The 70,269-nt window shown below is 54.7% G+C and overlaps 1 protein-coding gene across 1 annotated transcript; it reads left to right on the plus strand.

The window, feature by feature from the left end:
• Window positions 1-18,874: 18,874 nt before the first annotated feature.
• THBS2 (thrombospondin 2) lies at window positions 18,875-50,694 on the plus strand. Its single transcript, XM_057738944.1, has 22 exons — window positions 18,875-19,150; window positions 21,713-21,787; window positions 23,139-23,695; window positions 24,866-24,950; window positions 30,201-30,403; window positions 32,208-32,348; window positions 32,975-33,071; window positions 34,426-34,590; window positions 34,852-35,028; window positions 35,783-35,956; window positions 36,444-36,571; window positions 36,655-36,807; window positions 37,284-37,502; window positions 39,849-39,956; window positions 40,685-40,844; window positions 42,299-42,417; window positions 43,542-43,776; window positions 45,007-45,234; window positions 45,696-45,967; window positions 46,487-46,584; window positions 47,695-47,834; window positions 48,663-50,694. Exons 2-22 carry the CDS (start codon window positions 21,736-21,738, stop codon window positions 48,668-48,670), a joined length of 3,519 nt encoding a protein of 1,172 aa, XP_057594927.1. The 5' UTR covers window positions 18,875-19,150; window positions 21,713-21,735; the 3' UTR covers window positions 48,671-50,694.
• Window positions 50,695-70,269: the final 19,575 nt, after the last annotated feature.

Consider the following 70,269-nt stretch of genomic DNA (forward strand, 5'->3'; position numbering starts at 1 on the left):
GGTTTGCATGCAGTTGTCCTAACCTTTTAAAGAAGGATGATTTTTAGCAGGTCTTGAATATCAAAGTGTCGTGCAATATTTAGTCAATTATGCTAGTAATTTTTCTACGGATTTCGTTCCCGGCAGGTCTGATGGGTCTGCGTCACTTGACTGACAATTCAGATGAATTCCCTGCACGTTTTTGCCCCGCGTCCATGTGGGATGACGACGCAGTGTGGACAGAAGCCAGGCAGACCTTGCGGTCTGCGAAGCTCCTGTGGTGGAGCGGCTGCTGTCTGCCCTTCCTCCTCCTCCTGCCTCTCCCGGTGTCTTTGTCACAGCACCCACGAAGAGGGAGGGGTGCGTTCCCTGCCCTGCTGGCTGGCTTGGCCACGGGACTCGCTTTGGTCACAGAACGTGAGCAGACCTGGCAGAGGCGAGTTCGGGCCAGGCTCGGGGGAGGGCGTGTCCCTACTCACGCTCTCATGTGCAGGGAACCCCCGGCAGGTGTGGGTCCCAGGAGACTGGGGAAGGGAGTGGGGCAGCTCCAAGCTCTGCTGGCCCAGGTGAGCGCCCCTGAGACCCAGAGGGGGATCTGGACTGTGGTTGTAAAGCCACGGGGGTTTCGAGGTTGACCAGCAGTCCCTTTCTCATGTGCCTCGCTCAACTAAGAATAATAATAATTTAACCAGTCCTATTCTTCTTAAAAGGAAGTTTCAGGACCATCTCTGCCACTCAAGGAGATCCCTTTGGCTCCCACGGCCGACTCCAAAACGTTCATCAAATAAACCTTTGAAACGTGCTATTTTCTGCATCCCTTTACATCTCTGGAGGCAGTTTGACATTTCTTACTGATAAGATCTCAAGGGAAGACTCTGGCTGGCTCAGTGGCACTCAGCTCTGGAGGATGTATGCTGCCCAGGTGAAGGCCCCCGGCCCCCATCGTGCGGTCAGCTCCAGGTTCTCTCCTGAAGCTCTTCGGGTTCCTTCAAGGGAGAGCGCCGTGCGATGATAGGGACAGATGTGTGTGCTGTGTTTGTTGAGCACGTTTCGGAAGGAACGAGTTACTGGCATCGCTTTTCTCTGCAGAGTACCTGTGAACAGCTCGAAACACATTTTAGGTAACACTCACTGAGGACACAGTTACCACAGGGCTGTGAGTACCAATCCTGTCTTGTTGTGATGAGTTTTTTTGAGCAAACGTAAGTGGAGACATTAGAAGACAACAACACAGTTTCTTTGACAGAACTTACAAAGTTCATGTTTTCCCAAGGAAGTCATGACTGTTCAAGAGTCCAGTTTTCCGAGGCAGTCCTCCGCTGCAGGAAATATGAGAACACAGGCAGTTGTTGCCCATTAAGTGGCAGTGTTGGTTCAAACACCAGAAGTGACATTGCACTTAGATAATGCAATTAAAATTGAAGCTCTTTGAATTAAGACGTAGACATCCCAGTCTGCATTAGCGCTATGAACCGTGCTAATGTTAATCACCTCTCACGACTTCTGCACTAGTAATACATGGTCAGTGTCGCCCAAACTGTCCGCCGGTGAGTCTGTTGGTCACACAGAAATGAGGCTGATGCATGCTGTCACTCGGAGAAGAGTTGGGTAATTCTGGAAGAAGAGCTGCTTTTAATCTGAACTCACTGAGTAGAAAGCTGGGGGTAGGTCTGATAGGACTGAAGAAAATGTTGGTGTTCTCTCTTTCTGTTACTTCCTGTTGTATTTTATTATAAAATTCTGGATAAGTGCACAGATTTGGGCTTAAACCCTGTGAAGTATGATACTGCAACTCAACCTCCAGAGAAGTTTGTAACTAGAAGAGAAATGGAAAGTCACCTGCCATTGGCTTCATTTTAGTCACGAGGCCTGGGTCAACGGAGTTTGAGTGACTTACATATTATCCAGTGACACACGTGGTCCTCCTCACCCGGTTGATTCCTCCCCGTATCCGGACCTGCATCCATACATCTGGATGCTGGATGTTTGAAGTGGATGTTTGACGTGCAGGTCAGCCTAAGCCAACGAGAGCCTCTGTAACTAGGTCTCCAAGAGAACGCTAGAATGTAGGTGATGTGCTTGTAGGAGTGAGTTGGGAGGGCATTGCTATAGCTGAAGGAAAGATTAAACCACTAGAGGAATGCTTCATTCAACCAATGAATACAATTCACTGGACTATTATGAAATTGATGTTTCCCCAAGGAAATGGTGAAAACATTCCAGATCGAGGTGCTGGGTCATGACGGTGTGACCAGCAAGGGTCCGCGAGCCCAGCCTTCCCTGCCCACGCAGCCGCTCCATGACACGACTGCGTCTGCCTCCGCTGCAGGACTCTGGCAACAGGCGAGCAGGGTGAAACCCCTAAAGAATGGAGAAGGCTTCACAAAAGAAAGCGTGTACCTAGGAGTGCGTACGTAGATAAGCATTGGAGATGAAGACTACGTCAGCGAGGTGGTGGTTCCAAGACCGTCACCGCAGTGGTGTTCCCTCCGGCCCCAGATCGGAGGATGGGATCACCACCGCCACCACCCTCACCTCCATCCTCGGCCCTAAGGTTCACCCTGGGCTCGCTCTTGGTCCAGAGCTCAGTCCTAGAGGCCCTATCTCATCCGTGCTCAGGACGACCCGATGAGCTATTTTACAGAAGAGGGGTAAAGACGTTGAGAGGTTAGAATCTCACCCAAGACTGTCAGCCTGAACACAAAGAGCAGGTCTCCTACTCTTTCTCCTCCTCCCTGGGCTAATCCTCACCAAGTGGCAGTGGGGGAAGACAGGTACATGCAGATTTAAGGTGGTAAATGTCCTCACAAACTGTACTCAGTATATTTAAGTGCTTGCACGCTTAACGCTATGCTAATGGGGTTCCCAAAATTTGAGGGGTATTTGTCCTCTGTTTAAAGCTAAGGACATACTTGTGGACTCTTAAAATTCTCTTACAAATTAGGCACCCAGACTTGCTCTTTTGCAGTGTATTCAGTGCATTTTACTGTTGGAGAGTAAGTGTCTTGAATGGATTTTTCATCACATGAAATGGAGATGGTCCTGTTTATAGCCATGCTGGAGCAGATGCTTACGTGTGCAGTGTGCTGATTTAGGGCAACATGCACCGTATGATGCCTTGAGGGCGTTACGCTGGGTGAAATAAGTCAGACAGAGAAAGACAAATCCTGTAGGACCTCACTGGCATGTGGAATCTTAAAAAATAGAATAAGAGATCAGATTATTTGTAGTTAGAGGAGAGGGGTGGGGGAATCAGATGGAGGTGGTCAAAAGGTACCAGCTTCCATTTATAATCTGAAAAGTACCAGGGATTTAATGTATAGCGTGATGTCTATGTTAACACTGCTGTCTGGTATATTTGAAAGTTGTTAATCAAGTAGATTCTAAAAGTTCTTATCATAAGGGACATTTTTTTTTTGTATTTATGTGAGATGATGTGGATACTAACGAAGCCTGCAGTGGTAATCATCTCCCAACACGTGTGAGTCAAGTTGCTATGTTACCAAAAGTGGGGCTCAGCTGCTCAGTGCTCCAAAGCCAATAGGGATGCCAGGTTGGTGGAAAGGTAAGTTTGCTTTATTTTGGATGCCGGCAACCAGGGGTGGTGGGGGGGGGAGAGCAGACTCCTGTTCAAAGGCCGACTCCCCCTCCCCCGACAATCGGGGGCAAGAGCGTTCATAGACGGGGGGAGGGGGCGACGTGCAGAAAGAGCACAGGCAGCTCTGACGGTCACCTTGAAGTTGGTCATGGGTGGTCCAACCAGCGTCATCTTGTTTCAGGCGCAGTTTGTCTTCAGGTCCAGGGTCTGTGTGTTCCCATTTCTTTGAGGCCAGTTCTTGGAATTGCGGCAGTTGATGTCACGGCTACAGCCTGGTCACCATGTAGTTAATGTCTTCCACCTGCTGGGGGTTTCAGTGTCTACAAGCCAGCTCCCAGGACATGGCTCAGAATATTATCTGCAGCCCTTGAGGAGGAACTAAAAGTCTTTGACTATGCTTAATGACTAAATTATTATTATTTCGTCTCCTTTGACTGTTTTCCTTTGTTTCTGCATTTTCTCATTTCTCTGATTCAACTTATTCTTTGGCTAAAATTTTCCCACAGACAAAAGGCAGGTGGAGGACGTGAGGGGGCCAGGACTGTAGGGTCCTGCTCCATTTCAATTATGCTGTACACCTTAAACTTACACAGAGAAGTATGTCAATTATATCTCAATAAAACTGAGAAGAAAACATAATTTTAAGCTTGAAATATGCGAGTATCTAATGAGAGCTGATTATAATGAAAAGAAAATAAACTATAACATTAAAAATACACCTACAGAAAATGAACTGCATTAAAAAGTGTGCAGAGGGACTTCCCTGGTGGCACAGTGGTTAAGAATCCATCTGCCAATGCAGGGAATATGGGTTTGATCCCTGGAACTGGAAGATCCCACATGCTGTGGAGCAACTAAGCCTGTGCGCCACAACTACTGAGCCTGCGGTCTAGAGCCCAAGAGCCACAACTACTGAAGCCTGCTTTCTCGAGGGCCTGCGTGCCACAACTACTGAGCCCACATGCTGCAACTATTGAAGCCTGTGTGCCTAGAGCCCATGCTCCACAACAAGAGAAGCCCACGCATCACAACGAAGAGTAGAGAAAGCTCACTGCAAGTAGAGAAGGCCTGCGCGCAGCAATGAAGACCCAATGCAGCCAAAAATAAATAAATAAATAAACAAATTTGCAGAAACACTATAGAACATTGCATGTGACAAAATTCTAATATTACACATTTATGTATACATCATGTTGTTTTATTGAAAAAGATTCAATTAAAACTCTAGAAAATGTGATTGCTTTTACAAATGCTGCTCAGTATTTTCCACCGTTTATCTGCCACCAACTCATCACTTCTGCTTAATGGAGGTGCCACCAATGTTCACAAACATAAATTTAAACATCCAAATTAAAAATACTCTCACAAATCATGCACAAATAAATAGTTTTTTTTCCTACTGATTTTTTCTTACTGATTTGGCATGCATAAAACAATAACAGAACCTGCACCGCTATTGAAAATATTAAATTTTATCATAAAGTAAGAACGTAGTTTAGGTAGATAGTGTTAATTTTTTGAGGTCTTTCTATGTAGAAAAATACATTTATATACTTAGCATATACGTAATTTCTATCATTTAAAAATGATAATTAAAAATAATTATCTCTCTCCCTGAAGAGCTTAATAGTCATCAAAGACTTTCGCCCATGTTTTGTCATTTTAAGCCAACTAGACGCTTGGATGAATTTTTTTTTTTAATTTACTTGATGGACGTATACTTGATTTACGATGTGCTAATTTCTGCTGTACAGCAGAGCGATTCAGTTGTACATGTATGTATTCTTTTTCATATTCTTCTCCATGGTGGTTTTTCACTGTGTGTTGGATACAGCTCCCTGTGCTCCACAGTAGGACCTTGTTTATCCATCACATGGACAGCAGTTTGCATCTGCTGATCCCCACATCCCATTCCATCCCTCCCACCCCCCTCCCCCTCGGGAGCCACGGTTCTCCGGGTGAGTCGGCTTCTATTGTGTAGACAGGTTCATCCATGTCCTGTCTTAGATTCCACACATACGTGATATCACATGATACTTCTCTTTAACGTCACATAGTATGATAATCTCCACTTGCATCCATGTTGCTGCAAATGGTACTATTTCATTCTTTTTTATGGCTGACTCGTATTCCATCCGATATATGTACCACTTCTCCTTTATCCATTCATCTGCTGATGGTCATTTAGGTTGTTTCATGTCTTGGCTGTTGTGGATGGTGCTGCTATGAACATAGGTGTGCATGTATCTTTTTGAATGAGAGTTTTGTCCATTGAATTATAGCATATGCCCAGGAGTGGGATTGCTGGATCATGTGGTAGATCTATATTTAGTTTTTTGAGGAACCTCCATACTGTTCTCCATAGTGGCTGCACCAATTTACATTCCCAGCAACAGTGAAGGAGGGTTCCTTTTTCTTGGATGAATATTAAATCATTCATTCCTCTACTGTTTTGTAAGAATACTAAATTATCACCGCGTGGCAGGAACCCGGGGGGATGTTGACCTCCGCTGGGGAAGAAGAGTGACTTCTACCCTCTCATGGGACTTACAGACCAGGGTACATTAATCTCTATATGGTATGAGATATGGATTAAAGGTTTAATCTGTTTTTGTTTTGTTTTATTCCTGCATGTGGATATCCAATTGCTCCAGAATCATTTGTTGGAAAGACTTCTTTTCCCTACCCTGAATATCCTGTACAATTTTGCCAAAAATCAGTTGTTCATGTGCATATGAGTCTACATCAGAACTCTTTTCTGTTCTGTTGACCTAACTTACTGCATTTTAGCAATACCATACTGTCTTAAATCAAGTAGTATAAAACTTCTTTGTTCTGCTTATTGAAAGTCATATTGTCTATTCGAGGTCCTTTGCATTTCCAAATGGACTTCATAATTGGCTTGCAAGTTTATAGAAAAAATACATGTCCAGATTTTGATTGAGATTGCATTGAATCTGTAGGTTTAGGAATAATTGGAATCTTAAGAAAGTTGAGTATTCTGATATGTGAATATCATATATCTTTACACTTATTTAGGACTTCTTCAGTTACTCTCAATGTTTGATAGTTGTATGTGGACGGTATTGCACTATTTTGTTTGACTAATCTATTAGTATTTCGTGTTTTTGTTGTTATTGTAAATGGTATGTGATGTTTTAATTTCTGATGGTTCATTGTTAATATACATAAGCACAATAGAATTTTGTATATTGATTTTCATCTTCCATAACCTCACTAAACTCACTATTCCTAGCAGTTTTTTGTAGGTTTCATTGGATTTTCTACAGAGATGATCATGTGTGTAAATAAAGGGATACTTTTGCTTCTACCTTTCCAGCCTCAATACTCTTTTTCTTGCCTGGTTGCACTGGCTAGAATTCCCAGTACAATATTGAACAGAAGTGATGAGAGACGTCTTTTGCACCTCAGGGGGAAGCATTCGGTCTTCTATCATTGAGTATGGTGTCAGCTGCAGATTTTATAGGAGCTCTTTATCATGTTGAGGAAGTGTCCTTATGTTATTATTTCCCTCTTGTATTTCTGATTTCTTTCTGCCTAATAGACTTCCTTTAACATTTTGTATATTGCAAGTTCGTTGGTGATTAATTCTTCCCATGTTTGTATGTCTGAGAAAGTTTTCATTTTACTTTTGCTTTTGAAAGCTGTTTTGGCTGGGAATAGAATTCTAGGCTGACATATATATATATATGTAGACACACATTATATATGTATACATATAGACTAAATTCAGGACTTTAAATATTGGACTTCATTTTCTTCTCATTTATGTTGATTGTTTCTTACGAGAAATCTCCTGTCATTATTAGTTTTGTTCCTTGGTATGGAAAGTGTTGTTTTTCTTTGGCTCTCTTTACAATTTTATCTTTATCACTGATTTAGACAATTTGACTGCTGTGTACATTGGTATAGTTTTTTTTTCGTTTTACGTATGATTGGGTTTATTGGGCTTCATTAGTCTGTGGCGTCTTACTCAACACACGGGGGATTGGGGGGCATTACTATCGTTTTCGCCTCTTCCTCTGGGGCCTCCAGTTACAAGTATATGAGTCTCACTGTGCTCTGTTAATTTTTCTAAATCTTTTGTTCTCTGTGTGTTTTCTTTTGGAGAGTAGCTTTGCTAGGTCTTCAAGTTCACCAATCTCTTTTTTTTTTTCAAAAAAATAAGCACATGTAAATTTTTCATCTCACATTATAGTTTTCACATCTAAAAGTTTTACTTGGATGTGTTTTATACCTTCATATCTACTTAACTTTTTTTTTTAAGAACTTTTACTGAGATACAGTTAACAGACAATAAACAGCATGCATTTACAGTGTACAATTTGGTGTCCCAATCTCCCAGTTCATTCCCCCCCAACCCTCCCCGCTTTCCCCACTTGGTGTCCATGTGTTTGTTCTCTACACCTGTGTCTCTCTTTCTGCCTTGCATTTCCTCTTTCATAGTTGTTAGCATTTGCCTTATGTATTGAGGGGCTCCTATATTGGGTGTATATATATTTATAATTGTTATCTCCTCTTCTTGGATGGATCCCTTGATCTTTATGTAATGTGCTTTCTTATCTCTTGTAACATTTTTTATTTTAAAGTCTATTTTATCTGATATGAGTATCGCTACTCCAGCTTTCTTTTGATTTCCATGTGCATGGAATATCTTTTTCCATCCCCTCACTTTCCGTCTGTATGTGTCCCTAGGTCTGAAGTGGGTCTCTTGGAGACAGCATATATATGGGTCTTGTTTTTGTATCCATTCAGCCAGTCTGTGTCTTTTGGTTGGTGCATTGAGTCCATTTACATTCAAGGTCATTATCAATATGTATGTTCCTATTACCATTTTCTTAATTGTTTTGTTTTTGTTTCTGTAGGTCCTTTTCTTCTCTTAAGTTTCCCGCTTAGAGAAGTTCCTTTAGCATTTGTTGTAGGGCTGGTTTGGTGGTGCTGAATTCTCTTAGCTGTGGCTTGTCTGTAAAGCTTTTGATTTCTCCGTCGAATCTGAGTGAGATCCTTGCTGGGTAGAGTATTCTTGGTTGTAGGTTCTTCCCTGTCATCACTTGAAATATATCATGCCACTCCCTTCTGGCTTGCAGAGTTTCTGCTGAGAAATCAGCTGTTATCCTTATGGGAGTTCCCTTGTGTGTTATTTGTCATTTTTCCCTTGTTGCTTTTAATAACTTTTCTCTGTCTTTAATTTTTGTCAGTTTGACTACTATATGTCTTGGCGTGTTTCTCCTTGGGTTTCTCCTGCCTGGGACTCTCTGCGCTTCCTGGACTTGGGTAGTTATTTCCTTTCCCATGTTAGGGAAGTTTTCAACTAGAATCTCTTCCAAGATTTTCTCGAGTGCTTTCTCTCTCTTGTCTCCTTCTGGGACCCCTATAATGCGAATGTTGGTGCGTTTAACATTGTCCCAGAGGTCTCTTAGGCTGTCTTCAGTTCTTTTCATTCTTTTTTCTTTATTCTTTTCTGCATCAGTGATTATCACCATTCTGTCTTCCAGGTCACTTACTGACCCTTCTGCCTCAGTCAATCTGCTATTGGTTCCTTCTAGTGTATTTTTCATTTCAGTTATTGTGTTGCATATCTCTGTTTGTTTGCTCTTTAATTCTTCTAGGTCTTTGGTAAACTTTTCAATCTTTGCATCCAGTGTTTTTTCAAAGTCCTGGATCATCTTCACCATCATTATTCTGAATTCTTTTTCTGGAAGGGTGCCTATCTCCTCTTCATTTAGTTATTTTTCTGGGGTTTTATCCTGTCCCTTCATCTGGTACAATGTCCTCTGCTTTTTCATTTTCTCTGTCTTTCTGTGGCTGTGGTTTTCAGTTCCACAAGATGAAATACTGCTGATACTGCTTGATCCTGCTGTCTGCCCTCTTGTGGAGGAAGCTGTCTATCTACTTAACTTTTTGAACATGTGGAATACAGTTATAAAAACAGTTTTACTGACATTTTCTGCTATTTTCTAACACTTGCATCAGTCCGGGGGCAATATTACTGGGTTGAGTTTTCTTCTTATTGTAGGTCCTACTTTTTTTCATTAGTGCATATGCAGCACTCTTTGATTGTACACCAGATGTGAACTTTGTGGCACGCTGGATATCCCAATGTATATTCTATTCTATTCTAGTTTGGGATTCTGTTAAGTTGCTTGAGGACAGTTTAACCTCTGAGGCCCTGCTTTTAAGATTCATGAGGTTGGATGACAGTAGCACTTAGTTTAAGGCTACTTAAGGCCAGGACTTTTGAATCATTGCACTCAGTACACCGCGAAATGCAAATAAAACTACAATGACATATCAACTCACACTCACAGTATATATATGCATATACATGTGTATATATGTATGTATCTATACACACACACACATACGTAATCACTATAGAGTGACTACTATAAACAAACAGAAAGTAACAAGCGTTGGTCAGAATGTGGAGAACTTGCCACCCTTGTGCACTCTTGGTGGGAATGTACAATGGTACAGCCACTATATAAGACCATGGTGACAATTACTTGAAATTAAAAACAGAATTACCATATAATCCAGCAATTTGACTCAATGTGGTTCTTTTACATCCTCGCCAGAGAGATTAGGCAAGAAAAAGATACAAGTCCTCCAAATCAGAGAGGAAGAAGTAAAATTATGTCTGTGGATGACATGATCTTATATGTAAAGACCTTCAAGACTCCACACACACACACAAAGCTGTTGGAACTAATAAAGAAATTCAGCATAGTTGCAGGATACAAAATCAACATACAAAAATCAGTTCTGTTTTTATACAGTAAATTATTTGAAAAGGAAATTAAGAAAATGATCCCTCTCACAATAGACTCAAAAATAAAAATAATAAAAATGAAATTGTGTAGATAGGAACATGAGCATGTTTTAAAGAGTCCTAGAGATAGCTATAGATATATGTACTAGATATTAGGAGAAAGACAAAGAAAACACTGAAATTTGAGTTAAATTGTATTGTTTTCATATGATGCTCTTATACCATAGGCTTGCTTCAGGTGTCGGATAGCCCAAAACTTATTTTGTTTTCCCCAATTTTACTTAGGTTTTGGATCACCAGCTTTACTTTTGAATTGACAATGTCAGTTTAAAATGTGTACATTACTGTACTTCTAGATTCTTTTCACTGTGGTAGGTGCTCTATGAAATTAAAGAACTTTAAATTAAATCAATTAAGAAACCTCATAATTTTTACTGCTCTTCTGAATGGAGAATATAAAATACTTCATACAAATTTACAAGCAAAGAAAATTTCTCTTTTTTCCCCATTTTTCAATAGCTTCAAAAATTGAAAGAATGAAATTCGCAGGATAAGGAACACTCTCAGGATCAAACATTTGAATTAAAAGGGTCTCCCTTCACACTCCCTTAGTATCAGCTCCCTTTTGATTCATCTCACTCGCTGAAATGTCGAGATAGTGGCTGAGGAACACAGGCACCCAGATGTGCGTGTTGTTATGCATCTATACATCTCATTACCAACCTGTACCCACTGAGAAATTCCACTCAGCAGAGGAATCCTTCGGCTTTCTCTTCTTTGGTTTTTCATTTTTGTCCATATAAGTTGTGACAGTTAATTTTTTGTGCCATCTTAACTGGGCCATGGGGAGCCCAGACGTCTGCCCAAGCATTATCCTGTGAAGGTGTTTTCAGATGCGAGTAGCTTTTGAACCTGTAGACTCAGTAAAGCAGACGGCCCTCTCTAATGTGGTGGGCTGCATCCAATCGGTCGAAGGCCTGACTAGAACACAGAGGCTGACCCGCCCTTGAACACGAAGGCACCCTTCTCGCCTGACTGTCTCTGAACTGGGATGTCAGCTTGTCCCCCTCTTGGACTTGAGTGAAATGTCTGCTCTTCCTGGGTCCCCAGACTGGAAACACACCCTCCGTCCTCTGGGGGCCAGGCCTCTGGACGGGGACTGGACCTAAACGAGCAGCTCTCGGGGCATCCAGCTCTCCGGCTGCAGATCTCGCAGCCCGTCAGCCTCCACAGTCATGTGAGCCCGTTCCCTGTAGTCAGTCTTTCTGCAGATGTGATCCTACTGGTTCTGCTTCTCTGGGGAGCCCTGACTAGCACATAAGATTTGCCAAGTGCTTTTTGAAACCATCCAAAATTGAGTAGAAAATGAAGGCCCTGAGCTCTTCTTCTGAGGTCACGCAGTTTAGGACATCTTGCAAAATCTGGCCTTATCGCTAACGTGCAGGGGCATTGAAAAGAGAGAAGATACTTGTAAACTCTCTTCTGTGATTGCACTTTGCAAACGGTTGAGCTTGCTCCATACGGGGAGTCATATTTACATGTGTCATGCTAGCTGGGATGGTTTATAATTCCTGGGATTCGTCTGCCCTTCCTGCCTGCATTCCACAGTGACAGGGCACACACGTGCACACACCAAGCGACCGGCGAGCGCAACGCCAGTTGGTCTGAACACCTCCCCGTTTCATCTCTGCTCAGATTCCTGCTCCCTAACTACAAAAACATTGTGCAAATGTCAGTCACATGAATCTGCTTGTGAACACCCATCGCCCTGTGTGCTTCTCCCGGGACACCGCACAGTGATTCAGCACCAAGTCCTCTCCCCCGAGAGACATTGAGCCAAACCCTGCAGAAGTGAAGCAAGTTCAGGGAGAGCCCTGCAGAAACACCACGTGACACCACGCCCTCATGACCCTGTGTGTTGGCGGCCCAGGGTGTCTGGGTGGTCAAGCCCACTCGGGGCTCTGGTGGGCTGGGAGACCCCGGTTTCCTAAGCTTCGTGTAGCGGAGCTTGGCCGTCTCTAGGGCCTGAGAGAAAGAAGGGCGCCAGCTGCCTGTGTGCAGTTACTCCAGGTCAGTGTGCGTGAAAGAAACTAAGCGGACGCTTTGTCCCCGCGGCTCTACAGAGGGTGGGGTCCTCTTCAGCATCGGGAGGGGGCCCGACAGGTGGATCCGGGGCAGCTTTTATCGCAGGGTCTGGGGGCAACAGAGACGGCTGCAGCCGCCTTCCGGAGGATTCCTCAGCAGACGCCTCAGGGTCCCGCGTGGAACCCGTGGAGATGCTCCCGCGGGATCTCCGGGTGGGCGAGCGCCCGCCTCCCCGAGGGAGAGGAGCCTCTCTACGGATGCGGCGTCCTTCCTGGCGCAGTCCAGGAAACACCCCCGCACTGCCTCCTGCTCCCTCTTTCCTCCTCCCTCTCTGCGTTCCGCTGTATTGCAGTCCAGTGACGCGCCTGCCTGGCGGTACGGCTGACTGTCCCCCGGGATCTCGCTCAAACGTGGGTTCCTCTTGAAGCAGCTTTCTGGTCCTGACCACGGGCTGAATTGGAGCAGGGCTGAGAAATGGTGTTGATGGCGGGTCCTGCGGCCGCAGCCGCCCCCACGCGCTGGAGATGTCCCCCGACCCCCGGCAGCCGCCGCTGAGACAGTTCTCTGACTTGCAGCCCGTGTCTCCACCAGGCTCGGCAGGGAGTCCTTAGGAAGTAGGCCTTCGGCGCCTGTCGGCCCTTCAAGCCTTGGCTGCACCCCTAGCATGTTCCCACAGACCAGCCTGGTCTGGGCACGTGGTGCGCGCGGACTTTATGCGGATGCACTTAGCACACGAACAAAGAGTTAATCGTGAACCTCTGCTGGGTGATCCCACGTCCTCTGCTGCCCAAGGCCAGGGTCAGCGGGACCCGGGGTGGAGCCCGCAGGGGAGCTGGTCACGCGGGGAGCGGGCCTCTGTGTCCCCGTGCCTGGGGCACGTCCCAGGCTCGCGCCACAGCCCTGGCGCGGCGGGCGGGCCGGCCCCCGCTGCCCGGGACCCTCTGTCCTCCCAGAGGTCACAGGCCCGCGAGAGGGAGGCACCCCTCCGGGCACCCGCAGACGAGCTCAGAGGAAATGGGGTCTTGAGAGACGATGGCGGTGGGTGGCGGGGAGCGGTGCCGGGAGGGGTCCTGGCTGGCGGGGCCTGGAGGAGACCGCAGAGCCGAGGCTCGAGCTCCTTTAGTGGAAAGAACCAGCCGAATTACAGCTGGTGGGAAAGTGTCTCAGGCAGAACAGGTAGCAAGTTCAAGGTCCCCAAGAACAGCACTTGAGGAACAGAACGGTGACGGGGTGGGGGAGGGGAGCCCAAAGGAGGCGGGAGGGGGAGGGGCAGCCGCGGAAGATGGGAGGGAGGTCGCCGGGGGTGTCGGCAGGGCGCTCCCTGCTGTCGTCCCTGCAGCGTCCCTCCCTCCGGCACCACGGGTGGGGCCTCTTGCCCCTGCAGGCAGCTGACCCTCAGCTCGCGTCTGGGGGGCACCGGGCTCCCATTTCTCCCGTCCTGTGGGCGGTGCAGAAGGGCCGACGCCTGGGAGCTGAGCTGGGGCCCTGGAGCCCGCGTCCCCGCCGCCCCCTCGGCGCCGGCAGAGGCGGGGTTGCAGGGCTGGGCGGGGCGGACGGCGAGAGCGCTGCCGCAGCCCACGCTGGGGGTGCGCTTGCAGACGGGGGGTCGTGGGACCGGAGTCCCGGGCAGAGATAGCATCAGGATGACTCACCCGCCGCCGTGCAGGGTGGGCGGGAGGCGGACACACAGGCGCGCCTCTGCGGACGTGGGTTCACGTCCGATGGCGCATTTGAACAGAAGTCAGACAGATGAGTCTCAAGCCGGTCGGGGCTGGGCCTGGCCGGGGGGAGGCCTGCACCCCACAGGCTGAGGGAGCCCGGAGGCCAGGAGCCGAGCTCCGGGTGCGGGGGTGCAGGACACGGCCGAGGGAAGGGGTCCAGCACCCTCGGGTGGCGCTGCCTGGCCTCCCCCGGGCGCCCCCGCGGCTGGAGCCAGGCCCCCGTGGCCCCCGTGGTCCCCGTGGTCCCCCACTAGATCAAGAGCCTGCAGCCACCAGGGGGGCAGCTGTCTGTCCACAGTGTCTTGGAGGATGTGTAAAGCAGCAAACGTAGGGGAAGCGCAGAGATCTGGGTTTCACAGCTCAGAAGGGCGGATGGGAGGAAAGAGCAGAGCCCTGGGCCTGAGACCAGCCCCGGCTCCCTCCCGGCTGTGCTCTGGGACGAGGCTTTGTGGTCACTGCGGCCTCCCTGCCCTCCGGCCTGGAGCCGTAAAGCGTGTCCCCGCTTCCTGAGCTCCCCCGCCGCGTGCTGGGGACCCTTGAGAGGGACCTCACCTCGCGGGCTGACCTTGTCAGACGAGCACAGACCACCCGGCCCGGCTCAGACCCGGCTTCTGACTCAGTGGGTCTTGTGACCGTGCCCTTTCACAGGGGAGGAAGCCGGGGCCCAGGGAGGGGACGTGCGGCGTCACGGAGCCGGCTGGGGCTGGCGCCGGGCTCTCGGCCCTTGCTGCCCTCTTCACAGCCTCCCAGCGCCTGCCCTGCCCCGCGCGGGCCGAGGCCCCGGCAGCTCCCCGGCCCCTCGCCTCTCTGGGCGGCTGCCCCATTCCCACCAGGACTGGACATAACCCGTGGCCTCATCGTGCCTGGCCTCCATCCGCAGGAGCTTTTTGTCAGGAATCCTCTCCTGCTACCAGCCCCCGGCCTCCTCACATCGGAATCACAAGCTGTTGTTTCTCCTCCGCTGTCGGTCAGGGCAGAGCCCGTTCCCGGAACCCTCCGCCCACAGGAGGGTGAGAAAGCCCTTTGCTTACTCAGGGCTAGGAGAGACTAAGAGGAAACAGATGCCTGCCGCCCATGTCTCCAGCCAGGGCTCCTGATCTCTCTGCTCCTGGCTCCTGTCCTGCGCCCTCGACGGCTCCTCCCCGTGGCCCCAGCAGCACCGTGCCCTGGAGGCCAGAGGTCCCCGGACCCACCCCCGTCCTTGCCTCCAGACCCCCTCGGTTCCCGTGGGGACCCAGAGCCCCCCTCTCCAGGGGGTGGGGGGGGCAGGGCCTCCCCGGGGGGCTGTGCTGGGCTGACCCCCTTGGACTGCATCCACCCTTACCCCCTCAGAGTCTCTGTGTAGCCGAGAGCAGAGAGGTCGTTCTGTTTGCTCCTTTGTGAGCCCGCTGGTTCATCCTCTAACTCACAAGGTGTGTGTGGAGCATCTACAGCACTTGGTACAGAGCAGACCCTGTTCTCAGGCCGAAGGCCCTGCATCCCGCCTTTCTGGTGAATCCCCGCCGTGTCTCCTACGGGGTCCGTGGCCACTGGTGGACGCTCGAATGTTTACTGTGACTGGAAGTCGCTGCCCAACAGGCGGGTTTCAGGAATGAGCGGGAATCTCAACCCTGTTTCCTTGGCGCTTAAATTCTAACTTTGCTCCAGAGACACAAAGACACCTTTCCCGGAGCCTCCTCCAGGCATCTGGAGTCGGTGGTGTGGCCCTCCCCCCAGGCGTTGGCTCCCGTCCCCTCTCCATCCCACCACCCTCCCCCTCCTGCCCCAAGGGCCATGTCCATCTAAGTCCAGTGTCTGGAACGGGACGCCTGCCCGGCGGGGCTGCACGGGGGTGATTATGCCTGTCCCGCCCCTGGCCCTTCTGCGGGCACAGCCCAGCCCGGCACTTGGCGTGAGGGCCGCACCCCACACCCCGCTCTCTGCATAGGATGCCCTCAGCTAGGTGATGTTTGATCCTCTTGCAGGAACCTGCCTGGACGCCCCCGCCTGTCTTTCCCGTCCCGGAGCACCTGATTCCCAGTCAGACTCTAAACTGTCGCCAGGCTGACGCCTCCCCAGCCGGTCAGTGGCTGGTCGTGCCGTCCCAGATGCAGCCTGCGGTTGCTCCACTCTCCCTAGGTCTCCCACCATGACTGTGAAGATGGACGTTTCCAGAACCTGGCAGTGCATCTGCGTTGGTTTCTAGGGCTGCTGTTACAAAGTGCCATGAACTGGGTGGCTGAAAATAACACAGGTGCATTCTCCCAACGTCTGGGGGTAGGATATCTGAGGTCCAGGTGCATACAGGGCTGGGCTCCCTCCCGAGGCTCTGGGGAGGGTCCTCCTGCCTCCAGCTTCTGGGGCTGCTCAGTCCCTCCCATCTCTGCCTCCCTGCTCACGTGGTGTTCTGTGTCTCAATGCCCCTCTTGCTATAAGGACACCAGCCACTGGACTTAGGTCACCCTCTTCCAGTATGACCACATCTGTAGAGACCGTGTCTCCAAACAGGGCCAGACCGCAGGCTGCAGGTGGACGGGCACTGGGGACTCGGTTCAGCCTCCAGTGTCCAGGCCCCACACAGCCCGCTTCCACCCTTCTTCCCCTCTTCCGTCAGACACACACTTTTCCTCACCCTTGAAAACTCACCTTCTGCTCGAGTGTCTGTTAACTCTCCAGAATTCCCAACTGCCCCTGTGACCCAGCTTTGCTTTGTGCTTCGTGGTCACACGGCCTCTATCCCGTGGCGGCCACCCACGAACTTCGTGCCCGCCGCTGCTTCCAGTCCCCCCGCACAGGAGGGCTGCCGAGCCCAGCTCCATCAGGCCCCGAGCATCTCTGCCGTCCATGCCCTCGGTCACGTTCCAGCCTTGGGGCTGGACTCTGCTTCTGCGGGGCTGAACCAGGGCCTTCAACTCCCCCACCTAGGCCTTTCCCGGGACCCGTGCCCCACTTCCCCCCGTCCCGGATGCCCTCCCCGGAGGCCATGATCCAGTCGGCTCAGGTCCCATCTCCTCAAGGAGCCTCCCCTTTGGAAGAAGCCTCTTCTCTGGAGCCCCAGCGAGCTGGTGCCTCTGGCCAAGCGCTCCTCTGACCTGGCCCTGCTTGTGGTCTGTTCTCCTTACCAACCACGAAGGAGGTGGGACTCCCCTCACCCCGCGTGCTCCTGAGACGCTCAGCACGGCAGGGCTTTCTGTCTTAACACTGTTGGGTGAGTGGCTGTCGGCCGGCTGCACAGAAGGGGAGAGGCCCTCATGGCGCCGCTGCCGGCAGGCGGGGTGAGGGCCAAAGCCCCGCTTGCTGGACAAGGGACAGCCAACCTGCAGGCCAAGTCAGCTCAACTGGCACATCACCAATTACCACTAAGAAGGCTTTAAGGGAAACCGAGTTATACATTTTTCTTTGCAGTTTGAGATAGCATCGATTTAGTTACACAGAGTACAGTTTTTTAAGTTCAAATGCCGACTGAACCACCGACAGGTTGACCAAAAGCAACATACCTTACCTCGAGCAAGACATATACCTTCTTCGAGTCAAGTTTCTTCTTGCCCATCGGAAATCGATACTGTCTACCCCGTAACCCACGAACAGTCACCGTAAACAAGGGCTTCAGAAGACGCAAGCGGTGAACGAAAGTCATGGTCCTGTCCGTTGCAGGCCCCCTCCGTCCGGCTCCACCCTGCAAAGCCCCGCGGACGGCTGGGCTGCACGCTGCGTGGCGGGACCGTGAGGGCCTGCTGCGTCTCTGTGGCCCCCACCTGGCAAGGACCGCGGTGTAGAGGATGCAGCTCCCTCAGGTCCCAAGGTGGCTTGGAGCGAACTCCCTCCAGCATCCTCCAGTTGAGACTTGACCTGCCCACTGCTGACCGCACCACTGCCCCGGTACCTTGGGGGCCGTCAGCCCGTGCAGCCGCCCACACCTCCTCTCCTGTCCACCGTCCAGCCTGGCCTTGGGGGAGGCCTCACCTCCTCCCCCAGCCGCCCCTCCCTCTGTCTCCCCCTCCCCCAAACTCTCCTCCCCCATCCTCCCCCTCCCCTGCCCACCCCCTCCCCCGCCCAGGTCCGGCCTGGCCTTGGGGGACTGAGCTCTGGGGAGCTGCGGGGAGTCTGGCTGCTGTGGCTGTTCTCACTTCTTGAGCCTCCCTCCTGCATGACCCGCCCATCAGGCTGTGAGGCTAAGTGAGCCTGTGGAAGCTGATGACGGGTTGTTTGGGCCGTAGGGAAAGCCTGTACCAGAGGCTCTTGGCCCCACGCTCGGCGTCCCGAGGCAGAGGCCACCCTGTGGGGTCCAGGCTCGGCACATGAAGCCGAATTTGAATGAAGATGCATTCTCCCCATCCTGTTTCTCTGTCACCTAACCGATGTGCTGGCTTCCTTTTAGGTTCAAGATCATCCTTTTTGCACAGGATAAATGCGTTCACCCCTATAACTTCATCAATACCGAGACTGATCGTTTCCACCCACTTTTTCTTTGGGTTTTATTGATTGTTACTTACTTAGTTTAGAAAGACCATTCTCACTTTGGATAATGTGAACCAGATTTGAAGCCTACAACTTGCATTCTTTCTCTTAAGCGAAAAGGGGAGTTCAGCCAATCTTGCTGGTTTTATTTATAGCATCTTATTTCCTGAGAGAAGACAGGAAACGTCGGTCTTCCCCTCGCTCATCTGGCTCCTCCTCTGGTCCCCCAGATGCACGGGGGAGGAAGGGGGGAGGCTGGACCGGACCGCTGCCAGGTGCTCCAGCAAACGCGAGATCAGAGGAGGAATTATGTCATTGCTCCGAAGGAATGAGGCCAGCGTGCTTCCGCGCGTGTGTTGACGGACAGCCCCTCACTGGACCTAGCGCATATAAGCAGCGCCTGCCGCCGGGCTGGTGCGACCTCCAAGCCCAGCTCCTCTGCAGAGCGGGGCTGGGTCTCCTCCCGAACCCTCGTCCCTCCCGGACCCCACGCCCAACTCTGAGAGGCGTCTTCCCTGCTGGTTTTTCACATACCAGGTAAGAGCTTTCTTTTTAAATTTACCAAATCATTTCGTGGTAATTTAATTTTCAGAAGAAGCTCTTTTTGAGTCTAAGAGGGGAGAAGGAGACAGTGCAAAAGAGTTTAAAGTAAGGAGGGGCATGTCTGTCAGCACCTGAAGGCGGCCGTGTCCTCACCGTGTGTGTGCTGCTCTGTCGGAGAGCTGAGCGGAGGAAGCTCGCTTCCCACTTCTCGGCGCTCCGTGCACAGGGGTGGTGCTGTGACCTTCCTGGGCTTTTGCATCACCTGAAGATTCTTGTTACTTTCATGAAGGTACCTGCCTGGAACCTTGGGCAGATGCTTCTGTTTTCAGCTGCAGAATAAGACGTTTCCACATAAAGTCTGTTATTGAGGGGTGGCCATGAGAAAGAAACTAGGAAAAACTGTTCCTGAGAACGTGAAAAATAAGCGGAGAAGTTATAGAGACGCATCCTAAACATTTTTTTGTAGCTGGCAAGTGTTTTTGAATGTTATTAATGAATAATATTTACTAAGTCTGTGAAAAGTGCTCTGACCAGCTGTTCTTGAAGTTTGGGGGGTAATTTGCAGATGAAAAGGCAGCTGGGAATGAGTGTGACTTCTGCAAATCCAAGTTGGGTTCCTTTGGGGAAATCGCGGCACTCTCGCCCGAGGGCAGGAGGTATTTCTCAGCGAAGTTATGTGTGCTTTGATTGTTGATATAAAAAGAAATGTAAAAGATCTTTACACACTCTAATGACATTCTGTTGCAGAAGGCTTTGGAAACCTTTCTTTGGAAAAAATATAACCATATATGTACACTAAGTGTGTGAATGTGAGCAGCGTGTGTCGTACGCTATCATACGTGTTGCCTTCTAACAACAGAGCACGCGATAAGGCTGTACCAGCATCCCCGAGCGTGCCGCCCTGCTGTGCTCTTTCTTGTTGCCGCGATCCCGAGATGAGGTGGGACAGATGGCAGCGTGCCAACACGGCTGCTTTAGAGTCGGAGGATTTGATTTTCTTAGCAGCAGAGCTCAGTGTACTCCCTGGAGGCTGATAGGAAGCTGAGCCTCCAGAACGTGGAAATCTGTATTTTGGACAGAGCGCCTCTTTGCCAGACGCAGCGGTCACTGCTGTCTGCAGGGGACAGAGGCGCATGTGTGACTGAACAGGGAAAAGACCCGAGTTTGCAGGTGTGCCTTCCCACGGTTCACGCTGAAACCATTTGGGTAGTGCCCACTGAGTGCCAAGTACTACCCCAGTCTCTTATGAGGGTTCGCTCATGTAACTCAGTCCTCTGAAGAGTCCCACTAACAACATCCCTACTGTCACCCCTGCTTCACTGGGTGGCCACGGGGCAGCACATGCCGACGGACAGCCACACGCCTTTACAAACACTAACTTGCTTCATCTATTTCTCACAATAAGCCTACGGGTAGACAATTTAAATGACTATTCCTCCTTCTGCAGGGACCAGAGAGGTTAAGGAAGTTTCCCCGGGTTGCACAGCGGGCGCCTGACGGAGTGGTTCTGAGACGGGCCAGGCGGGCGCTGGCCTGCTGTGCCCATCGGAGTCCTCAGTGTGCAGGTGGAACACAGCCAAGTTCTGGACTTGCTGTGGACAGACCAAAAGCAGGTGTCTGGATCCGGGGGGATCCTGAGGTCCTGCGTGGACCCCGCTTCCCCAGGGATGGTCCCCACCTCGGGGGAATGGGTAATTCCAGGCTCCCAAATCCTTCTGGAGAGGCGAGTCCTTGGATTTCTTTGTCACCAAGAAGCTCAGGACCTTGGAAATCCTAAACAGGACGGGTGAGGGTCTCAGTTTGGCTTCGCCTCAGCGGGACACAGTGTGTTGCTGGAGGAAACTTGGGGCCACGCGTTCAGTGGGGAGACGAGGAGGCCGCGGCCAGGGCGCAGGGAGGCTGAGCAGAGGTTAACGTGGAGCGGGCTCCCCGCCAGTCTCTGACTTCTGGGCCAGTGTCTGCTGAGCCTGCCAACTGAGAATCCTCAAGAATGGAAAAACAGGCCTCAGGAAAAGAGAAAAGCAAAGTAAAAATGATTACTAAGTAGAAGGCAAGTTTTTTTGTAGTTATTGTCCACCAAACTGCTTACTTCTAACTTATATGCGGTTAATATTTATTCTCTTTAATTAAGTCACGCGCAACCTTTTTCTTAGCTATTTACACAAAATGTCTTCATAGGTTACCTTCCCCACGCTGATGTTTTTCTAAATTCAAACTGCCTGGGTTTACCTCCTGGCTACATGTCTAAGTAGCAGCGTAGCTCTGGGTGAGCGCTTAACTTCCCTGAGCCTCCACTTACCCGTCCGTAACATGGGGAGAGTACGTGCCTCCAGGTCTCTTGGGGTAGCTCAGGAATGTGACTATTTAGGACATTCGCACGGTCTTGTCAACAAGGGCCCGTCCAGCTAGCACCAGCTGTGGGTAGAAGAACGCGTTTGAAAAGCACATCTCCCACCTCGCTTTGCCCACAAACCCATTCGCTTCTGATTTTTACACACAAACTGTTCTTAAACCACGGTTATGTTTTCAGAAGTAACGGGTCTGACTTCCCTGCAGGGGTTGGACCGAGGAGAGGCAGGATGCTGTTGCCGCTGCTGCTGCTGGGCTCGTGGGCCTGGCCCAGCGCTCAGGGTGAGTGTGGAGACCCTCCCCCCCCACGCTCCCTCCCCCACCCTGGGACCCGGGCCCCCGGGACAAGGCCCAGCCGCAGGAGGAGGGTGGAGCCGTGGAGGCCTGGCTGCAGCACCTCACCTCTTAGAACCTCCGTGACGTCGTTTACAATACATCTTTGCTTACTTTTACGTGCATACAACAGGAAATCTTTTATTTGTGGAAAATCCAGGTGATCGAGGAAAACACCCTCCTGACTGCAGACGCAGTCTGTCGCTGGGCCCTTTTGGCCTCTTTCCTGTGTGTGGTATTTGCAACATGTTGAACTATGTGGTTCCATAACTTCTTTCCTTCCTACTTCTTTTTGCACTTGAAAATATATAAAAAATATTTTTCTTTTCTTACAACATGATTTATAATGAATGTATAATATTTTATCAGGAGGTAGGCCCCCGTGTTTTTAGACCGAGTCCCTAAAATCCCATCTACACTAGCACAGACGCTGCCACACGGAATGCGGCTGTGGCTACAAATGTTCCAGCGTTTGTGATTGTGTATTTACGGTGACTTCCCAAAGTAAAACTGCCGAGTCCAGGGTTTTAACTATATTGAACATTTTAAAATACATGACCAAATAGCTCTATTGCAGGTAGTAACATTGACAGTCTATCAACAACACTGCGTGTTATTATGTTTTATTTCGCCAAGTATTAGATGAAAAGTTATGCTTTGTTTAAACCTTCTGTTCAGAAAATTATTTTGAATGACTTAAAGCGTTCCAGTTTTGGAGAGGCCTGACACCGCCTCTTTCTAGCAGTTTAGACGGTGACTTAGAACCATGCGTCTGTGGCCTGGAGGCGCCCTCAGGGCGAGCGCTGAGGGCAGCATGTCTTTCTACAAAATGAGATGTGCTCAAGTCAGATGCTCTCTCTAAGAAAGCGGCGTAGAATGTAGCTGCTTTCTGAGGATGCGGCAAGGCTGGAGGCGCCTCTCCCTGGAGGACGTCCTTCTGGGTGATCCGATGGCAGAGATGGGGCCGCCCTTGAGCCTCAGCTCCGGGCGGAAGAGCAGGAGAGAGCAGGCCACCAGCGTCCTGGTCCGGGACAAGGTGGGGCCCGGCCGTGACCCAGGGGCTGCTGCCTTCCTGGAGGGGGGCTTGCTGGGCAAAGTGTCCGCTGGTCTGAACAGAGGGGCCCTGACGGGTCAGGGGTGGAGCTGGTCCTATGGAAGCAGCTGTCTGCGGAGGGGCCAGCAGGGGTTCTCAGGGAAGAAGTCCGGGGCACCCAGGTGAGGAGAGGAGGGGCTGGGCGCCCCGAGAGCAGGATGCCCGTGCCGCCCGCTCCCGTGACCCCCTTGCTCTGCTCCTGGGCAGCCGGCGACCAGGACGAGGACACCGCCTTCGACCTCTTCAGCATCAGCCACATCAACCGCAAGACCATCGGGGCCAAGCAGTTCCGGGGGCCGGACCCCAGCGTGCCCGCCTACCGCTTCGTGCGCTTCGACTACATCCCGCCGGTGAGCTCAGAGCACCTGGGCCGGATCGCAGAGGCCATGCGGCAGAAGGAGGGCTTCTTCCTGACGGCCAGCCTGAAGCAGGACCGCAGGTCCCGGGGCACCCTGCTGGCGCTGGAAGGCCCAGGCGCTGCTCACAGGCAGTTCGAGATCGTGTCCAACGGCCCCGCCGACACCCTGGACCTCGCCTACTGGGTGGACGGCACCCAGCACGTCATCTCCCTGGAGGACGTGGGCCTGGCTGACGCCCAGTGGAAGAACATCACCGTGCAGGTGGCTGGAGAGACCTACAGCCTGTACGTGGGCTGTGACCTGATGGACAGCTTCACACTGGACGAGCCCTTCTACGAGCAGCTGAAGACGGAGAAGAGCAGGATGTACGTGGCCAAGGGCTCCGCCCGAGAGAGTCATTTCAGGGTAGGTTCCTCGGGATGCGGCAGAGGCCCTGCGGACGCCCAGCGAGGGCCCCGCTTAGCGCGCTGCCTTGTCGTGGGGTGGGTTTGGCCTTGGAGAAGCTCACACACGCACACTGTCACGTGTGCGGGCACAGACACACACACACACGCACCCACCCACAGCGAGCTCCACGCACACAACACACACCCGCTGGCTCAGACTCCACACGTGTACACACGCGTGCACACACACTCATAGACACTCTCACGCACACAGACAGCGCACACGGCTTTCTGAGCCAGGAATAAGCAGAGCCAAGCTGTCACAGGTGCCCTTTCTTGGCTGCACGAATGGTCACTAGTTTCCAGGTGGAAGCTTGGTTTGATTGTTGTCTCTGTGAGCCAGGCCCCAGCTTCCAGGCCAGTGCTGACGTGACGGGATGACGGGATGACGGTAGAGAAACAACTGTTTTCTCAGCAAAGCGCTCCTGATTTATGAGGGAAGAGCTCCAGTTCATTTCAGTTAAATATTTTTTACGAGACGATTTTTCTAAATGAGAGTGTTTAGAATCCGCAGTGGAGGGTCCATAACTGTCCTCCTCCAGGTGTGTGTGTTCTTTGGAGATAAATGTATGCTTAGACCCAGTTTTCTCAGGAAGAGGCCTGGAGATGCTTGACGTGGTCTCTGATGGTCGTCAACAAACTCCCTGGCCCCACGTGGCCAACCGGCCTGGCTATGCCGAGCCCTTGCCTGTCACCGACTGGACAGCCTGATCTCGCAGCTGTGCCGTCTGTTCTGCGGTTGGACCAGGGCATGTTCCTGGACTGACAGCCACGTGCGGGAACAACGGTCACCCTCAGGCTCCCCTGCCGAGAGCGTGTGGCCTCCGCTGTCCCCTGAGTGTGTTCAGAAGACGAAACACACCATCCCTCTGGGGGCTACTGCCCTCCTCTAAGATGCTTCCTTCTGCCCAGGTCAACCCCACTGTCTGTCGCTTGCCTCCAAATGGAGCTTCAGGGTAGCACGTGTGGATAACCCACTAGCAAGGTTCCAGACTTGCTGAGAGTAAAGGCTCAGAGGAAAGTGTGCTCACTGCTTTAAGATCACATCTCGTATTTTTGGAATGTTGTTTAGTGTGTCCTCAAGTATGTGCTATTTATCCATCTGTTTCTCTCCTTGTACGTCTTTCAGGGTTTGCTGCAGAACGTCTACTTAGTGTTTGAAAACTCTGTAGAAGATCTTCTGAGCAAGAAAGGCTGTCAGCACAGCCAGGGAGGTAGGTCTGAGCTGCGTCTGGTGGCGCATGTCCCGCCTGTGACAGGTTCCTTCTGCAGCGTGTGGGGAGGCCTTGAGGCGAAAGGAAACGTGTTGAGTGAAGTGTCGCGGTGGCCTTGGCCTTGAGTGTGGTTGCTGGTCCGCTCAGACATGCTGGCATCTGAAAGCAATCCATTGCCTGAAGGATTAATTATGGATACATTTTAATTATCCCATATAACCGTTTTACATGTCAAAGAGTAAATCCCTGGCATTCTAACATGATTTTACATATATGCAACTATTCCAATCCACTGGTGCGTGAAGGTCATCTTAATAAGATGACACCACAGATGTTTGTCAGACTTGGTTTGTTGAGGTTTTTTTTTTTTTAAGAACTTTTATTGCGATACAGTTAAGAGACAATAAACAGCATATATTTAGAGTGTACAATTTGGTGTCCCAATCTCCCAGTTCATTCCCCCCCAACCCTCCCCGCTTTCCCCACTTGGTGTCCATGTGTTTGTTCTCTACACCTGTGTCTCTCTTTCTGCCTTGCATTTCCTCTTTCATAGTTGTTAGCATTTGCCTTATGTATTGAGGGGCTCCTATATTGGGTGCATATATATTTATAATTGTGATCTCCTCTTCTTGGATGGATCCCTTGATCTTTATGTAATATGCTTTCTTGTCTCTTGTAACATTTTTTATTTTAACGTCTATTTTACCTGATATGAGTATCGCTACTCCAGCTTTCTTTTGATTTCCATGTGCATGGAATATCTTTTTCCATCCCCTCACTTTCCGTCTGTATGTGTCCCTAGGTCTGAAGGGGGTCTCTTGCAGACAGCATATATATGGGTCTTGTTTCTGTATCCATTCAGCCAGTCTGTGTCTTTTGGTTGGTGCATTTAGTCCATTTACATTCAAGGTCATTATCAAAATGTATGTTCCTATTACCATTTTCTTAATTGTTTTGTTTTTGTTTCTGTAGGTCCTTTTCTTCTCTTAAGTTTCCCAATTAGAGAAGTTCCTTTAGCATTTGTTGTAGGGCTGGTTTGGTGGTGCTGAATTCTCTTAGCTGTTGCTTGTCTGTAAAGCTTTTGATTTCTCCCTCGAATATGAATGAGATCCTTGCTGGGTAGAGTATTCTTGGTTGTAGGTTCTTCCCTGTCATCACTTGAAATATATCATGCCACTCCCTTCTGGCTTGCAGAGTTTCTGCTGAGAGGTCAGCTGTTATCCTTATGGGAGTTCCCTTGTATGTTGTCTTTTTTCCCTTGTTGCTTTTAATAACTTTTCTCTGTCTTTAATTTTTGTCAGTTTGACTACTATATGTCTTGGCATGTTTCTCCTTGCGTTTCTCCTGCCTGGGACTCTCTGTGCTTCCTGGACTTGGCTAGCTATTTCCTTTCCCATGTTAGGGAAGTTTTCAACTGGAATCTCTTCCAGTATTTTCTCGGGCGCTTTCTCTCTCTTGTCTCCTTCTGGGACCTCTATAATGCGAATGTTGGTGCGTTTAACATTGTCCCAGAGGTCTCTTAGGCTGTCTTCAGTTCTTCTCATTCTTTTTTCCTTATTCTTTTCCACATCAGTGATTATCACCATTCTGTCTTCCAGGTCCCTTATTCGCCCTTCTGCCTCAGTCAGTCTGCTATTGGTTCCTTCTAGTGTATTTTTCATTTCAGTTATTGTGTTGCATATCTCTGTTTGTTTGCTCTTTAATTCTTCTAGGTCTTTGGTAAACTTTTCAATCTTTGCATCCAGTGTTTTTTCAAAATCCTGGATCATCTTCACCATCATTATTCTGAATTCTTTTTCTGGAGGGGTGCCTATCTCCTCTTCATTTGGTTGTTTTTCTAGGGTTTTAGCTTGTCCCTTCATCTGGTACAAAGTCTTTTGCCTTTTCATTTTCTCTGTCTTTCTGTGGCTGTGGTTTTCAGTTCCACAAAACAAAATACTGCTGATACTGCTTGATTCTGCTGTCTGCCCTCTTGTGGAGGAAGCTATCTAGGAGGCTCCTGGGTGCTTCCTGATGGGAGGGACTGAGGGTGGGTAGGGCTGGGTGGGCGGAGCTCAGTAAGGCTTTAATCTGATTTGTTGGGCGGAGCTCAGTAAAACTTTAATCTGCTTGTCTGCTAATGGGTGGGGCTGTGTTCACACCTTGTTGGATGTTTGGCCTGAGGCAACCCAGCACTGGAGCCCATAGGCTCTTTGGTGGAGCTAATGGTGGACTCTGGGAGGGCTCACGCCAATGAGCACTTCCCAGAACCCCTGCCGCCAGTGCCCCTGTCTCCTCCGTGAGCCACAGCCACCCCCCACCTCTGCAGGCAACCCTCCAACACCAGCAGGTAGGTCTGGTTCAGTCTCCTATGGCGTCACTGCTCCTTCCCCCTGGGTCCTGGTGAGCACATTTTTTGTGTGCCCTCCAAGAGTGGAGTCTCCGTTTCCCCCAGTCCTGTGGAAGTCCTGCAATCAAATCCTGCTGGCTTTCAAAGTCTAATTCTCTGGGGATTGCTCCTCCCATTGCTGGACTCCCAGGTTGGGAAGCCTGACATGGGACTCAGAACCCTCACTTTAGTGGGTGGACTTCTGCAGTATAACAGTTCTCCAGTTTGTGAGTCACCCACCCAGCATTTATGGGATGTGATTTTAACGTGATTGAGCCCCTCCTACCATCTCATTGCGGCTTCTCCTTTGTCTCTGATGTGGGATGTCTTTTTTGGTGAGTTCCCGTGTCTTTCTGTCTCTGATTGTTCAGCACTTAGTTGTAATTCCTGTGCTCTTGCAAGAGGGAGTGAGCGCATGTCCTCCTACTCTGCCATCTTAATCCTCTCTCTATGGAAGTTTTTTACGCTATTCACAGCTGGTAATACAGCCTTGTTATGAAAACGGATGCCAGATACTCCCACACTGTCTGTTCATTGCATTTTGAATTTACCTCCAGCCGTAATTTGTCAGCATGGCCTTGAGCATCTGGTATTTGAGGGTCGCTGTGCCAGCTTCGTGAAGGCGATGTGGTGTTTCATCTTCAAAACCCCTCGGGTTGGGCTCATCCACTTTCCTCACTTATAAATAAAGACATCGAGGTGCTAGGAGGGCCCTTAATTGCCGTTTGTGGGGAGACCTGTGAGCGATGGAGCAGCCCCTGCCCGCGCCTGCCCCCTGGCTGATTTGACGCTCTTTTACAAATTAATTTTGGTAGGATATGTTCAAAATGCACAGAGACCTGATCGTTCCCATTCCAAAATTTCAGCCGTGAATCAGGTACAGCAGTTACAAAAGAGGTTGATTCAAATTGGGTTTCTGGTGGATGGAACAAGTCAAGGTCACCTGTCTTGATGGCTTAACACTTTTTACTGATATTTATGAAAAAGACACTTACGATTTCCATTTGGCCTTGACAAGGCAAGCTCCAAATTACCTAGCCCCTTTCCTGAAAGGTGCATTTTAAAAAGAAGGCAGAGATAAGGGTTCCCAGAGGAGACCAGGCAGAACATTTGCATATCAAAGGTGTGAGGAGAAAGCTGGGTTCCTCCTAGGATGACTTTGTTCCCTTAAGACCAGAATAAACATGCCTGTGACACACGACTGTGGCTTTGCAGCCCAGCCCTGGACCCCGGGGGGGGAAGGCTGGTCCGTAGGTTCAGAGCCTGGGGCCCCGAGTGCTGGGATCGCGGGTGACATCTGCGTCTTTCCATCCAAGGCTGTCCGCCTTTCAATTTGTGCATCTTTCAACTGCTGGGCAGTTGAGTTTGAGGAATGAAGGAAATTAAATCGTGACTTTCCACGGCCCATGCAGGGAGAGGGACTTTATAAGGCCTCCTCACGCACCCTCAGCCCCAAACTCCCCCAGCGCCACAGCCGTGGAAGCTCTGGACCACATCCCATCCTGAACCGCCAGCTCTGGCTGAAATGCCAACATTGGTCCCTTCAGATTATGTCATAGTCTTCTTAGGGGGCATGGTCATGAATAAGAAAAGCTCTGAAGAGGCTTCGACAGTAAACTGAGACCCGACAGGAGCAGAGAGAGAGAAGGTGGTCCCTAGGGCCCCCACGGAGGGAGCCTTGGAAGCGGTCACCCGGCGGTGGGGGTGGGGGGTGGGGGGCACGTCTCTGTGACAGAGAAAAGGAAAGGCGGCATTTGACCCTCGACGGGGGGAGAGGGGACATGGCCCTCACCCCGGTCCCTGCCCCACGTGCCACGGACGGCGGACGGGGGTGTCTTGTCCTGAGAAAGGGCTTGGCAGGCCTTCCATGAGGAGGTTGTGGGACCTCTGGGCACTTTTGTTTTTGCCGCATTTTTATTCTATACACGTCTAGTGGTTAATATGCTTAAGTCTATATGATTAGATATGGTTTTAGGTCTGGAGAGCCTGAGGGTCAGTGTGAGTTGCAACAAGGATTTACGACCAAGTAACAAAAACTCAGTCACAGACTGTCTGGCAGAATGGTAACGCTGACAGGTTGCAACCCAGTGATGGGATGTCTCGGACAAGACACTTGAGCATCACTGCGGAGAGGACGCCCGGCTGGCTTGGCCAACCACGTCCCGGCTGCCCGGGCCCCCCGAGGGCGACGCCTGTTTCGGCACTTGTCCAGATCACTTCTGTAATTAGTAGCATAGCTGTGGGTATCCCGGGACTGGGGACCTCCGGGAGCTTGTACGACTTCCGGGGCAGTGGGTTGTGTGTCCAAGGTCGGCATTCTGCCCTTCAGGGGGTCTCGCGAGGCCAGCAGAGAAATGATGAAACGACTCATTTAGCAAGAAAGGAGCTGAATTTGCCTTAATGTGGAACAAGTACCCGAAAGAAAAGTGTTTAGGATGGAAAAATGGGATAAACCAGGAGTGAGAGGAGTCGTCAGAATTTATGGAGAATGTGGGGCTGGAAACAAATTTCGGGACAAAAATAAGGAACTTATTTTAGATATAAATATTTATATAAAAATAAGAAAAACAGGAAACGGAGGCCTCTAATCGGCTTGAACACGATGTGCGACGCCAGTGTGCGTCTCCGATGCCTTTTGCACTTTTCCATCGAGGAGCTGAGCTTCGGCTCTGCCGATGGGCGGGCGGCGTCTGAAGCTCAGTCCCCACGGGGCTGTGAGGGGGGCGGAGGCCTTGGCACAGGCAGGGCCCACACGGGAAACAGCCCACCAGCTCTCGGGTTCTTGGGCGCAGGGCAGCGCGAGGGCTCCCGGCAGCGCCCCGGGTGCCGGCCAGGCTGTGGCCAGAGGCCGGCGGGCTCACCCTTCCCTGTCCTTCCCCCAGCCGAAGCCAACGCCATCAGCGAGAACACGGAGACGCTGCACCTGAGCCCCCCGGTCCTGGGCTCCGCGGAGCACCTGGGCCGCAGCGCCGAGGGGAGCCCCGAGGTGTGTGAGCACTCCTGCGAGGAGCTGGGCAGCATGATCAGGGAGCTGTCGGGGCTGCACGTCGTCGTGAACCAGCTGCACGAGAGCCTGCGCAAAGTGGTGGGTGCCCGGCCCCGCCTCGAGGAGCCACACCGACCACGCGTCACCCACCACCCTGCGTCCTGGACAAACACGGGACAGTCCCCGACGTGCGGTTGAAGGGCCGCGTGGTTAGAGGGCCGGAGCGGGACTCTGATAGGAAACGTGCTCACGCGCGCACGTCTCCATCGTGAGGTCTTTAACCTGGGAATTCGTCTCCCAGGAAACAGGAAGTCTGCCTGCAGAGGGAGGTGTTTCATTTAAAGGATGGCGTTCGGTGCTGCCCGCGGCCTGTCCCTGACAGGGAAACGTGTTTTCCTCTCCACAGCACGTCCAGGGGGAGAACGTGTGTCTCCGGTCTTAGGAAGCGTGATTTAGGGCTCAGGGCAGGTTGCTGGCAGTAGCAGCCTCCCTGGTCCCCGCCCTCCTGTCCTGTCCTGTCCCCCCTGCCGTGTCTCCCCTGGTCCTCAAGCTGCGCGCAGACTGAAGGGAGCCTGTGCCCCAGGCTGGTGGGCGGCGAGGCCGGGACAGGCACAGAGGCCGTGGGCGCGCAGCACCGAGGGGAGGGTCCCCGGGCCCCCGAGGCCCTGCTCCAGCCCCCGGCCCGGAGCGGTCTGACTCGGGTCCGGCGCGGGGCGCTTCCTCTCCGTGGGGAGGCGGGGGGACGGCAGGGCCGGGGCGCGACTCAGGCACACCCACGAGTGTGGCTTCTTGGGCGGGGGCAGCCGTGGGAGGTGGCGTTAGCGCATCCTCCCCACCCCCACCCGGCCTTCACCGCTTCGCGGACGCCCAGGGCTGGGTGGGGCAGACCGGGGACAGGTGCCGGTGGGGGCCCTGCTGAGCGGGAATCTTCACGAACAAGGAGGCTCTTCGCTACGCACTGCGTGGGGTGGGGGAGCACGGGCCCCGACTCTGGCTGCGTTAGGACGCAGCGCCTCGGCCCGCTGGCGCGGGCGGGGGGCACGGGGCGCGTGCAGAAGGGAGGCTGGGAGGGCGCGGGGCGGTTGGTAGGCCTTTGCCCCTGAAGCGTCCCTCTTTCACCTGGAAGGAGCTTCGGGAGAACTTACTTACACCGGAGTCGGGGATTAAGGACATTTGTGAATTCCCTGAATGGCACAAAAACTTCAGGATGGTGCCTTTCTGTCCGTTTGGTGCAAGACGGGGGTCCGCACCTTCCGTGAGGTTCTCAAAGCGCCGGCCGCCCCCAGATCAGGAGTGGTGGTGGGCGGAGGGTGCTCGGAAGGAAGGCGGTGCCGGCCCCGCCGTGTGCAGGGGGCAGACGGCGTACCTTTCGGCGGCTGGATGTTTTTAAACCGTGTCCCTTCCCTCCAGCCTGCCGTCCCTGTGACATCAGGGCCCGTGTCTGTCTGCCTGCGCCGTTGGGTCTGTCACACTTGGAAGACAGACGCATCGGGGAATTGAACCTCAGTTCTCAGCTGCGGTTGGCGGGAGGGGCCGCGCCCCCCAGCAGCTCCCCGCCAGCCCCCCAGCGGCAAGGCCTTCGCGATGGAGGCCTCTGGAGCGTCTGTCAATCAGGCGCTCACGGGCTGCGGGTGGGGGGCAGCCATGGGAAAGTGGGAGATAAGGGCGTGGACGCCCGCCTGGGCGGGGCGGTCTCCGCCTCGGCGGCTTGCGGAGCCTCCGCGGACGTCCGAGGGCGTCCGAGCGCCGTGTCCCGGGCGTGCCCAGTCGCCCGCTGCCCGCCCTCCCGGGGCTCCGCCTGGAGCCCGAGGCTCCTTCGGGACTGGACGTCCTCCCTCTGCCAGCGCGTGACGGCCGCACAGCCTGTCCCGCCCGCGCTGACGTCTTCCCCTCCGTCTTCCAGTCCAACGACAACCAGGTTCTGTGGGAGCTCATCGGTGGGCCCCCCAAGACCAGGAACGTGTCCGCCTGCTGGCAGGACGGCCGGTTCTTCGCGGAGAACGAGACCTGGGTGGTGGACAGCTGCACCAAGTGCACCTGCAAGGTGAGACGGCCACGTGGTCTCCTGGGCGCGGCCCTGGGCTGGGCGCTCGCAGGCCGGCTGCCCGGACGCCGCAGGGCTGCTGCCGACTGTGCTGTGTGCGGGGCCGTGGGTGCGGAGGCCACCTCGAGTGCGACCTGAGCCAGGCCGGCGGCTCTGCGCACGGAGAGCCAGGGAGGGCACGGCCAGTGTCACCAGTGGCGGGCCACGGGGGTGGGGCTGGCAGGTCCCCTCTTGCGTTTGATGCCGCTGGGTCCCGCGAGGGCCTTGGGTGCAGCACGGACCACTGATGGGGTCAGGACGCGGCAGGCCGCTTGGTTTCCTCGTGTCCTGCCACCCAGTCTCCACTGCTGGTGGCCTGGACACCGGGCACCGCCGTGACCTTGCGCGTCCTCCCACCCGTCCTGCCCGCAGTGCGTGGAAGGCCCCGTGTTCACCGCTTTGCAGGTGGAGACGCGGTCCAGGGAGCCCATGGGGGTGGGGTGAGGAGAGATGCCCTCGCGTCTCCGTAACCAGCGGGATCTGTGGGAAGGGACCGTCCAGCCATCCCTGTGACTCTTCCGATCCAGCGCTGGTTCAGTGTTTATGTCCTGAAGTGAGCGTGACACAAAGGCCTCTTTTCCTTGTAGAAATATAAAACCGTTTGCCACCAAATCAGCTGTCCCCCCGCCACGTGCGTGGACCCGTCGTTCGTGGATGGCGAGTGCTGCCCCTCCTGCTTCCACGGTGAGGCCCGGCGGGCGGGCGGGCGGCGTCCTCAGCTTTGGCTCCGGGGCTCCGGCTGTGTGCCCGCGGGGCCGGGTGTCAGCTGGTCTCGTGGGGGCCGGGGCTCCCGGGGCCCCGCCTTCAGGGGGCCCTCAGGTCCTCGAGGAGCCCCTGATGCCCTCGGTGCCCCTGTTCCTCCTGCACCTCCCCCTGCGCGGGTCCAAAGCCACACCTCACCCCCCCGTTCTGAGTCCGTGTCCCCGTCCCCCTCCTCGCTGACCCTTCACACGCATCTCCTGCTCCCTTCCTCGTGGTGTCACCGCAGCGTTGACGGAAGCGGCTGGTCTCTCTGAGACGGGCTCTGCCGGGTTCTCTTTGTCTCTCGCTGTCTTTGGGCCTCGTGCCGGCCTGGGGACCGTGGGGCTGGTGACCTGGGCGGGCCGGGCCGCTTTCCCGTGCCGGGACCTGCGGACGAGAGCACGGGCTCTGCCTCTCCGGGGTTCTGGGCAAAATGGGGCTTTTCCAGGTTTTAGATTCTTTATCTGTAAAATAGAGAATTGTCCCCGTGACACAGGGTTAGTTTTATGATGAAAACAAAGAGTCTGTCATGTACAGAAGAGCCGGACACACGTTAGGTGCTAAATAGAGCCCCGGCCGGACCTGCCGCAGAGCCTGACAGTGTGACCGCGGGAGCCCGAGGGCCCGCGTTCGCTCAGGGGGAGCCGTTTCTTCTCGCCGCCGCGTGAAAGCTCCGTGCGTCCTTCCCCTCCTGCCTCTGGGGCATCGAATCGCAGCACCTTCACGGGGTCCTTGACTGCCTGCACGTGAAGCAGGATGGCCGTGTCTTTACTATTTACCGGAGAGATCTCTTGCATTAAGTTACGACTCCTCCCTTATTTAGAGACTGGAAATTTCCTGTCAAGAATTTCCTGGCAGGAGATTGCCTTTTTATTTAACTTGTTCCAATTTAAAGTATTTGGAATGAAATTTAGTGTCCTGTAATTTTAACCAAAAATTGAAGTTTCATTACCGTATATGTCAGCAAATGGAGGTTGAAATGGAAACAACTGACATGGTGGTAATTCCAGGGGAACCTTGTGCAGGCAGGGCTCAGCCCTCTCCTCCGTGAGGCCGTTAGAAGCGGCCGCAGACCCCTTTGCCGCCCGCACACCCTGGGGTCCGGCCAAGCCCCTTGTGCATCCCCCCGCCCTCCCCCTTTCCCGGGAGGGCGGCCCCTGAGCTCTGACCCCGGTGGACGCGGGGCGGCTGTGGTGCCTGCCCACCACTCGGGCATCCGGCTCGGACCCTGGGGCTGGGCGCGTCCACGTGGGCCGGTCCCCGAGGAGGCCTGACAGGCTGCGGTGTCCCCCGGCAGATGGCGAGGAAGGCTGGTCCCCGTGGGCGGAGTGGACGGAGTGCTCTGCCACCTGCGGGCCTGGCACCCAGCAGAGGGGACGGTCCTGCGACGTCACCAGCAACACCTGCCTGGGGCCGTCCATCCAGACGCGGGCCTGCAGCCTGGGCAAGTGTGACCGCCGCAGTGAGTGTCAGAGGCCGGGCCGGCCTGGGCGGGGGGCGGGGGGCGTCGGCCCAGCCCCCGGGGCCTTGGGGGGTCCTGAGGCCCCTTGCCACTGCCCCTTCTGGGAGGTGCACCGCCCGGTCCCGCATCCTGCTGGGGGAAGCTCTGCCCGCCTGGCCTCCCCGCCCCTGCCGGGTTGGTGAGAATACGCACGGGATGGTCCGCCCGGCCTCGCGCGCGGCCCCCTGAGCTTCCGATGTCCTTGCTTCCCGCATGCGCCAGTCCGGCAGGACGGCGGCTGGAGCCACTGGTCGCCTTGGTCCTCCTGCTCCGTGACCTGTGGATTCGGCAACGTCACCCGCATCCGGCTCTGCAACTCGCCGGTGCCGCAGCTGGGCGGGCGCAGCTGCAAGGGGAGCGGCCGCGAGACCAAGGCCTGCCAGGGCCCGCCCTGCCCAGGTGAATGTGTGGTGGGTGGTGGCGGGGCTGGGGCCCGGGGCGGGGCTCCACCAGGACGCGGCCCGGCCCGGGGCCGCGCCAGCAAGGCGCTGGGACCCCCCTCAGCTGCTGGTCTCTGGAAGCTGGGCTTTGGGGTCCAGGCTGACGGAGGTGCTCAGCTCTGACCTGCCCTGAGTGAGCGCCCGCTGGTCCACCACGGAGGGCACAGGCCAGGACCGTGGGGGAGCGCCGGGGGGCACAGGATGGGGCGTCCGGAGGCGGCCTGCCCTGCTTCTGCGGCACGTGGGGCACGCGGGGCCTGGGCTGACAGCACAGGTGGTCCCGCACCAGGCGTGCTCTGGGAGGCCGGCGCCTGCAGTCTTCACCCAGAGCAGGACGTGCCGTGATTCCCCTCCCTGCCGGGTCATCTGTGCCGTGATGGGTGAGAGCCACGGAGGGTGACGCTCAGCTCCACACGGCTTCTCAGACGGGAGCACCGCGTGTCCGTGGCAGGGGTAGACCTGCAGCTAGCGACCCCCTGGCCGGTGGTCCCAGCTTCGGGGCACAGGAGGTTGTGTGACTCCCCTCCCGGAGGCGGAACAGGCCCAGCCTGACAGTCATCACCTGTGTCCCTCCCGGACCCCGTGGTCCCGAGAGGACTTTCCTACCAGGTTTCCTCCACGTCTGGAGGCGCGGCCTCATCCCAGGCTCTTCCTCCTGAGCCCCCAGCACAGGCCGCGCCCCCCGCGTGACCCCTCTGTCCTCTCTCGCCCAGTGGACGGTCGGTGGAGCCCCTGGTCCCCGTGGTCGGCCTGCACCGTCACCTGCGCCGGAGGCATCCGGGAGCGGACGCGCGTCTGCAACAGCCCGGAGCCGCAGCACGGGGGGAAGGGCTGCGTGGGGGACGTGAAGGAGCAGCAGATGTGTAACAAGAGGAGCTGCCCCGTAGGTGCGTGTGTGCGGGTGCGCGGGTGTGCGGGTGTGCGGGCAGCCGCCGGCCTCCATCTCTCAGCCCTTGGGCATCTGTCCTGGGGTCTGGAGGCTCCGCCGCAGGCGTCTTCGATGCCACCACTGGGTTTAATTCCCATTAAAGTATAAAAATGTTTGGGAAATATAGAGAAGAAAACTCGGTTCTACACGCGTGAAGTTTTACCCTCCGCTGTGTGTTCCTCTGGCTTTTCTGCACAAAAGCAGAAAGCTCACAGTGTGGAACGGAACCTCGCGCACGTGTGCGTCTTACCCCCGCGTCTCCGCCGCCTGGCCCTCTGTTCTCGGAGGCGGTGACCTTGGGAGGCCGTCGCCAGCACCGTCCTCACTCACTCAGTGGCTCCAGGACGGAGCCCGGAGTGTTTGGGGGCAGCACTGGGCCTCTCGTGGGTCTCGTCGCGGCACTGCCTGCTCGTGGCCGCTGACCCTGCCCCACGTCCTCCCTGCAGACGGCTGCCTGTCCAACCCCTGCTTCCCCGGAGCCCAGTGCAGCAGCTTCCCCGACGGGTCCTGGTCCTGCGGCTCCTGCCCTCCGGGCTTCCTGGGCAACGGCACCTACTGCGAGGACCTGGACGAGGTGGGCGCCCCTCCCCAGGCAGCCAGCGGGCACCCCCGGGGGCGGGGGGCGCGGGCTCACGTCTGCCCCGCCGGTCCCCGCAGTGCGCTGTGGTCACGGACGTGTGCTTCACGACCAGCAAGGCGCACCGCTGCGTCAACACCAAGCCGGGCTTCCACTGCCTGCCCTGCCCCCCACGCTACAAGGGGGACCAGCCCTCCGGCGTCGGCCTGGAGGCGGCCAGGATGGAGAAGCAGGTGAGCCGGCCTCCTGCGCTCCCGTTAGAGGCGCCGGGACATCCCGGCAGGAGCCGGAACCGCAGGGGGGCCGCAGGGGAGAGAGGACGGCGGTGTGGGGGAGGGACGGGCTCCCCTGCTGGCCGTTGCGGACCTGCCCGCAAGGGCCACAGGGCTGAGTTCTCACGCACAGCACCCCTGAGGACCGGGTGAGGACGCGCGGTCTCCCCGTGACCCCAGGCGTCGCTGGGGACTGGGCCTGACCTCGCGGTGGCTCCGGCCCTTCCAGGGGAGCAGAGCGCGGGGTCCACAGACCCTGCCCCTCCTCAGCATCCTGTGGGCAGATGGGAGCCCTGCACCCGCACACGGCCCTCCCGTTGGGGTCGGGGCCGGGGTCGGGGTCGGGGTCGGGGTCAGGGTCAGGGTCAGGATCGGGGTCAGGGTCGGGGTCGGGGTCGGGGTTGGCATGCATCCTAGCCTGCTCGGCCCCTCCACAGGTGTGTGAGCCTGAGAACCCCTGCAAAGACAAGACCCACAGCTGCCACCGGCACGCGGAGTGCATCTACCTGGGCCACTTCAGCGACCCCATGTACAAGTGCGAGTGCCAGACGGGCTACGCGGGCGACGGGCTCATCTGCGGGGAGGACTCGGACCTGGACGGCTGGCCCAATAAGAACCTGGTCTGCGCCACCAACGCCACCTACCACTGCATCAAGGTGAGGGCAGGGCAGGGGCCCCCTCCCTCGGGCCCCCGTGCTTGCAGCTCGGGGCGGCCGTGCCCTGGAGGAGCTCTACGGGTCCAAACAGTCGGGGCTCCTTGTTTTCCCCAGTGGGCCCCGCCGTCCGCGCGGTCCCCACAGTCTGCATGGTCCCCAACCCGAGACGCGGGCGGGAGCTGGGATGTCACTGCCCACCCGCCAGCCCCTCCGAGGTGTCTGCCTGGTGGGTTTCTGCACATTCTAGGATCATTCTGGAAAAGCAGCTCATTGTTGGGACCTGGGAGAGGATATGGCGCCTAAACATGTTTGTTGACGGAATACAGAGAAGGGCTTGAGATCAGTGGCGGAGGGGCAAGGCGTGCCATACACACCCCTGCCGTCCTCCAAGGCTGTGGGGGCCTGAGGTCTGCAGTTGAACCGGGCTACAGTCACTCAGAATTTAGCACATGTTTTTCTTTGCAAAGACCCCCATGTGCTGCACACAGGAAGCGAGTAGGGCCCTGGGCGAGTGGGGTCCCTTCGGGCCTGTAACAGGATAGAGTGCTTTCCTGGGGCCACTGCAGCCAGTGACCACAAACCTGGTGACTTCAAACAGCAGAACTTCGTCCTCTCACGTCTGGAGCCAGGCGTCTGAGGTCAAGGTGTGGCCGGGCTGAGCTCCCGCTAGGGCGCCCAGGGGAGGGTCCTTCCTGCCTCTCCTAACTTCTTGGGGCTCCAGGTGTCCGTGGCTTGTGGGTGCATCACCCCAGCCTGTGCTTCTGCCTGCTTCTCTGAGCGTCTGTCCCAGACGCCCCCGTCGCCCTTGTGAGGACACACGTGGTTGTATTTCGGGCCCATCTGGACCCTCCAGGGTAAACCCGCCCTTTCAGGACCCTTATATCAGTCACATCTCTTACATGTAAGGCGATACTCACTTTCCCATGTAAGGCGATACTTTACCATGTAAGGTGACAGTCACTCTTTTGCCACATAAGGTAACATTTACAGGCTCCAGAGGTCAGGACACGGCATATGTTTAGGGAACCACTAAACAAGGTGTCCCTAAGAGTTTTAGTGCAGTTTTATGCATTAGCAGCTTCACAAATGTAAATGCTACAAACTCACAAGACACTACTTGCCAATGTAAATATATTAATTTCTTTAATATTTATTTATTCTTGTGAACTTTGAGTTTTAAATTTTTTCTTTTGGTCTCTCAATTAAAGATGGTAGATGTTGACTGAAACAAAACGTAAGTCTGCTTTGAAATAACCGGGACAGTTTGCAACCTTCATTGTACCTCCCTGACCACCTTCCCCGACCTGACAGGCTCAGGGGTCAAGCCTGGATATCCCCGAGGAAGTGGGTGCTTATTGGATGCGATTATAGGTGAGGATTTCCACTAGGGACCCAGGGTGCCGTAGCAGAAACAACAGAAGGTGTCCACGAGGCTAGGGACATGCTTTTTTTTTTATTTTTGTGGAGCTTCAGACAGGAATTTAATAACTAAATAGTGGCACACCAAAACTTCCAAATATAAATGTAATTTATGGGAACAAACAGATGCACAAGTAAGACAGCTCACAAGAAGCCCCCTCACCCCCTCTGAGGTTCCCTCACTCATGGCTTCCCTCGGCCGGTGCCCTGGGGACCTGTGTCCCTCCCACCGGAAAGTGCTCTCCTCCTTCGTGGACTGGAGTTGCAGGTCAGCTCCATGGCCCCCGTGCGGCCCTGGGGCTTCTGGGACACAGGCGTTCATGGCATCAAAACACACTTTTATGTGGACCCTCTCCTGGTGCTTCCAGCGCCCTCAGGCTGCAGCGTCTGTGCAGCTTGGGTTTGAGTCATAATATAGCTGGACTGAAAGCAAATGACTTTTTTTCCATATTACAGGAGTTTCCACCTTCCTGGGCAGAGCTGGCTAGGGGAGATGGTTTGGGGAGTTGGGCCTCGGGTCCTGGACAGAGACTCTAGGCCCCCTGTGGGCTAGTGAGGGTTGAAGGTTTGTGACCTTGGCTCTTTGACGGATGCTTGGAGTTTGTGGGGAGGAGCGCACGGGGGCCCCGCCCTGTCCTGTAATTTCATTCTCTCCTGGTTCCTGCAGTTGTTCGGCTGCTCACAGAGATCCCGGGCTCGGGACGCAGGCGTCTCCTGTCTCAACTCGCTGGCAGTGGTGACGTCCGTCCCGGGGCAGCGGCCGGGGGAACGTGCGGGGCCCCCGGCCTGGCCGCGAGTCCCCGTTCTCCTGCTCCCGCGAGGACAGGCGCCCAGCGCTGACGTCGCCCCCTCCACCCTCATGATTTCCTCGGAAAGAAGGGGCTCTTGGGAACGTGTTCGTAACTCGTCTGCTTCCCCTGCTCGCAGGACAACTGCCCCCTCCTGCCTAACTCTGGGCAAGAGGACTTTGACAAGGACGGTATCGGGGACGCCTGTGACGAGGATGATGACAACGACGGCGTCAGTGATGAGAAGGTGGGCCCCCCCGGCACCCGCGCTCGGGGTCAGGGCAGCCAGAGCAGGAGCACAGGGTCTGCAGGCGGCGTCCCTGGTGGCCGCCTGGGTTCGCGCTCCTGCGCAAGCAGCGGAACCTCGCCGATGGAGGACGCCGGCGTGGAGCCGTCTGGGCTCTGCTGGGGCCGCGTTTGGTTTCCCCTAAATTGATGAGAGGGCCTTGTCCGCCCTCCTTCCGGTGGGGGTGCCCGTGATGGGGGCTGTCACCGCCGTGAGGGACCCTCCGCTCACCGCCTTTACAGCCGCCTTTTCGGTATTTCCATCTCCGGCGAGAGAGGTTGCGGCGTGATCTGCGCGCTCCCACCTCGCTGCGCGCTCCCGCGCGGGCGGAGACGGGGCGCCTGCGTTCTCACCGCAGGCCCGCTGCACGCGGCTTCTGCTGGCCCCTTAACTCTTCCCTTCGTCCCCTCGACACTTACGTTTCCATTCTCACCATGAAGCACGTGCCGTGTCCGCTTTGCTGTAGGAAATCGCAAAGCTTTTCTCAGGGACAGATGCGTAAATAATTGTGAAATGATCTGATATCAAGAGAGTGTGGGCAAGGGCTACCGGGCTCTGTTTCCCTCACCTCCCCCTGGACTGTCCCGATCTGCTTCGAATACATCACCTGTGAGCGCGGAGCCGTTTTATAAGTAACCCAGCAACCACCCGAGCCTGTTTCTCACATTCTTCCCTTGCTTTTTCTCTAGGACAACTGCCAGCTTCTCTTCAACCCGCGCCAGTTTGACTACGACAAAGACGAGGTTGGGGACCGCTGTGACAACTGCCCCTACGTGCACAACCCGGCCCAGATCGACACGGACAGCAACGGGGAGGGCGACGCCTGCTCCGTGGACATTGACGGAGACGGTCAGTCCCGCGCGCCCAGAGGCGCTCCGGCCTCCACGCTCTCTTCTGAGCTGACGGGAGGAGCGCGGCTTCATCTGCTCACAGCGCAGGACAGCGCGCCGCGCCACGCCGTGCCCCCGGGGCCCAGCCTCCTCGGCCCCCGTGCCTGGGGGCCTTTGGAAGGGGCTGCCGGCCTCAGGAGCCCCCTTGGAAAACGAGGAATTGGGCCGCTTCCTTTCCTGACCCCAGGCCCCTCGTCCCGTGTCCCTGTGCCCAGACCCCGTCTTCCCTGTCCGCCCACCTCCATTCACAGCCAGGAGCCCCGCTGCCTTCCTGACCCAGCCGGCTTCTGAGAAAGGCCTGGGGACAGCTCGGCCTCCCCCGGGCTCCCGCCCATTTCCCTCCACGCGTGTTTCTAGCCGTTCACGGAATCATTCACCGCCAAGCCCCCCGCCCGGGGTTCCAGGTGTCCCCAGACGCCGGAAACCTCTGACACCGCCAGGCCAGTTAACCCAAGACGCCGGCTCCCTCTGCCTCCGCCTGCCCAGCCCCACCTGCGCGTCTCCTGGTGATTTTCTTGGTGTAACTTGTCATCACACTGACCGGCTTCCCCCGGCGCCAGGACAGTGTCCAGCCGTGCTGCTCTTAGGGATTTCCAGTAGCGGGCGTCTCCTCTGACCCTCCACCTGGGAGGTCCGACCCCTGCATCTTTTAGGGCCCTTCCTTGCTGCCTCGGCTCCTGTTTTCTCCTTCCTGCCAGGACCCCCCACCTGCCAGGACCCCCTCCATCTGCTAGGACCACCCCCATCTGCCAGGACCTCCTCCACCTGCCAGAAGCCCCCACCTGCCAGGACCCCCCACCTGCCAGGACCCCCTCCATCTCCCAGGACCTCCCCATCTGCCAGAACCGCCCACCTGCCAGGACAGGACAGCAGCCTAGCCTGGCTCACGCTTTCCTGCTGACTCACTGATTTGTGAGGTTTTGCTTTGCCCTTTGAGCCTGATTACTGTTAATTCGCAGTTTTTGTAACTCCAAAGTTGATGAAATTCATGATCTATTTTCGGGTTTCTGGGTATAAGGCACGACAGCTAAACCCGTCAGTCTCCGCCATTGTTATTTTCCTAGCAGCGCAGGGGACGGATGAGGCAGTGGGACCCAGCAAGCTGACAGTTCCTAGGAGCTCGATGCTAATTTTCTGCGTGGGCGTTAGGGCACGTGGCATGAAGACTCTCACTCAATAACCTCCCGTGTGTACTGTCGTCCAGAAACCTCCGAGAGCTGGTTCTGCTTCAAGCTGAGGGAATGTCAAGTTTAATGGGAAACCTGCCTTGAATCTGATAATCTTTAATTTTGTCCTTTCTTAGATCATCTTTTTATGCAGCAAACGTTTGGTCGTAAGTTGTTTAACGCAAAAGGAAAAGCGACCAGCCTTTTCTAAACTCCGCGTGCTCCTGTTTTCCCCCGAATCCCGCAGACGTCTTCAACGAGCGAGACAACTGTCCGTACGTGTACAACACGGACCAGAGGGACAGCGACGGGGACGGCGTGGGCGACCACTGTGACAACTGCCCCCTGGTGCACAACCCGGACCAGGTACGTGAGCGGCTGGCCGGCCGGGGGTGTCTGTGAGCAGCGGGGGTGGAGGGGTGTCTCGTCTCGCCGCTGGCACGGCGTGCGGGTTCGCGTCCGCTCCTCCGGGACGTGGCGGCACAGGCTCTCCAACCACTTTAGTTGGAAACACGGACGCAGCTCCAGCCTGAGCACGGCTTGTATCTCTGCGGCCCCCGGCCAGACGCGTGGGTGCCTTTGCCCGACGTCCGAAGGAAGTGAGTCTCCGTCCAGTTATCCCTGTGTCTCCCTGATGCAAACGTGGGCATTGGCTGCTTTTCCACGTTTGCCTGTGGGAGACAGTGAGGCCATGACACACGCGTGTGGTTCACGGACCGGACACGCGTGTGTGGTCATAGACCGGACACGCGTGTGTGGTCTTAGACCGGACGCACGCGTGTGGTTCACGGACCGGACACGCGTGTGTGGTCATAGACCGGACACGCGTGTGTGGTCTTAGACCGGACGCACGTGTGTGGTTCACGGACCGGACACGCGTGTGTGGTCATAGACCGGACGCACGTGTGTGGTCTTAGACCAGACACGCGCGTGTGGTCCATAGACCGGACACGCATGTGTGGTCATAGACCGGACGCACGTGTGTGGTCATAGACTGGACACACGTGTGTGGTCTTAGACCAGACACGCGCGTGTGGTCCATAGACCGGACACACATGTGTGGCCATAGACCGGACACACGTGTGTGGTCTTAGACCAGACACGCGCGTGTGGTTCATAGACCGGACACACATGTGTGGTCATAGACCGGACACACGTGTGTGGTCTTAGACCAGACACGCGCGTGTGGTTCATAGACCGTGGTTGCAGCAGATGTCGTCAGAAAGGATTTGCTTCTGCGGCAGCTTCTTTCCTCTCCTCCTTAAGGGAAGTGAACCCTCGTAGGGAGGTGGCTCAGGTCGGAGAGGTTCCTGGGCTCCGGCCCTGGTTCTGATGCCGGTGGCCGGTGACCTCAGGGAGGCCGCTTCCTCTCCGCGGTCACGGCTCACGCGTGGGCAGGTGGTCCAGGCCACGTCCCTGGTGACGTTCAGCCTGGCATCGGTCTCCCTGGACGGATGCTCGAGGCCGCGTCCCCGACCTCTGTCTCCCAGACCGACGTGGACAATGACCTGGTGGGAGACCAGTGTGACAACAATGAGGACATCGACGAGGACGGCCACCAGAACAACCAGGACAACTGCCCCTACATCTCCAACGCCAACCAGGCTGACCATGACCACGACGGCAAGGGCGACGCCTGCGACTCGGATGATGACAATGACGGCGTCCCGGACGACAGGGACAACTGCCGGCTGGTGGCCAACCCCGGCCAGGAGGACTCGGACGGTAGGTGCCCCGCCCACCGCTGCCGACATGAGTAAGCGGTCTGTGAGGACGGGATCTGGAGGCAGCAAGAGTGAAGGCTGGGTCCGCGTCTCAGGTACCACGGCAGGTACCATGGCAGGTGCGCAGCTGGCCTTGGCAGCTGTTTGGATGTCCTCTGGTGTCTGCTGGAGGTGGTGGGTGCGATCCGGCTGACCTGGGCGCTGCCTGGAGGACACACGTCCACCGTGGACAAGAGGTGGGGTGTTGGAGGCCACAGGACCCAGAGGCACATGGAGACTCCCTGACTGGGGGCCAGCTCCAAGGAGTGCCCCCACCACGCCCTGCCAACCCAGGGCAGCACAGAGCTCATTCCTGACACAGGGACAGACGGCTTCAGTCCCCACAGCTAGGCTTGGTGGGGGGCATTCCTGGCTACCGAGCAACCTTTTACCAGGAGGGAGGCTGGGATGCAGGTGAGGCTGGAGTTCAGGGATGTCTCGGGGGTGCTGGGCGCTCCCTCCTGGGTGAGTGTGTGCCGGCCACCCCATGCGTGGAGTGTGTGTTACTGGACAGAACTGAAGGATGGTTTGGAGGATGTGATGCAAACGCGGTTGAACTCGATATCTTTTCCTCCTGCCGAGGCAGCGGTCACCACGATGGCCTGATTTAGAAGGTGGTCATCGTGGTCACCACTATCACCATGACCTGTGTGGCCGTGAAGCTCTCAGCGGGCATCTCTGCATGTGCCAGGCTGGTCCATGGCCCCATCCCCCTCCTCACTGGAAAACTGGACAAGATGCTTCCAAAAAACAGACATCCATATCTCCCTAGGGAAATCATTTCTCGTGATAGAGTTCTGCTTTCAAACAGATGACAGGCAGGGGTGAGTGAGGCAGTGGGAGGGATTCTGAGGTCCATCAGGGAAACGCCAGACGTTCGGCTCGACTTCGCTAGGCAGCAGTCAGGCTTTGTGCCCCCAGTTTCAAGTTCAGGAGCAAGTGAGAAAAGACTGTTGCAGGTGCTCGATTAGGGCATGCTTCACGCAGGGCTTATCGCAGCCACGTCCTGAGAAGAGATCCCAGTTTCCTCACAGTGCTGGGGTGAAACATCAGAGGTTATGGGCACTGACCCTGGGCGCGGCCAGGCACCCAGGTGTGCGTTTTCAGAGACGCGCGAGCGGGGTTTTCTGAGACACAGAACTGCGGACGGAAACCTTGCTCTGCTTGTGTCTCCGCTGGCCCTCGGCCGCAGGTGACGGGCGTGGTGACGCATGCAAGGACGACTTCGACAACGACAGCATCCCCGACATTGACGACGTGTGTCCCGAGAACAGCGCCATCAGCGAGACGGACTTCCGGAACTTCCAGATGGTCCCCTTGGACCCCAAGGGCACCACTCAGATCGATCCCAACTGGGTCATTCGCCACCAAGGCAAAGAGCTGGTGCAGACGGCCAACTCTGACCCCGGCATCGCTGTTGGTGAGCCTCGGGATACGCGCCACCCTCGCGGTTCCTGCCCGCGAGGTGCCCGCGGGGCACGTGGGCTGCCCCTGAGAGCTGCGTGGACGGGAGCAGTGGGTCTTTCTCCCTTGGCTTGTAAAACCATCCACCTGAATATTTTTGACGGAAGACCTTGGGGAAGCACGCACTTGCCTCTCCAAACTCTCCGCTGTTTAATACTGAGCAAAGCCATGGTCTGTAAATGATCACCTCGGCGGTGCCGCGCCGTGGTAACGACCGTGTGAGTGGGATCCGCAGTGAGGATTCGGTGTAAACACTGAGCTCTGTCAGTGTGGTCAGCCCCACGGGAGCAGGCCGGGAGCGGGGTGGGGGAGGGGAGCCTTCTTCCACCTGCCTCCGGCGGCCCCAGGGCTCAACCAGGGGTTTCCTGAAAGGCTGCTCTGACCTTGTGTTGTGAGTGGGTGTTCCCTTTGGCTCAGGGTTCGACGAGTTTGGGTCGGTGGACTTCAGTGGCACGTTCTACGTCAACACGGACCGGGACGATGACTATGCCGGCTTCGTCTTTGGCTACCAGTCCAGCAGCCGCTTCTACGTGGTGATGTGGAAGCAGGTCACGCAGACCTACTGGGAGGACCAGCCCACCCGGGCGTACGGCTACTCCGGGGTGTCCCTCAAGGTGGTCAATTCCACCACGGGCACGGGCGAGCACCTGAGGAACGCCCTGTGGCACACGGGGAACACGGAGGGGCAGGTGAGGGAGACGGGCTCCTCCACCCAGGCCGGCGGCTGCTGTGGGCGTTCGGGAGGGCAGCCCTGGCCCCACCTCTGCTTTTTGTTCCTTTTACCTCGGGTCGCAGTAGTTTCGATAATCTTTTGTTGGGTACCCCGCCTATGGAAGGTGCCATCCCTGGCGGTTTTGTAAACACAGCTGGTAACCCTCTCGCATGTGAAACATAGGTGTGCCCCTTACAGAAACAGGGAGAACAGGGACTCAAACGTGCAAGTGTTTCGCCCGAGGTCGCACCCCGAGGAAGCGGGGGATCCGTGACTCGGCCCAGGGGCCTGTGCTCTTTGCACTGAGCTACATTGTTCCCTACCAGTGGATTTCGCTCACACTGGCGGCTTATCGCATGAAGTACACCCGAGGGAGAGGCCGTGGGAGACATAGGGACTGCTCGGCAGAGCGAGGCTTTCGTCTCCCCTCTGGTGCCGGGAGGCTGGGGTTAAGGCTCGGGGTGCCAGTTGTGCTCACAGGGGACGTTTCCCTCAGGTTCGCACTTTATGGCATGACCCCAAAAACATCGGCTGGAAGGACTACACCGCCTACAGGTGGCATCTGACCCACAGGCCTAAGACAGGTTACATGAGGTAGGTGGGGGTCGCTCAGCACCAGCTGTGTGTCTACCGAGTCATTTTCACATCTCAAGAGCATCTTTCCACTGGATGCCAAGTCAGAACATGAACAGATCAATGAGCCCAGGTGGGTTCTCACCTGCGTGCTGGTGCCTGGATTTTCCCACTTGAGGGACCTTCTCTTTCTGTCCAGTGTCTTCTTCCGCACCTCATCTTTTTTAAGAAAAGAAAAAAGCAAAACAAAACTGCTGTCAGGGAGAACATCAAAGTCATTAAAATACGCTGGAAGGTGACAAACATCTCTCCTCCTGGTGAATATTCCGGGCACGGAGAGAAAGTGCCATTAAAACAACGGCATCTTTGTGACTCAGGATGTGGTTCCTACTTGTTTCTGATGTTGTGAATGGCTGCGTTTAAAACACATCTTGAACAAAACTTTGACAAATCTGTCCCAACAGAATTTTGTTCTCTTGGCACGACAGCATTTGTAACCAATTTTGATTCAAACAAAATATGAATGATTTACATTTAAATTTTTTCAATTTTTTGCAAAGTTAAACTTAGTCGCTAAGAACACGCGCCCGTCTGACTCTCCACCAGGCGTGTGTGCGTGTCCTGGGTGACAGCAAGCAGATCTGAAGAGGGGGGTGCAGGCTCGTTGCGGGGGCGCGATGTTTCCATGGAGAGGCCCTGTTTATTCCCTTGCGCACGCCTCTCCTGCCAGGGAAGCTTCTGCACACGTAGGGTGGAGGCTGGTCCTTGCTCCCACACAGGCCACATTTCACGGGGGGGAGGCGGGTGAGCGCGTGGTTTTCGTGCAGGTTCTGGTGCAGCTCCTGTGAAGGCCAGGAGCTTGCGGACGTGGGGGAGCTTAGAGTTAGGGTTAGGGTTAGGTTTAGGTGGGGGGGGGGGGGGCCTGTGACTCCAGCTGTTCCTGGCTTCCTAAGGTGGAGGCGACGGGGATGCTTGGGTGAGTGATGGGCAGTGAGTCACGGGAGGACCCAGGGCTCTGAGGCGGTGCTGTGTTGACCAGCCTTGCGAGGAGAAAGCTGACCTCCCGCCCTCTGGTGCACGTGCTTCCCAGAGCTGACATTCTCTTTCGTTCTCCTTTCCCCCCATTTTCAGAGTCTTAGTGCATGAAGGAAAACAGGTCATGGCAGACTCAGGACCTATCTACGACCAAACCTATGCTGGCGGGCGGCTGGGTCTGTTTGTCTTCTCCCAAGAAATGGTCTACTTCTCCGACCTGAAGTATGAATGCAGAGGTGGGTGTGAGAACGTTATTCCCCGGGGCCACGTGTGGCACAGAGAATGGGCAAGGAACACACATTTTACTTTCCCTTTTACAAAAGCTACACATCAGGGAAATAAGCTGGTGGCCTGTCCAGCAGATGTTCTGTTTTGGTCAGCTTGAGTTGATTTTGTCCATCAGTTTGTTTGTTTCAAATTCAATAGGAGTATCTTTGGTAGGACAGACACTCTCAGGTTATTCACAGGCTCTAGCTGTCCTGCTGTCCTCTGTCCCACAGCTTCCTGCATCTTCCACAGCTCCTGGGCCCCTGGTGGCATTGTGGATTGCTCTCCTTGCTAGAAAGAAAGAAAGAAAAAAGAAAGAAGGAAGGAAGGAAAAGGAGGGAGATGGAGGGAGGGGGGTTTCCTTTAGTTATCTCTCTAGGTGTATATTTGAATCAAAATATTATAGATCTGGAGAGGAACTTGGCTTCTATGTGGTCTAAGCCTGTGTTTCACGTAGATATGAAAATATTACTCTTCTGTAGATGAGGTAAGTAAGACTCAGAGATGCTTCTCAAAAATCACGAAAATATTGATCTGTCTTCTTGATTCTGGTGACGTGTTCTCTTCCTTATATTAGGCTGCGTTTCAAGACATTTCATGTTTCCTTCCATCCATCCATCCATCCATCCATCCATCCACCATCCATCCATTCATTCAACCATTGACACATCCATCCATATTGTGCATGTCTTTTTTTAAGAAATAGAAATATTGGTATTTTATGTCATAGTTAAACAAATAAAGCAAAACAATGCTCATGGTCCAATCTCCCGAATTCTGTTCACTGTGTTTTGCAGATGTCTAAGCAAGATTCGCTGTATTTCCAGCAACGTACTGTAGATGCTGTTACCCAGACACCTCAGTCCACCCCAGTGCTTCCAGCTTCTCTCTCCAGCAGATCTCCTGTCCTTGACCCCAACCTTGAGTGGTTCTGCACCTCCTGTCATCAGCCCAAGCCCAAGTGCCTTCAGAGGATGAGTATTCATGGAACCGAGAGAGGAACATCCAGCCCACTCCAGAAAAGGCAGTGTGAGGATCCATGAGACTTTATGTGGAGTGAAAATCGAGCACAGTATTGCATTGCTTTTTCTCGTGTGTTTAAAAAGAATGACGTTTACATGTGAAATGTAAGTACTTATTGTATTTATGTGTATATGGAGTTGAAGGGAATATTGTGTATAAGCCACTGTCATAAATTAAGCAGGAAAGATATCGCTACTCTGCTTCCAGTGCTTTAAGTTGGGTGTGCGAGCACCCGAAGCCTTGAGGTCGGTTATAAAGGAGGGTCAACTCACGTTGGAAGTAATGCTGTTGTCAGAAAGAGGTCAGGACGTACCAGTCACACAAGTGGGATGGCAAGGAACGGACTGGAACATCACAAACGGTACGGGGATAAACGAACGCCCCCCCCCCCACGCTTGTCCTGCCACGGCAGCCCTCGGAGACACAGTCTCATCAGAGAGGGACATCCTTGCGAAGTGGCTCCCACGTGGGTCCAGGTGTGGGCCTGGCCAAGCCGCGCGTACGGGAGGCCGCAGCAGCGGGCAGTGCTGTCCCGGGCTGGCCCTTCCAGCCGTTGTGGACCTGGGAGGACGCGGGGCCACGTGTCACTTGGTTCTGCTTCCTGATCCCCAGAACGCCTCCGGAGCCGCTTTCCCAGCCGGAGAGCAAGTCAGCAGGCGCGTTCGGGCACCGAATCCCTATTCCAGGCTTTGAAACTACGGGCGAGTTGCTTTTCCCTAACTTGGCAGCACATTCCATTAAGGTTCCAGTTATAAGTGTTGTGTTAATATTTATTGAGCGACTATAGAATGCAGTCCTGTTCACCAATAACTTATTTTAAATATAAGTAGCACATATGTAGTATAATATCTAGAAGTAAACACATAACGAGCGTATAATAATATAAAGGTACAGTTACAGCAAAATATCTTCCTGTCAAAACACAAAGCTTTATAATATTATGTTGCCATGATAAAGCATGCTGCAAAACGTGATGGAGTAAATAAGTAACGAAACGTTTATAATGGAACCGTAATGTGTACTGTTGCCAGTGACTTTAGTTCAATACTTGTACCGCTATCTGTCTGCTGTACGTAGGACTTTAAAGACTCCGAGTGTTGAGGATAAATCCACGTTGTCTTGGCAGACCCATCCCTTAATCAGTCGTACAGTAACATTCACAGGTTTGATTTATTTTTCGCTTTAAGTTGCATGACCTTTCTGCAGGAATATTAGCTAATCTCACTCCACATAGGGGCTTAGGAGGAAGGCTTTGTCTTGTTGGTCTGATGCGGGCAAACTGTTCTCCTCTTGCTGTTAACAGAGATTTCTCTCCTCTGTCGAGGAGAGAGGATCCATGACTTGTGTTCACCTGCTCCCGCCGCGTGATAAAGTTACATTTGTTGCTTCCTTTGAGGTTGATTTTTCTTTGTGTTTTGCTGCACTTTTTACTTTTCTTGGTGGAACTGTATTCCCAAGACAGCAAAGTCTTGGGAGACTTCATTAAATGTAAAAGTTGTGCAGAGTGCGTAGGTTTTCTGTGTCGGTGATGTTTGGCCAAAGGATACGGTGGTGTGGGATGCTCTTGTGAATATTTAGAATGTACCATATTTTTTTTTTGTAAATTATTTATGTTCTTTTTTTTAAAAACAAACGTCTCGTACAGATGGATGAAACTTCTTTTGTTTTGCCAAAGACTGTAAATATTTATTTATTTGTTCACATGGTCAAAATTTCACCACTGAAACCCTGCATTTAGCTAGAGCCTCGTTTTTATACTTTAAACATTCATAACAGGAAATAAATTGTAAAAAGCTTTTCTATAAATGAATCTCTCTCCCTTTTTTAAAGAGCTAGCAGGGTTTCTGCTGGGGGGAAGGAGCGGGACCCCAGCAGGAAGAGCCATCGCCCTGCCTCCCGGGACAGGGACAGCCTCCTTCCTCGTGCGCTTCTCAGGCCGAGATGCCGTTTGGGGTCTTCACGGAAGAGGACGTGTTTAAGGCAGGTCTCGTCACGCTTCCTGAGCCGCCGGGGTCACACGCAACAGGACGTCAGGGGATCCATCCTCCCACCGCTTCTCGCGTCCGGCAGGGGACGGAGCCTTGCGGAGAGTGTCAGCACCGCGGAGGTGACTCAGGAGAGCGGGGCAACACGGGGGTCCCCTCATCAGCACCAGCGGTGCGTCCCCTGGCCCGGTCTCACGCCAGCCCGGAGAGAGACGCAGCAGGAGGCTCGGTGGGACACGTGTGAAACCCCGACGTCACGAGGACAGCGAAGGGAGCGGCACAGGGCGGCAGGGGTGCCTCCGAGCACGGTGGGGGCGTCCGTGACAGGGGAGACGAGAGCGCGGGCCGCGGGGGCGCGGGGAGGCGGAGGGGAAACCAGCGCGTTTGGCTGACATGGGCTGGAGGGGGCCAGCCAGCGAAGGCCTCCCGGGGGGACGGGATGGAGCCGGAGGCCCCGGCCTGGACTCGGGGTGAGAACCGATGGCTCTGGGGACACGGAGGTGGAGGAAGAGATGACCTACAGGGAAGCTGAGAGGCCGGGTGAGGAGGAGGAGGTGGCGGCGGCGGAACCGCTGGGAGAGGCTGACGCGCGTCCCACGCGTGACGCAGGAGGTGTGTCCCGTGATGAGCGCCGAGGCACCAGGCAGCGTCACACACGCAGATTCTGGGGGCGTTTACTCAAATGCAAGTTTCTGACAGACCCCGTCCAAGCCCTGCTGTTCCCAGAACTCATTTTTAGTGTCTTTGTGCCCTGACGGGGGAGTAGGTGACCCCCGTGGGGGCTGCTTTGCAGAGTCTCTTTTCCTTTTGTGTGAGGGTTGAACACCCGAAGCAAAACGGCACTGTCCCTGTCCCTGAACAAAATAAGACACAAAAACCCCACCCCCCAAAAAAATCCCCGTGCACCTTCAGGCCGTGTTTCGTGAGCCATCTTCTGAAGGAGCCGGAGGTGATTCTAACCGGGGGCGGGGTACAGCCTGAGATGCGGCCCGAGGGCTGGAGAGGCCGGCCCGCCGCCCTGGGGCACCTCTGGCAGGGCCCTGGGGCCGACGGGAAGGGCTCTGTAGGGTCCGTAATGGCTGAGGGTCCAGAAGGGAGGCACTGCCCCGCCGTCACCCTGGCTGCCAGCACCCCCCCACTGAAGGTTGGATGGGCCTCGGAGTTGCTGTGGGCTAAACATCTCCGGCGGGCTTTGCTCAGTTAGTCTGAGTTTCACCAAGTGGGGTTTTGGCCACGGGAGCAGAGTGGAGCGTGGGCTTGGGGGACACATGGGTGCTGTCACCCGACAGCTCCACGGCCCTGGGCACACAAGCACGGGTGCCCGCAGGGCTCTGCTGAGGACGAGGGCATCCTCCTCTTGACCCTGGGGAAGAGGAGGGACAGCGGGACAGTCCGGACCTGATAAAGCTGGGCCTCTGCTCCCAGGGGAGTGACTCGGCAGAGGGCGGGGGTCCAGAGGGGACAGCGGCTCCCCGGCGGGCAGACGGGGGACTTCAGCTTTGGGGAAGCCACGGAATTCCCGCCAAGAAGTCTGGGCCCCAGGCCGCCACGTGTCAGCCCAGCCGCCACATCTGACCCCTGCTGAGTTCACCCCCCGTGGTCCCTGCCGTCCAGGGTCGCCTGTGTGCGGCCGCCGAGCGACGGACACGGAGGCGGCCCTGAGCCCCGTGGGGACCCTGAGGGGCCCAGTCACTGGGGGAGGGCCGCGACTACCGCCTGGGCTCCCAGACGTCCAGGTCGCATCGCTCAGGCGTAAGGAGGCCCAGAAACCTGGACCACCTCCCGCGTCGCTTTTTCAAAGAGTGAGTTTTTCACCCCGAACACATAAAATACGTGATGAGAAGTGAGATTTTGACATTGTAGCTTCCAGCAGAGACACCCTCTCCACAGCACGGACACGCAGCTGTGGTCAGGAGCCGTCCCCGCGGGCACGCGTCGGTACGTGCCGAGTGTGGACGGGACTGGCGGGCAGCTGGGGAACAACACCCTCAGCGCCCCGGACCCTGGCCGCCGGCTCCGTTCCCAGGCCCCAGGCTCTCGGGAGGTCTGCCGGGCTGGGCCGGAGGGGTCTCTTCTGGGCTATGACCTCACGGGAAGAGGACAGTCTGACTGCAAGGTTCTGAAACAGCAGCGTAGGGCGAGGAGGGGAGCGTGGTCCGTAAAACCCGACCGCCCTCCGTTGTGTGCACGTGTGTTTTGTCGGTCCGTGGATTCATTCTTCTCTCTGTGAACGTGGTTTAGTTCCTCTGGGTCAGGTGTAGTTTTTCCCATTTATACTTTTGAATGACCAGCGACACGGGTGGACCTGGAGGTCACCACACTAAGTGAAGTACGTCGGGCAGAGACGGACAAACGCCACACGACATCGCCTGTATGTGGAATCTAAACTACAATACAAATGAATTTATTTACAAACCTGAAATAGGTTCACAGACATGGAAAACAACCTTACGGTTACCAGAGGGGAGAGGGAAGGGTGGGGGGAGGACCAGCTAGGAGTGTGGGATTATCAGGTGCACACGACTCCCTACAAAACAGACAAGTAGAGGCTCTGCTGTACAGCACCGGGAGCTCTACGCAGTGTCTCATCATCTTATAATCTGAAAAGGTGCATGTATGTATCTATATATACACACACACATCTGAATCACTTTGCTGTACACCCGAAATGAACACAACGTTGTAATCAACTATAGTTCAATTAAAAATTTGAATTATTTTTCTTTAATATGGTTTCAGGAATAAATTACAATTGTTAAACAAGATATATATCTGGATATACAAAACATATTCATGTATACATGACTATATTAAAATATTTGACCTATGTTTCATATCATGTACATGCCTCATGAAGGGACAGCCTCTCCACGAGGAGCCATTCCTTCAGAAATTACCGTCTCGCACACAAGAATCACTGGCGCGTCAGGTCGGTTTCAGCCGCTGTGGAAGGATGGATAAGGACGTTAGCATCAGGAGGTGTCTGCCAGACTTTGGGCTTTCTTGTGATGTTGGGCAGGAGTGACCTTCACATGCCGCGGTGAGCCGAGCCCGTTCCAGAGTAGGACGGGCAGCCCCAGAGAGGTCCAACTCGGGTCCTAAATGATCGGACAAGGAGACTTGCTAACGTGGTCCGTCCTGGCAGGTTCTTAAAACATATTTGTGTAGCTGATCAACCTTCTGGGCTGCTGCACGTTGTTTGGTAAAGAGCGTAAGACCAGACTGTTCTGAACTCCACCGCTGGAAGACGCGATATCTCATTCACAGGTAATTTTTCTTTTTAATTCCCAAGCTCTTCTTTTCTAACACATTTTGGGGGATTAAAAAATATATGGGTGTATACCTGAAACTTATACAATGTTCTATGTCAATTATATCTCAATGAAGTTGGAGAAAAAAGGAGAATTCAGCAAAGTTGCAGAGTACAAGATCAACACACAAAACCAGTTGTGTTTCTACACATCCGCAAGAAGTAATATGAAACTAAAATTAAGAAAACTATTTCATTTGCAATAGCATTTGAAACAATAAAAAACTAGAACCAAATTCAATCAAAAGGTGAAAGACTTGTATAATAAAAAGTGCAAAGCATTGTGAAGAAATTAACAAAATCCTAAGTAAATGGCAAGACATCTCATGTTTACAGACGGGAAGACGTAAGATTGTTGGGACAGGCAAGGCAAACTACAGATTCTGCTCCATCCCTGTCAAAATTCCAGCAACTCTTTTTTTGCAGAAATGGAAAAGATGATCCCCAGTTCACATGGGCGTGCAAGGGCTCTGACTCTCCAACATGAAACTGAAGAGTAAGAAGAAGCTGGAGGCTTCGCACTCCCTGGTTTTCAGCCGTGTTACAAATGTGCGGTGTGCACAGCGGCTTGGTGTTGGCATGGGGACGAACCCTAGACCAGCAGCCTGGAACTGAGTCCAGAAATAAACCCAGACATTCACGGCTAATTGGTTTTCAATAAGGGTCCCGAGATCGTAGGTGAGGAAGGAACAGTCTCTTCAGCAGATGGGTCGCCATGCGTGAAAGAAAAGAGTTGACTTCCGCTCACTCCGTATGCAAAAATTAACTTAAAATGGGTCAGAGACCTAAATGTAAGAGCTGAAATTACAAAACTCTCAGACAGAAACATGGATAAATCACCACGACCTTGGATTTGGGAACAGATTCTTAAATACGACACCAAAAGTGTGTGCAACAGGAAAAAAAAAAACAAAAACATAGTAGATAAAGCGGACTCTATCAAACTAAAAAACATTTCTGTATCAAAGACCCTTATCAGGAAAGTAAAAAGAGAATCTACTGAATGGGATAAATTTAGAAATCATAGATCTGATAAGGGTCTGGTGTCCAGAATATATAAAAAAGTCTTCTAACCCCAAAACAAAAGGTAAAAAAAATTAAAAATGGGCAATGACTTTGAAGAGACATTTCTCTAAAGACTTACAAATGGCCATCAAGTGCATGAAAAGTGGTCAACATCATGAGTCACTAGAGAAACCACGATGAGGTACCACGTCACATCCACTAGAGTGACCACGAGAAGAAAAAACAGGCGAGGACTGGAGAGGATGTGGAGAAGCCGGAGCCCGGCACAAGGCTGTCGGCTGGAAGAGGCCCAGCTGCTCCCGAGGACAATCTGGAGGTTCCTGGAAGAATGAGACATAGCGACATCGTGTGACCCAGCAGGTACGTCCCGGGTGTAAACCCCAGAGCCTGAAAACAAGAACGCTCGAGGGTACAAGCCATGCAGGTTCTTAGCAACACTATTCACAGTGTCAAACTCTCGGCAGCCACCCCCGAGCCCGGCACAGACGGATGGATTTCAGGTGGTGGGAGACTATTCAGCCATGAAGGTTTGCAGCTCCGATACCTGCTGGGGTTGGATGGACCGACATCATATTATGCTGGTGAAAGAAGCCAGGTAAAAAGCATACATGTTGTACGGTTCCATTGACTTGAAATAGTCAGAACACGCAAATCCGTAGAGACATAAAGCGATTGGTGGTGACAGCGCCTGGGGGCGGGGGGCGGGGCGACTGTTGAATGGGTGCGAGGGTTTCTTTCATGGAGATAAAACGGGTCTGGAACTAAGCAGAGGCGAGAGTCTCACGGCACTGCGAACGCACTAGACGCCGCTGAGCTGTACACTGGGATGTGGTCGATTTCACGTGCTAGCAATTTCACCGTGATGTAAAAATGGGAACTACACGTGGTAACCACGTATATACTCAGTAAATGAACTGGTCAGACTAAGACCTTAGATCGATGCCCTGTTTCGTGTGAGCGGAGGCTTGAGGTAAACACAGACCAGGACAGGGTGAAGCCGGGAAGACGCCGCCCGCCGCCCGCAGCCCTCCCCGGGGGTCTGCCCTCCGCCCTCCACCCGCCGCCCTCTCCGGGGGTCTTGCTTTTTATTTCCGGTCCCTCTTTCTCCCAGGCCTCCCCGTGTCCCCTTCCTGCTGATCTCCGGTGACGTCGGAGCTGGAAACGGGCTCTGGAGCCAGAGCACCGTGGTCTGATGTCAGCTCTGCCCCTGCCAGCCGCGCAGGTGACGCGTGCTCACGGGCCTCCCTCGTGCGCTGTGAGGCGGGCGCACCGTGTCTGTGCAGGTCTGGGTGTGAGGGGACGGCGGTGGCCCCGGGACAGTGAGACAGTCACTCAGGTTCACCTCCGCCTCTGAGCAGTGAGCTAGAGAGGTGAGTGAGCAGGCAGCGGGCGTCAGGCCCACGGGAGGAGCAGGCTCTCAGCGTCAGAGCATCTCACGTTATCCAAGCGCTCGGCTGATCCAACAGCCGTGTGACCAAGAGAAGGGTTAAAGTCAGTGAGTGATTCTCACGCACTGCTGTGTGTCTCGGGGGCTGTGCGACGTGCGTGATGAAAATTCCAGTGCACGGCTGCTCGGAAGCCCCAGGGACTTCAGTTCCATCACGAGTGACGGGAGGACACCCATCTCCGCACCCTCACCGAGTGCTGTGATGTGTAAACACGAGGTCCACGTAAAGCTCGAAGCAGAGGCCTCACAGGCAGTCAGCAGGCACTGAGATGCAACGACGGTCTTCTATTTGCACTTGAAGAAACGTGGGTATTTTGGGGGCGTGTATCACGGAAGGCAACAGCACAGCCCTCCGTGCTCCTCGCGGGGCTCAGCCCCACTCTGGCTGCGTGTCTCTGGGGAAGTGACTTAACCATTCTGAGCGTCTCTTTCCCCATCTGCTGTATGGCAGGAACGGCAAAGTCCTCAAGGGGCTAGCACGAGAATTAAATGAAATGAATTACAACCGTGGTAAAGGAAGCTGCCAATCTGAGCCGTTTGGGAGCAGTTAGAAGGCGAGACATGAGACGGCGGACGGAAGGGTCAGGGAGTTCCGCGGGACCCTGGCTGGAGGCAGAGTGGGGGCCGCTGGCAGGGAGCGAGGGGGGCCCGGAGGAGACGTCAGGGCCCGCGTGCAGTGGGGGGTGGAACTGGGGCCAGGAGCGGGGGCCGAGGTGCGAGGAGGCGCCCTTCAGAGAAGGGAGGCGTGTCGGGGCCCCTGTGGACCAAGCCCGCCCCCTGCACTGGGTGAGCAGCGTTACGGGGCCTGTGCTCGGGGGCCAGAGGGACAGAGACTCAGCGGGCGTGTCCGCAGCCACGGGGTGGTCCTTCAGGCCGGAGGGCGGGCCTCGGCCGCCTGTCGAAGCCCGGCTGAGAGCTCGACGGCGTCCAGCCTCGAGGCTGGAGAGGAAAAGACCGTCTCAACCACGGATGCCGCCTCGAGCACCTGCTCCCTCAGCCGCAGGAGACGACGGGGGTCAAGGCGGCCTGCGAAGGGTGACCGGACCCCCGCTGTGCTCCTGCCCGGAGCACACCGTGGCTCCGAAGAAAGGCACCAAGTCCGCAGGCCCCTGCAGGGCCCTGAACAGAAGGTACGTTGCTCACAGGCTGGCACCCCGTGAACTTTCGGAGACACAAGGAACCACAGGCCGGGGAAAAGTGCGTCGGTTCTGCCCGGAATCAAGTCGATAGCAGAGGGCGAGATGTCAACGGTCTCCGTCACGGATCGCTGTTTGTCTTGGGAGGAAAATTATTGACTCAGGTTTAAAACATCTTTGGATAAAACTCCTAAAAGAATTGAAAACAAGCTCGTTGTGTCTGAAGGAAAGCTCCCATGATCCGATGTCCTTACGAGGCGTTCGGCCACGTGGACGGGCACAGGCGGGTCCCTCCCGGGGGCCACAGGCTGCCAAAGGGGACTTGGCAGCAGCCTCTGCGGAGGCGACCTCTTTCAAACAGCAACTTCCCTTGCATCTTCAGCAGGAAGCAAGCCAGGCCAAGGAGGCCTGGAGAAGACTCCGCAGAGCTCAAGGCACTTTCCCACGGCCGCCCTGCTCCTTCCCAGACCTGGGGGAGGCGTGAGAGCGGCAGAGCCTCTGTGAGGAGCCTCTGCGCCTGAGCAGAAGGTGGGGCCCTCGGAAAATTCAGTCCCGAGACGGCGGCCTGGGATGGGCGAGGTCGTCCTCACGGAGGGGAACCTCCCCCAGGCTTAACCTCGAAGGAGAAACACCCAAACCCTACCCAAAACGTCCCGGGCGTGACCTTCCACAGGCATGCGTTCCAAAAAGCTTAAATGTGTTCCCTGCAGGTTGAGTTGCTGAAAGCATACTGTGCTATGGAGAGAGGACAGTCAGCCCCGGGGCAGACCAGGGGCGGTGGAGAGGGCGACCCCGGTGCCTGTGCAGGACGGGGGCTTCGTGGGAAGCGTGGGGACGGCCAGACGGCTCCACCCCCCGAGAGCTGGGCAGCCGTGATGTGATGCCGTCAGAGCCTGAGGAGTCCGGCTTTCACGACGACAAGATTCGTTTCTCTGTCGATTCTCCAGTAACCAAGGGGTCTTTGTAACTGGGCTTTGTCTCAGCTTGGTTGCCCCCAAAGAGGGGCATGGCTGTGGGCTTGGGATTCGGTCTCTCATCTCGGAGGTGATCCCAGGCGCTGGACTGGGAGCCCGGAGGCGACAGACAGGACTAAAGTGTCCGTCACCGAGAGGCCACTGCGGGGGGCGTTGCAAGCTCAGTCGTCCTCGGGCCCGTGTGAGAACCCAGAAGGTGCCCCTGCAGGGAAGGAGTCCAGGGCGTTTGTCATCAACCCCAAAACCCCCGGTGCTTTGATCACCCCAGGGCTGGGGCTGTGCTCCCTGTGCGCTGAGAAGGAGGAGAGGCTGGGGGTGAAAACGGGAGACCTCTGAGGGGAGGGTCAGAGCGGGGTGGCTGTGTCCACCCGGCTGTCCCTCGGGCCAGGCCGGGTCTGCGGGGAGCGGCGTAGCTCAGGAACGCGGGGACCTACCTCGGGGCCTTGTGCAGGCTTTCCTGCAAAGCGGGGCAGGAGCGCCCAGGACACCTCGTGGCCTGCAGGACAATGCAAACCCATCGCTCTTCTCCAAAGGCAGCCGGTTCGCCTCTGAAGAGCTTGGCGTGGACGCAGAGCCGCAGCGATGGGACCAGCGCTGACTGTGCTCTCTGGTGCCCAGGCTGCGTTTCTGCCACTTTCCTCCCAGAGCCTGGAATCTAACCTTCCCAGCTTAGGAGGGTCTCCTTACGAGGGGGACCTGGAGCTGTTCTGAGCGGGAGGGAGAGCCTGGGGCCACAAAAACTGGTTAAAGCTGCGGGAGGTGGGGCAGGGAGCGTCCCAGACTCGGGCGTCACCAAGCAGGTGGGCACGGGCCGCCCTGTCGCATCGCCCAGCTGGAAGTGTCTTCGTGGTCTAGTCTCCGCAGCAGGCAAGGGGCTGGAGGGCAGGGTACGTCTAACCTTGAACCCGCTCGGAGGGCAGAGGGAGGTTCCAGTGTGTTTCACGTGGGAGAGGAGTCGGACACCAGGGCTGGCCCCGGATCCCTGGGTGGGGGGGTCAAGGGGGACGGGGGCTCCGTAGCTTCTGTGACTCTCGCTCCCCCAGCCCCTCTCCACAAGGCTGTTCGTGCATCGCGCTTGGTGGTAAATTGATGACAGAGAAATTGCCATCAAAAGTTCCAGACGGAGGGGAAAATTACATCTGAAATGTGATTCAATCGTAAAAAGAAAAATGAGACATTTTGATACCTTATTTCTCACGTAGTTCTGATAACCAAGGAGCTGGCCCAGGAGGGCGGAACTGCCCTTTTCTGGGAATGAAAACCCTGGAAGGAGGCGGTAAGTGGCTGCGTGAGATCATAAAGTGAACATGCGAGGGGCCCAGGGTCCCTCGTTTTGATCCTGTGACCCTTGGGCTATTATTTTATAATCTTTTACTTAAAAAGTAACTTGAATGCACGAACAAAAGCTAACTTTTGTAAAAGGCAGACACTGTTTTGTAATAAGAAGCAGAGGTTTCTGGCACAAATTCCAGGTGTGTCATCTCCGAGCGTGGGGCTGCGGCCAAAACATCCAGTTTCTCGGCTGTGAGACGGGAAGACCCCTGTGGGCTTGCCGGGACCCTCTGAGCACCTGATGGGACCCGAGTGGTGCTGGTGGCCCGTCGCCTCCTGTCTCCCTTCCCTGAGCCCCTCTTTGCACACCCGAAACTCCACATGCAGAGACCATCGTTGGGGCTACTTCAGGGTTCCGCGACCCCACCTGCCTTCTCTGCTGCCAGGATTGGACGGTTTTCAGTCTTGCCTGTGTTTTGTTTTCAAGAACCACGTCCGTTCTCGCAACCAGCATTTTGAGCTTATTTTGTGTTTAGGTTTCCTTTGGTACATACCTTAATAAACAGAGAATTTTTCAAACATTTGCATCTTTTAATGACACAAATTTATGCAGTGTTCGTCTTCTCATAGTGTTTTGTAAATTATCTCAGTTTTTAAACTGAGGTAGTCTTCAACATTTTAAGTCCAGGATTCTTGTTCTGGAAAAGCTCAAAACCCAGAAATAGCTACTACAATGCTTGCCAAAACATGACTTAAAAAATATTTCTATGAAAAAAACATCAGCAAATAATTTGTGGTTCTCTTAATGGCTAGTGAGAATATATCCCGCTTTTACTTTATTATGAAATGTCAAGTTTCAACATTCGCCTTCAATAAATAACATGAATTTCGTCAGACAGCAAGATTCCAAGCTTCCCAGAAAAGTGCAATTATGATGATTCAAGTAAGAAGGACCCGGATTCCTGGGGCTGACGGCCTCTGGCCGCCACAGTCCCACAAGCACCCCAGGCCCTGGCCTTTCGTGAGGCTGGTGAAGTGGCAGAGAGAGCTAAGCTGTGTGAACAGGCCGGGGAGACACTCACGCCTGTGGTCAGGGCTGGTCCAAACCCAAGGTGTGATGAGACCAGGCGGGACCGAGGCTTGCCGAGCCCCCCAGAATGTGCTTGTCTGCACTCCAGGACTTATGAGATGCTCAGCTTGTCAGAGGAGATGCTCACTGTGTAGGGGAGGGTGGTGGTGGTGGTGGTGGGGTCTTGCCTTAGGAAGTAACAAATCCAAGAGGAGGAACGATCACTCATGGTCCTAGAAAGTCTTTTGATCTCAAATAATAAACTGATTCATTCACTCACCCTTCAGCAATGGTTCCTGGAGTCCTGTACATCTCGGACACCCTTAGGTGCTTGGGACGTGGTGGTGGTGGTGCTGGCAGAGGCCCGGCCCTCATGGCTCTCACACTCCTGGCTCCAGGGGAGAGAGGAGAGCACAGGTAGAGCAGAGGTAACTGTGGGGTTCCGGACCGGCAGTTGCAAGGGAAGGGCAGGAGCCTGGGGGGGCTCAGGCACACGGGGCCGTCCTGCAGGGGTTGTTCGGGCACCTGTGAGGGTCTGTGAGAACCAGAGAGTTTCCATCCTCTTCAGTAACAGTAACACTGATGCACAGAAAGTAAAGGAGTCAATCGCTTTTGCCTTAGAAATAGGCACGCTTTGTAGGTCACCCAGCATCTCACAGAGGGTGACTCGATCCTCCCAATGCCACAGCCCAGCCCAGGCCAGTCACGGTCCCCAGCCTGCAGGTCCATCCTGCCCAGACACAGGGCCTGACCTCCCCAGACCGGCTCACTGTGTACTAATCCCACAGCCTGTGTCTAGTCGGTGCCCTGGCCCTGGGGAGGCAGCGTCTCCCTCTGAGCCCAGCCCTGTGTCCGGTCGCGGTAACCACGGCGTTTCCCCAGAGGCGGGTGCACCGGTCACTGTCTCTCTTCCGGTTTCTGGTGAGGACCTGAGCCCTGCCCTGAATGGCCTTCCGTCGTCTGAAGACCTGGCCTGTGATTTGGGGCGGCCTCGGCGCTCGCAGGCTGGGGAGCCTTCTCTTCCACAGCCCCCTGGAGCCCCGGGCTGGGCACCGGCACCTGGAGACCCCCGCCAGGACCCCAGCTGCCTCGGGGCTTTGCAGGGCACGTGCGCACCTGGGAGGTGAGGAGGCGGGGGGCCTCCCCTGCACTTACAGCCGAGGGAAGCCGGGCTGAGAAGGGCCGGGGGACTTTCCAAGCCCAGTTACCCTCCTGCCACAGCAGAACGATCAGAGGAGAGCCTTTTCATAAAAGCAGACCAACCTGAGTACAAGACATAAAATAAAGCAAGTACTAAACAAAACCCCACAGCTCCTGAGTCCTTACTTCTTCACGTCTTAACTATCAAGACTTCTCTCCAAACACATATTTTTCATAGACATTACAGCACCTAAATATGTTCATATTCTCTTTATGGTATTATATTAAACTGTAATCATCACTAATTTCCTGAAAATAAACTAAATGTGAGGCAGCAAAACAGTCTTGTCTACTTTAATTTCAAACACGCTGTGCTTTCTTTCAGATAACTATAGGTTTAATACCACATACAGAAGCTTTTAGAAGTCATTTGAAACAATTAAATTTTGTTTTCCTTTCAAATCCTTGCTTTTGAATAAAGGACAGTGTCTTCAGGAAATGATTCTTAGGCACCACACTTATGGACACAGAAGCAGCGTTTATCGAGGGGAATCAGCGCTTCACTGCTGCAAACACACACGTGTGCACACACGCCCCTTCACGGGCACCTTGGGAGACGCCCCCCCAACACGGAGCTCACAGAACCATCAGGGAAGTTACAACGTGCCCCTTTCAGACAGGGGACCATCTCAGAATAGACGGAGGTGACTTCATATTTTCCAAGACATAAACCACATGAGAAATGAATCTTGCATTTCTGAGAGAGGCAGGATTGCTAGCTAGCCTGTGGGAAGGGGTTTATATGTTCTAGTTGTGGAAAGTGAGAACCCATAAACCTAACAGCTTCTTTGGTTCCTAAATGTTCTTCCAACCTGAGCTGGAACCGGTGGCACACCCTAAAGCAGAGCTCTCATGGGGGCCGAATGTTGTGTGTGTGGACTTGCTGTGCGAAATGAGTATGAGATTTTGGTAAATTAAAAAATCCCTGCCCCACATCCTCTGAAGTTTCTCATACAGCTAAATTATACAACTCGAGAGACACAGATAAAGGAATGTAGAAAAGAGAGGGTGACTTGCACCAAAGCAATATTTGTGCAAAAGTGACATGCATGATGCTGTGTGTTTTCCTCTGTGCTGTGTTTCCTTGCTGCTATGATGATAAAGCACTGATCGTTCCAGACGTCCTGGGTGGGGACGCTAGGTGTGTAATCCGCCCCTCTTTGTCAATTACCACTTTGTCAGCAGACTGGCATAAAAAGGCTGTTACTGAAACACTGTAACAGTATTGGGGAAACTTGTCTTATAATTTCAAGGCTTTCTTCTCAACAATGCAACAAAATATTTCTACATTGCACTGAAAGCATCAATCTGTAATTCTGTCCTTCAGGAGACAGAAATGCATCCGGCACAGCGACCACGTGGTGTACATGTCAGGTGTGAAACCGGTTCCGTCACCTTAAGAAAGCGAACTTGGTTGTAAAGACACGTGTACCATTGGATTCTGGGCTTCTTGGACTGCAGGGGTCCTGGGGCGGCAGACCAGGGGGGAGGCAGGTCCTCGGGGCCCACCTGCCATGGAGAGAACAAAGTGAGCTACTTAACTTCCAATTCTCAAGACAGACGCATCCTTCCTCGAGGAGGCTGGCACTGTGCACGCGTGCTGCTTCCCGCAAAGCGAGAGGGAAGGCCAGACTTCTCTTGGTTTCTGATTCGGATTACTAGACGCGTGACAGAAAATGTTGATGTTGAAATGAAACTTCTGCATATAACAAGTGCATTTCCTTTGGTTAGAAAGTTCAAAACTTTCCCGAGAGCCCAGCAGATGGAGGAGGGGCCGGGGGAGTGCGTCTGCTGGGGACCGGGGCTCCGGACCCCCTGGCCCACCGAGCTGAGGCCAAAGGGCAGGGCTGGGGGTGCACAGGCCACCCTTCTGAGCTTGTGCAGGAAGCTTCTCTAAGAAGCTGCCGTGGGTGGAGGCCGTCCAGGAACTTCGGTGCGAGCCCGGTGCCCGGCCATGCTCAGCCACCTCTGCCTTGGACTCTTCAGCTGGATTTTCTCGAGCAAATGTCTGGGTGACATCTGGTTACGTGGAGTGAAATCTTTTGAGACAAGCATGCTTGGAGCGATGTCATTAATGACGTGGTGGTGCAGACCTGTGCTGGGTAAAGGAAGTGTCGGGCTGTCGGATCCCATACGCTTTATATCCCACAGCAAAGACGTCTGAGTTTAAGGCCGGGACTTGAAAGGGTCTGAAGAGGCTGTCACCATGTTCGTGTCCCACATTTGGGAGGCGCAAAGGCAGGTTGCAACACAGCAGGCCTGCTCACGGGAGGCCAGGGCCGTGCCATCGCCGCAGGCGCCCGGCCGTGACCCGCAGCTCCTGGACGCCCGCACGGCCAGCCCCACCGCGATGGTCCTGTGAGGTGCTCTCCGCCGACCGAGGAAGCGGAGAACCTAGAGCGATAAGACAGGAGTCGACAAGCCGCAGAGACGGTGACGGCTCACGCTCGGCCACGGCCGCGGTCCTCCCGCGGAACCTGGGGGCGGCGCCTACGCGTGGGGCAGCTCGGGGTGGCAGCTCAGGGCCGCTGCCCCCCACGCCAGCCCCGCCGTGCGCGTGTCTTCGTCCTCAGCGCTGAAGAAAGCGGACGGTGCTAAAGCCCAAGCACGAGGCCCTCTGGGAGGTAAATGTGCCAGGCGGCACGGACCTCTGTTTCCGATCATGCAGACGAAGGATGGTTGCTCCCAGGGTGGCAGGATGTCACGTCACCTTCACTGAGGTGACGCGTGGTCACTGCACCATCTCCGAGGACCGGAAACACAGGGCACCGCGGCCCTGCCTGCCTGCCTCCCTTCCTTCCCTCTTTCACTGCAGCCGAACGACACGTGTTACAACCCGAGGGAAGGACCCTGTGAGCAGGTGCTCAGTCAAGGTGGGTTTCTTTCCTTCTTTGTGTTTAGGTAATTTTAACATAAAAGCGTTGAGAGTGAGTGAACGACACCTAATCACCCACCGTCTTGTTTACAAGTCAAGGTTTATTATGAAACGCGCCACTGCCGGACTCCACATGACATCACTTTCTATAAGCAAAAGCCTCAAAAACTGTTCCTTCTTGGTGATTTAAGACACCGCAGGTGGGGTTGGCCTGGCCTCCTGCAAACCTCACTGGCCACCGTTTCCAGGCAGAGGGACCGAGGGCTGGCCGTGCCGCCCGCCTGCCCCAGCCCTGCCCCACTCCACCTCCTGGTAAACACGCCGATTCCCTGCCCGTGTCCGCAGCCCTGCCCTGGCCTCCCGTCTTGCCTCCGCCTGAGAGCCGGAGAGGCCTTGGAAGACAGAACTCTGAGTATGTTTCTCAGTCGCCTAAAACCCTGGGGAGACTTTCTGCCGCATCAGCTCAGTCCAGACGGTCACCGGACCTCTGGGCCTCAGGTGCCCCGGCCGCCCCTCCAGCTGTGCCCCTACCTGCCCCTCCCCTCGGTCCCGGCCACCTGACCGCACGGCCCCCTCATCCCAAGCAGGTCCCGACGCCTCTGCCTGGAGCCCTGCTCCCCGGGCTCCCGCCGCTGGGCAGCTCTTGCCCTCGGGTCTGTGAGGATGTCGGGAAGCGGAGGCCCAGGCGACGCCGGGACGGGGGGGGCAGTACCCCTGCAGCCCCCTCCCCCACCCCCAGACCAGCACAGAGGCCTGCCCTCCGTGCAAGGTTCGCTGCTGCTACGTGCTCAAGGTCACCCGTATTTTATTTTCCTTCAACAATTATTTAAGAAATTACTTATTTTTCCCCTGTTACACGGGCAGACCTCACAGATACTGAAGGGTTTGGTTCCAGACATACGGCAAATACTGCAATAGAATGACTCATACAAATTGTTTGGTTTCCCAGTGCAAATAAAAGTTATGAGCGTGCTGTAATGCGGCTGTCAAGTGTGCGGTAACATTATGTCTATAAAACAATGGACGTATCTTCATTAAAAGACACTTTGTCACCAAAAACTGCGAACCATCATGAGTCAGCAGCGAGCCCTAATTTTTTTGCCATAGTGACATGAAAGGTCGGTGATCACAGGTCATAACAGATATAATAATACTGAACAAGTGTGAAATGTTGGGAGAATTGCGAGAAGGTGACACAGACACCAAGGGAGCAAACACTGTTGGAAAATGGCTCCGATAGACTTGCTGGGTGCAGGGTGGCCATAAAACTCCAATTTGTAAATATCGCGACATCTGTGAAGCACAGCTGAGGGGCGTCTGCCTGCACATCTCGTGTGCGATGCCGCATCTGGAACCGAACGAGCGGTTCTCCAGCATCCGTTGCCGTAACGAAGGGCCGCTGTTTCTGTGTTAGGACGTGGGTGAGCAGGAGGCCATCTCCGGCGCCAGGTGCTCTTTACGACCGACGGCTCTGAAGGTCTGGCACCTTTGTCGTCAACGCCGTGACAGACTGACTGTCTCTGTCCCCCTCAAGTTCACATATTGAAGCCCTACCCCCCGATGTGATGGTATTTGGAGGTGGGGCCTTTGGGGTGTCGAGGGCGTGAAGGTGGAGCCCTAGCGAACGGGATTTGTATCCTTATGAAAGAGCCCTTCTCCCCCCCCACCATGTGAGAACCCCGTGGGAAGATGCCAAGAAGGTGGTCCTCACCAGACAGTGGATCTGCCGGCACCTTGATATGGGTCGTCCAGCCTGCAGAACCGGGAGAGACAGGTGTCTGTTGTTTATAAGCCGCACGGCAGGGGGTGTTCTGTTACAGAAGCCTGAGTGGACGGAGGCCTTTGCTGACCTTCAGAAGAGGGCGTCCTCTCTCGCAGGCTGGCGGTGGGCAGACGGGAGGTGGGTGATACACGTGTCTGTAGATGACATGCAGTGTCCCTACGGCAGGGGCTGTCCAGCCACCCCAGCCCCCGGGCCCCAGCGTGCAGCTACTCACCGCCCAGCCTGCCCAGCGCCCCTCCTGGTCTGGCTTAGCGTCTGTGTCACACGAAGCCCCCACCTTGCCATGTTCTACGAATGATGACACAGATAAGGGATCCTGCTTTTTCCACAATGTCCACATTCCATCCCGCCGACCCAGCCCCCGGCCCTCGCAGAGCAATCAGTCGTCAGACACACAGACGCAAACACGGAGAGCCGCGGAGGCCTTGCCCCACGCGGCGTGCACAGCAGGCCTGGGGATGCGGGACCTCACGGTGCGGGGCCGGCAGCACCCCGTCAGCCCCGAGGCACACGTCCCCGCGAGTCCCGGGGCCGCTGCCGTGGTCCTCAGCCCCCACCCCCTCGTCTGTGACCTGCGTCCTGTTCCTTTGCTTCAGCTCTGAGCAGCTCACCTCTCTGCCTCCTGGTCCCACCAGCTCCTGCCCTGGTCACCTTCCTCCTCGAGCTGCTTGTAAAGGTGTCTGTATTCCTAAACACAGCTTCCTGCCTGAGGGGCTTTCTGGTCACAGCGATCAAACCCCTCTTCTGATTATACAGCGATATATAAAAAATGCCAAAAATCATGGCACAGAAAATTACTCACCGATGGTGGCTCGTGGGCGCTAGAGCGCAGACGCATTAGTTGTGGCGCACGGGCTTCGTTGCTCTGTGGCACGTGGGAGCTTCCCGGACCAGGGCTCGAACCCGTGTCCCCTGCATCGGCAGGTGGGTTCTTAGCCGCTGCGCCACCAGGGACGTCTCCAATCCATTTTCTTTTTTATGCATTTTAAAGTACGTTACAGGCATCAATATACTTCTCCCCAAAATCTTCAGCGTGCATATTATTAACCATAGTTCAGTACTCATGTACGCTTTAATAGATAAAATTTTACATACGGTAAAGTGAATAAATCTTAAAGAGTATTAACCAATAAGTCTTGACAAATGAATACATCTGTGTGATCCAAAACCTGGTAAGATATAGAACATGACCATCATCACCCAAGTTTTCCGATTCTTCTTCCCATTCACTCTCCACCTCCAACCCCAATTTCTGATTTTTTTCAAAATAAACTAGTTTTGTCAGCTCTAGAACATCACATAAGTGAATCAAACTTCATACATTCTTTTGTATAAGGCTTCTTTGACTTAAGTTTTTGAAATGCTTTTGAAATGTATCAGTGTTGTTCCATATATTGATACCATATATCAATACCTTTATATTGTTGAGTTGTCTTCTATTATACAATTACCCACGTTCCTGTTGATAGACACCTAGTTCCCAGTTTGGGCTGTTATCCGTAAAGCTTCTTTGCATATTCTCATACAAGTCTTTTTGTGGACGTGTTTTTATTTTTCTAGGAATGGAACTGCTGAATCATAGCATAAGTGTATGTTTAATTGTTTGCTGCTAATATACAGGATTAAATTGATTTTTGTATATTTAATTTAAAAAAAAGAAAATTACACACTGCACCCATAGCAAATGGTAGACGCTCATTTGATCTGTCATTATTTGTTAGGTACCAAACACAAATTTAGCTTTATGTCAGAATTTACTGGCTTGTGAGAAGAGAAAGCCCAATCCTTGTTCTAACGAGCTCAGCGCCCAGCTGGACAGCTGAAGATAAACACAGGAAGCAGCGCATCCCGGCCACGGAGCAGTGCTGCCATGTGCTCCAGGCTCCCCGAGGTGTCAGAGCTCAGAGCGAGGAAGGCGAGGGCCGCGGCCCCCACTGGACACGGCGCAGATGCCCGATGACAGCGCTGGGGATGCTTCCCGGCACAGGTCAAAGGGCGTCTGACTCCCACGGGCCTGTGATGCTGGGGACATCCGGATCTGGTCCTTGAAGGGAGAGGGTTTGCAACTCCCTGCTGTCCGGCTTTGTCCCTGTGTCTCGCCAGGGGGTCACCCTCCCTTTGGGCTGATTTCCACTATTACTGCAACGTGGCCACGGCACTGACGGGCCTCTGTTTGCACTCCCACACCCACAGACAGAGTAGGCAGCGGAGGCTCAGAGGAAATCAGGCGGGCGGCTGAGGGGCAGCGAGGGTCCAGCGGAGGGACGGAAACCGCTGCGGTCACCGGCACAGAGGGAGCTCAGCGTCGCGTGCCGGCTGGGCGTCGAGATCTCAGTGGTGACAGAAAGGGACAAGGGGAGAGTGCAGGTGCCTTGTGGTCACCAGGGCAGGAGGAAGGGCGGAGAAGCTGGAGGAGGAGGACAGGAGCTGGAGCTCGGTGCTTGCAGAAGAAGGACAGGCCCCCAGCGCCCTCCTCTGGACTGGGGGGCTTGGCTTGGCTCCCAACCCCCCCCAGAAGGTGTGATGAAAGCAGAAAAAGCGGCCGAGGTCAGTGGGCAGAGCTGGGGGACCTACTCAGGGAGGGGAGCTGCCCGGAGCAGTCAGGGAGCAAGGGGCCCCTCTTCCCCTTTCAGCCCCCTCTCCGTCCAGAGGCCCCTGGGCCGCCCGGCAGGGCTCCAGCTGGGGAGGCAGGACCTGGGGCTCACGCCCCCGGGCAATGTCACCACCCCACCCCAGCGAAGAACTGGCCTGACCGACATGGGGACCGAGGGGCCGAGGCCGCTTCCTAGTCACTGACTCTGGAAGATGGTCTGAGCACTGCTGCTCTGCTGGGGGGTGGGCAGCCCTCCCGCCCCCTCACTTCCCAGCATTGGGGAGCATCTCTGGGTCCACGGTGGGGCAAACAGGAGCTGCACCGGGACGACCCCCCGGGGCCGGAGCTGAAGTCCGGTCTGCCTGCGTCTGCACCGGGGCCAGCCCCGGGCTCCCTGGGTGCCTCCAGGGCTGCGCTCCTCCCACGGTGCGCACGGTCCCTGCATGGCGTCCTGCAGTCCCCCAGCGGGGCAGGCGTGGGAGACAGGCTAGTTAGCAACTTTGGGAGAAGGAAAAATAACAGCGAGAGAAGCCGTGAGATTCTCCAGTTTATGGGAAAGACAAAGACGGGGGTGTCTGTCTGCGAGGTGTCACAGCCACGCCGGGGCGGGACACGGGCACAGCGGGAGGAGGACCGCCGGGCTGGTCCTCATTTGGAACTGGTGCCATTGCTGATGCAGCGTTTAACCCCCGCACTTGACGAAGGGAGAAA

This window comes from Hippopotamus amphibius, chromosome 6 (genome assembly GCF_030028045.1).
Source record: "Hippopotamus amphibius kiboko isolate mHipAmp2 chromosome 6, mHipAmp2.hap2, whole genome shotgun sequence".
In the NCBI taxonomy this organism is placed as follows: Eukaryota; Metazoa; Chordata; class Mammalia; order Artiodactyla; family Hippopotamidae; genus Hippopotamus; species Hippopotamus amphibius.

Coding starts and splice junctions, on each gene's coding strand:
- THBS2 (XM_057738944.1), top strand. CDS start 21,736: ATGCTGTTGCCGCTGCTGCTGCTGGGCTCGTGGGCCTGGCCCAGCGCT. Junction 24,951..30,200: donor CTGTCAGCACAGCCAGGGAG/GTAGGTCTGAGC, acceptor TCCTTCCCCCAG/CCGAAGCCAACGCCATCAGC. Junction 35,029..35,782: donor CCAGGGCCCGCCCTGCCCAG/GTGAATGTGTGG, acceptor TCTCTCGCCCAG/TGGACGGTCGGTGGAGCCCC.